The sequence below is a fragment of the Hibiscus syriacus genome, unplaced genomic scaffold (assembly GCF_006381635.1).
Source record: "Hibiscus syriacus cultivar Baekdansim isolate YM2019G1 unplaced genomic scaffold, ASM638163v2 tig00111092_pilon, whole genome shotgun sequence".
NCBI lineage: Eukaryota > Viridiplantae > Streptophyta > Magnoliopsida > Malvales > Malvaceae > Hibiscus > Hibiscus syriacus.
The window spans coordinates 393,086-465,174 of NW_024062979.1; the positions used below are offsets into that span (position 1 = coordinate 393,086).

At 34.8% G+C, this 72,089-nt stretch overlaps 1 protein-coding gene, 4 non-coding genes and 1 pseudogene across 5 annotated transcripts; 1 reads left to right on the plus strand and 5 right to left on the minus strand.

The window, feature by feature from the left end:
- Positions 1-11,306: 11,306 nt before the first annotated feature.
- Positions 11,307-11,502, minus strand: LOC120152584. Its single transcript, XR_005518688.1, has one exon. It is a non-coding gene; the product is annotated as a U2 spliceosomal RNA (small nuclear RNA).
- Positions 11,503-14,947: 3,445 nt separating this feature from the next.
- Positions 14,948-15,143, minus strand: LOC120152583. Its single transcript, XR_005518687.1, has one exon. It is a non-coding gene; the product is annotated as a U2 spliceosomal RNA (small nuclear RNA).
- An 806-nt stretch (positions 15,144-15,949) lies between these two features.
- Positions 15,950-16,854, plus strand: LOC120152511 (annotated as a pseudogene).
- An 11,608-nt stretch (positions 16,855-28,462) lies between these two features.
- Positions 28,463-31,723, minus strand: LOC120152512 (phosphatidylinositol:ceramide inositolphosphotransferase 1-like). Its single transcript, XM_039164718.1, has 8 exons — positions 31,240-31,723; positions 30,499-30,588; positions 29,905-29,991; positions 29,732-29,800; positions 29,570-29,650; positions 28,713-28,799; positions 28,578-28,638; positions 28,463-28,491 (listed from the first exon to the last, which is right to left on the minus strand). The coding sequence occupies exons 1-8, from the start codon at positions 31,441-31,443 to the stop codon at positions 28,463-28,465; spliced, it is 708 nt and encodes a 235-aa protein (XP_039020649.1). The 5' UTR covers positions 31,444-31,723.
- A 12,413-nt stretch (positions 31,724-44,136) lies between these two features.
- On the minus strand, positions 44,137-44,332 carry LOC120152586. The gene has a single exon (XR_005518690.1). It is a non-coding gene; the product is annotated as a U2 spliceosomal RNA (small nuclear RNA).
- Positions 44,333-47,798: 3,466 nt separating this feature from the next.
- Positions 47,799-47,994, minus strand: LOC120152581. The gene has a single exon (XR_005518686.1). It is a non-coding gene; the product is annotated as a U2 spliceosomal RNA (small nuclear RNA).
- Between the last annotated feature and the right edge of the window lie 24,095 nt (positions 47,995-72,089).

The following is a 72,089-nucleotide window of genomic DNA, read 5'->3' on the forward strand; positions in this document are numbered from 1 at the left end:
TTTTCCCGTTTATAACAAAAAAAATTTACAGTCTTGTTTTTTTTTTAAATTAAAAAAAAAATAACGATAATATGTGTTCATAACTTTTTATTACAATATAACAATATAAGGCTTAAAAAAAAGATTTTTATTAATAAATAAAAGAATACAATTCAGAATAAAAACCCAATTGTCGACTGAAAAACAAATTTAAAATAGTTGAGGCAGGTAAGAACACAATTTCCTTAAGACGGATTTTCAATCATTTCTTGGTGCTTGAGATCTTTGGTCATCGGTCTCCTAGGATATAACAACAAGATGATCACGATACAGTAGTACAACTGCAATGATCACGAATTATTTCTTGCATGAGGCTATCATCGAAAAATAGAAAGGAAAATAAAGAATTTTTGAGTTGTGTAAAACCAAGTAGATTTATACGGTATTTATAGTGTTCACACATAGAATAAGAATTATAAACAATATATTCTGAAAAGTAAGACTATTAATTAGTATCTGAATAAAATCGAAAATAATCAGTTAATACTGTTTTAATTAGAATATATTCGTGAACTGCGAGTCATATCATATTAACATTTGAATTAAAAGGAAATCACATAATATCCTTTTTAATTCAGAATATTGAAAAAAATATGTCACACTTAAAAAATATATTTTTAATTCGTAGTGGACAAAATATCCGTAGGCCCCCGAAAGGCCCGACCGGTTTAAACGTTTCACATTGCCCACGTTGTGAGAGTACACTGCCAACTCCGATGGTTTTGTCAGGCTTGGATTTGCACTCCTGTGCTTGCACGCAAGGTGCAATCTTAACCTAAGTCGTTCAATGACTAGCAAGTTGGTTGATGTATATAAATTAGAGGTGTTTAAATCCGGGTACTCGAATCCTCGAGTATTTGATTGGCCCGCCCGTATCCCGACCCTGATGTTGAGGGTACTCGGCAATCGGATACTCAGATTTTGCTAGTACCCATAATTTGGGTAATCGGGTACCCGGTTTTTTACTGTTTTCAACTTATTATTTCAAAACATACGACTAATCGTAAGAAGTTTGATTAAATGAGCGTGTTGAGTGTTGAGCTTACCAGGTAAAATTACGGGACAAGAGGGAGCTTTTCCAGTAAACTGGTTTTGGGTTCCTGCTTCCATCCCCGTACCAGCGCTGCAAGCGGCCTTCTAATCCAGCTGGGAACTGATGGTGGTCCACTAATGGTGTGCCAATGTATAAGGGTGGTGATCCTCCTATAGAAGAAAACCACTTGAAGTGATGAGGAAAAAAGGAAGGAGAGTTGGACTGAAGGGTCCCCCCTATTGTAACCAGCAAGGCCAGAGGAGATGGTGAAGTTGAGTTTGTAGTCACCCCCCGGGACAGCTTGTGTTGTTGCCACCGGGATCAGATTGTTAGTATTGGGAACAAACGAAAAATGCCGCAACTCTTGATGGTTTTCACCCGGCACGGTGGTTTGTGGTATAAATGTAATTGGTTAATCGGTACCCAAAAAAATTTTAATTTTATGACCTAGTCCGACCCAGGATATGTCGGTCTGGGTACCCGACCTAGAACTTGATTTTTTTTATAAAAAAAGACCCGGATTTTTCATCGGGTCTGGGGTCGAGTCATCATGATCAGGTATTTTTGAACACCCCTAGTATAAATCATTCACATGCTTGTTATCCCACCAATGTGGGACATGTGTTTTCTCATTTTTCTTACACAACACAATTCACATGTACCTACTTTGAGCATCAATTTCTCATCCATCACTCAACCGTTTTGAGCATATGAGATACCGTTGTAAAGATCTCATGGAGTAGAATATGAATCAATATATTCATTATTCGAATCCATCATTGACGACACATATAGAACATGCAAATACAACTACTCAAACTCAATATCGTTAGAAAGAACAACAAACCTCTTAACCACCGATCACTTGATAAATTTGGAATAAAGTGAATGTTAAATATTAATCCACTATCGAGAATGAATTATACTTTGTTTTCTTTTTAATCTTCTCTTTACTACTATAAATCATTCACATGCTTGTTATCCCACCAATGTGGGATATGTGTTTTCTTATTTTTCTTACACCACAAATTCACATGTACCCTACTTTGAGCATCAATTTCTCATTCATCACTCAACCGGTTTGAGCATATGAGATACCGTTGTAAAGATCATCTGAATCAATAATCTCCATCTTTACCCTTAAGAAAATATGCCTCAAATTTTCCAATTTATCACAATTTTTTCAACACTTTTTAATAATTGACGACACAGATAAAGCCTGCAGATACAACTACTCAAACTCAAAATCTTTAGAAAGAAAAACAATCCCTTAACCACGATCACTTGATAAAATTGGAATAAAGTGAATGCTAAATATTAATACACTATTGAGAATAAATTATACTTTGTTGACTTTTTAATCTTCTCTTTACTAGTAGAATAAATCATTTACATGCTTATCATCCCACCAATGTGGGATATGTGTTTTCTCATTTTTCTTACAATACAATTCACATGTACCCTACTTTGAGCATCAATTTGTCATTTATCATTCAACCTTTGAGCATATGAGATACCGTTATAAAGATCTCACAGAGTAGAATATGAATCATATATTCATTATTCGAATCTCCATCTTTACCCTTAGAAAACATGCCTCAAATTTTCCAATTTATCACAATTTTTTCAACACTTTTTAATCATTGACGACACAGATAAAACCTGCAGATACAACTACTCAGACTCAAAATCTTTTATTAATCATATTTCTTATAAAAAATTATTTTATATTTCTTCTATTTTTATTTGTATTTCAATTCATTAATCTAGATGTACATACTTACACAAGTAAGTATATGTTTACTTCTAGGTACTAAGAGAAATACATGCTTATATCAGTATAAGTGTGTGTTATTTTTAGGTATCATATTTTACACCGGCATTAACATGTACATCTATCCTATCATGACATCTAAAAATAAATATACTTACACCGGTATAAATATGTGCATCTTCTACTATTTCTTTTTAAACTTATTTTGGTTACCATTTATTCAATTTTTAAATAACATTTCTACTAAATTTTTAAATACATTTCTACTAAAAAGATTTAAATTTTTACCATACGATTAGCTTTGTGAAATAATTTTACATTTTAGTGGTACTTTTTTATAATTTTATTTTCTTTAATAATATTTTTATACAATATCAGAGAATATATTATTAAATATTTTTGAAAAAAAGATAAAATTAATTTCCTTTTAAGGGGGTCAAGATTTTTTTAATATTGGTGTCATTTTTATTGTTTGGGTAAACTATAAAAATAGTCCCCGAATTTTTAGGGCGCTTGCATTTTGGTCACCCGACTTTTGAAACTTACAATACATTCATCAAACTTTTAGTTCGTTTTCACTATGGTCCTTGCCATCACCCGAAAAATTTAGCGGGTCAAGTACCCGGCCTGAAAATATTGGTATTTTTAATATAAATACATGGTATTTTTTTAACCGGGTCGATGGGTCGGGTCAATCGGGTCGGATATTTTTTATTCCGGACCCTAGACCACTGTCCTTGGACCCAGGACCACTGACCCCGGACCACTAATCTCAGACCACTATCCTCGGACCCAGGACTACTGACTCTGGACCCCGGGGTCCGGACCCCTGACCCCAGACCAATGCCCCTAAAGCGCACGTCTCTGCACCAGTCTATAACAGCCCTCTGGATACAGCTGAACAGCAATGTGGAACGGGCATAGGATCTCCAAATCCAAAAAATCTTCTCTATTGTGGTCAACCTGTCTCCGCCATCGAGGTGAAACACCCGAATTTATACGGGAACCATGCAGAACAAAACAAGAGTATAGATCACCCTACTTATCAGCTACCTCAATATTTCTGTCAAATCCAGTCTTCTCCTTCATGCACCTTTCATGGAACGACTTGTACCAAATCAGCATCTATATTGCAGACCCCTTATCACAATGTTCTCTCGGGGAATTGATAAAGTGATCGAATGCAACTAATTTACCAAATCAGGAGGAGTCTTCGAAGGGTTAAGAATCCATCCAACCACGTTCGCACTGTCACTCTCCACCGTTAAATCAAGATTGTTGTGCCATTTTGAACCAATGAAACTTCTACAGCATGGTCAATTGCCATAATTTCAGCTAGTACCGAGGAACCTGCACCAATCGGAATCGAGAATGACATTAGTGATTTTCCTGCTGAGTCCTTGAGGATTCCAGCTATACCACCAACACTTTCATCCACTTTCATAGCACCATCAACGTTGAACTTTAGTTTTCCACATGGAGTCCTTCAAACACTTACAAAATGGTTTCTCGACTATAGTTTGTTGATTCTATTGAATATTAAAATTTACAAAATGGTCACCCGACCAATCATATATTCCAAACTCGTCATTTTCTATAAAAAAAATTGGTGGCCATCTTAGCTGGACATTAACATGTTGATTGGTGTCGCAACGGCCCCTCGAGTGGCCTCAGGTTTTCGCTTTGACTTAGAATCGTGATGGAATCACCACCGATTATTTCGAATGAAGTAGATCAAACACCTTGATTTTTCCCATTTACCGAATATACGTCTTACCAGAGAAATTGTCGGGTTTGGGAGTCGATTACAATCGGGGAAGAATGAGCACCTCCGAATTGCCCTTTCAGTACGAACACGATCACCATGTCGTATTAATTTCGAAAATTTAAAGTTTAATAAAGTTTAAGATCGATATGAGTTTTACCTTTGATGATTAATCGAAAATTTAATGGGCTCCTTAAAAAAATAAAATCAATGTTAGGATAAAAAACAATAAAAAAATAAAAATAAGGAAGAAAAAAATCAAATGCTGCTGTTGAAAATATTTTGATGTTTCGATATAACAAATTAAGTATAAATGAATTTTAAGATTTTACAAAGATTTTTATAAGTATATTCGATTCAATTAATCAAAAATCAAATTATTACTCCAAGTCTTTCAAGATCAATTTCAAACCTTATTAAATGTGTAAAATTGTGTTTTATACTTAAACTATTTTTAAAACAATCTTCACAAAGTATTTTGAACCAAAATCAAGCCTAAAATCAAATTTTTCAAAGTGATGCACTGATACATTGATGCACCATGGAATTAATTGAACATCGAATGCATTTTATGCATCGATGCACATACCATGCATCGATGCACTTAGTGTATTTGATGCATCGAGGCATAAACCATGCATCGATGCACTCTGGATATTTTGAAACATCGAATGCATTTTATGCATCGATGCACTCTTAGTGCACCAATGCACTAAGGGGTCCAACGGTCAAAATATTTGAATTTTACACTTGATGCACCGATGCACCATGGGTATGCATCGATGCATTGACGCTCCAAACTGAATTTATTAATTGTTTTCACACTTAAACGGCTCTATTGACTCCACTAACCATCCCCAACGTTCAGAATCATTTGAAGGAGTATTTAAACAAGTTTAGAAGCCATTGATCAATAACAATCAAGAAGAAATCATAGAGAAACAAGAGAGAAAGCATCAAACACCAAGTTTGTGCAATTCAAGCCAATTTTCCTTTCAATATTCATTTTGCTTTCAATATTCATTTTTCTTTCAAGAACACCATTTGTGCTCATTTGTAATTATTTTTTAGTGTTCTTTTCTTGTTCTAGAATTGTGCAAACATTTTACCTTGTGAGGTTTTCCTTGTAAGTTTGCAAATTTGTGTATTTCTCTTTGAAAAAGAGTGTGCTCAAGAATTTGGGTATAATTCTTGAGGGAATTGTAAGGTTACTATTTGTCCTCAAAAGAAAGAACAAATTAGTGAATTTGTTGGAAAATCCTTAGTGTAGATAGCTAAGGTAGTGGACGTAGACTTTGGTTGAGAAAGTCGAACCAGTCTAAATTGTTGTGCAAATCTTTTCAATTTTCTACAAAAGCTTCCACCAAAATTTTAATTACCAATTCACCCCCTCTTGGCCGATTCCATCAATCGATTAACTCAACAACTGTAAAATAAAAAAGGGTTAATACACCAAAATATAATAAAATTAAATGAGGATTAAATTGAATAAAATTAAAATTCATGGGTAAAATTACATGTGGTGACTAAAGTGAATACGCTTCAAAATAGGGGGACTGAGGAAATAATTTCAATATCTTCTATTTCATTTTAGTCCCCTATATAAGTAACCTAAAACCCTTTTTCAACCACATTTTATACCATTCTCACTAAAGCTCTTATCCCTAAACTCTCTCAAGCTCTCTCTCCTCCAGCAGAAGCTTTATTGTCGAACCACCTTCACCGCCGCTGCTTTGACTGCCATCCATGGTGGTCGAAGACCCCTAAGCTAGCCCCAAAATGCTCATCCCACTCTTAAGAACCCAAATCGATTCCAAACATCGAGATAGATCCCCCACAACCGTAGTTATAAACTGAAAGGTTTCGATCTCCTAACCTTCTCCAATTGGTTCTCCGGCGACTGTTCGTTCTCACCTCCATGATGAAGATGACAAAGTAAAGTTTTTTTTTGCGATTATGGTGGGTATGAAAATAATGGTTGATGTCTTCTTTGTTTTATGCAGGGTTTTTATAGCCATGTGCATGTCGTTTATCCCTTAAAATCTGACGGCTGTGAATCCCTAAATGGTTGGGTTTCATCACAATCTCAGGGATTATTTTCTTTTTCTTTCGGTTTCCTTTTATTGCTTGATGGGTTTCCATCTTTTTGTTGCTTTCGATTATATTGCCTGATTTAGGTTTGATTTGCTCTGGTTTGTATTTGGTCTGATTGGAGATCCTTATCGTGATTTGATATTTCCATTTTTAGGCGGCATGTGGTTTTCAATCACCATTTGGTGCTTGATGGTGTCTCTAGAACGATTTGGATCATTCAATTAGGTTAGATCCAATGGACCTGATCGATGTGGCGTTGACTTCATAATACTTTGGGTCAATACCTTCGGGTACTTCTAACACAATCACTAACATATGATAACCTTTTACAAGTTTAAAACTCTTCATAGAGAAGCTAAACCGATTAACATTTCCAATGGAGAATTCATAATGAGAAGAACTCATCCGATAGAGGGAGAAGAAGTTCGTAATGAGAAGAACTTGTTCAACCTTTGTTCGATTCACGGCATTTCGAATCAGCGACGGCTCACTTGAGGGATTAACATTTCCAATGGAGAAGAAGTTCGTAATAAAAAACTTGTTCAACCTTTGCTCGATTCACGGCATTTCGAACCAGTGACGGCTCATTTGAAGGATTAATATTTCCAATAGAGAAGAAGTTTGTAATGAATAACTTGTTCAACCTTTTCTCGATTCACGGCATTTCGAATCAGCGATGCTTCACTTGAGGGATTAATATTTTCAGTGGAGAAGAAGTTCATAATGAAGAACTTATTCAACCTTTGCTCGATTCACATCATTTCAAATTAGCGACGCCTCACACGAGGGAGCAACATTTCCAGTAGAGAATTCATAATGAGAAGAACTTGTTCAACCTTTGCTAGATTCACGACATTTCAAATTAGCAACGCCTCACTCAAGGGATCAACATTTCCAATGGAAAGTTAATGATGAAAAGAACTCGCATCTTCAAGAACAGAGATTGAGCCAAAAATGGCGCTTCATTATCTTTGCTTCATTCTCGTTCCACATCAATGAGCAAAGAGGGGCAGTTGTAATCGCTATTTTTATTACCACATTTACAAACGGGCATCAAGGCCAACCCAAACCAGCCAAAATACCCAAACCGATCTGAAACCCAAATCAAACTCGACCCGGAGCCCAAATTAAGACCCGACCCAGGGACCAAACCAAGCCAAACTATAATCTAACCCTAACCTTAGGGTACCCGTCCTAATCTCCCCAACCAGTGGTCACCGTTCTTTGCCCCAATACCAGCAAAATGCCCCACGCACACCACCAAGCTCCACTCAACCCCTGTAGAAACAACAAGCAAGAGACAAATAGATTCTCATTTTTTTCCTTGTAAATGGGTAAAAAACCCGAGCATTAAAGACTGTAAAAGAACTCTCTGAACTCTGTTGTTTTCGGTTTTCCTAAGCAATAAACAAATATTCAAGGTTATTTCTTTTTCCTTTTAATTTCGAATAGCTTTTTTTCACTGCTCTTAGTTCTGGATCTCAGTAAAAAGGCAGATTTTTTAGATTTCGAATAAACCAATATATTTTTTAGTTTTCGTTTTAAAAAAGGAAATAATATGAGTATAAACCCATTCTAGATTTCGAGTAACAATAAAAAAATGGAGGCTTTTTTTAGTCGAATAATAACCCAAGCATTTTCAAAGTTAAAAAATAAATAAAATAAAAATAAAAAGAATAGATCTGGGTTTACCTGAGTCGGAGAGCCATTTTTGGTTTTAGCCCTAACAAGGTATGCTAGTAGATTAGGTTTTTTGTCTTTGGGTGTTCTGGTCGTTGCGTTTTGTGGCGGCTGACAGTAGGTCGGCCGAGGGAGAGGGTAGAGCATTTGTGTTTTCCCCTGTTTTTTAAAACTCGGTTGGAAATGAAGTAAAAAGGAAAAAGAAAAAAAAGTAGTATATATAGGAATAGTTTAGGGTAAAATCATGCTTAGGTCCCCCTAGGTTTAGCATGTTTTATATTTGGCCATCTGAAGGGACCAAGACTATTATTTTCACTTTCCTTTGTGCTTGTAATTTTGTGTTATTCGCATTTTAGTCCTCCAATTAGTGTTTTGCATTCTGGTCACCTGTAGAATTTAAAATTGTTATTTTCCCTTTATTTCATGATTTGTAATTTTTGGGGGTATTCACTGTTTCGTTCCTTGTTTATCGTGTTTTTACACTTTGGTCATGTGTAGTGACTTTTAAATTTGTTTTAATTTGTGTGGACTGATTTTGTAAATTTCCATTTTAGTTTAATAGGTTATTTTAGGCTTAAATAAATGGATATTATCTTTTAGTCCCTGTAACTTCCACTGTTTTTGTATTTAGTCCCTAAACTATTTTTTTTTTGTTTAGATTTAGCCATTAAATTCTAATGTTTTAATTTAGCCCCTATATATCTAATTATATTTTTAGCTTGGTAATTTGATATTCATGCAATTTGGTCCTTGTTTATGTTATGTTTTTTTATTCTTTATGTTATGTTTCCTTTTATTTATTTAATTAGGTTTTAAGTGATCGATATTTCATAGTTTAGCCTTTTGGATTTCGTTAGATTAGTTTAATAAATCATATCGGACTTAGAAATTAGGATGGCACCCTAGTTATTAATAAGGAAGCAATTCGAGTCAAGTTTTCACATAAGATGTCCTATTACTCGAATCAATTGCTCGACTTTTTAAAATTTGTTGATCGTCGATATTTTCTAAAAAAACTTTAATTCTTTTTAAATAGGTTAATTTAGATATTACTTAGGATTTTGGTTTATTAATTAGTCCGCAAATTTTAGGAGTTATTGATTTAGGTCATTAAACTTAGTCTTTTAGAACTCGATTTTTTAGGTCTTTGGCCTTTAGTCCCTAAACTTCAATTAGACCTTTAGATTGATAATCAGATAAGTTAAATATACCCTCCACTTTTAGCTAAGATTTCAATAGTCCTCTTAATTTAGGGAGTAATTCGGGTCAGTCATCGCCTAAATGCTCTAGAGACCATCTCGGTTATTCGATTCAATAATTGGTTTAAAAATCAAATAGGGTTAATATTAGAACCTATATTGCTAGGTTTGCGCCATTAGGTTTTTAATTCTCATAATTTTTGTTATATTCTTCCATCAAGTCCATTTAATATGTCAATAGATTGGGTGGTTGTTTTCCTTTTAGATCAAGCTTGTGTCCTCTTTTGCATAATTTATGAGATCAATGGAAAACTTGCGCCAAAATAAATCTTTAATTTCCATATTTTGTTTTTTTCAAAGACTTGTTTTCAATTTATTTTTTTAATAATGTTGATGAATTTAATGTCTTAATATCTATATAGATGAAGTGTAAAATGTGGATTAAAGGTATAAAGGATTTCATACTGGTTTTGTATCATATTGCGATATGTTGAAATTCTGAAAATAAGTTCGATAGAATAAGAATCTTTATATGTTTAATATTGTATTTAATGTTGAATTAGAGATTGATGATATTAATAGTGCATTTAGGTGTGTTGGTGATGGTAAAAGATTGTTATCAGTTACGCTAAGAAATAATTGGTACGAAATGGATCCGTATTGTTTTGTAGTGAAATTTGGAGTCTTGTTTGGTTCATGATTTAAGTTGAACTTCCAGCCAATTTGTAGTTGTGCATTGTGATGTGTTCTTGAAGCTCAAGATTGTTGGATTAAAGGTATAAGGATTTCATACTGGTTTTCGTATCATATTGCGATTATGTTGAAATTCTGAAATTAAGTTTCGATAGAATAAGAATATTTATATGTTTAATATTGTGATTTAAGGTGAATTAGAGATTCTTTATGATATTAATAACGAATTTAGGTGTGTTGCTGATGGTATAAAGATTGGTATCAGTTAAGCCAAGAAATCGTTGGTATGAAATGGATCCATAGTGTTTTGTAGTGAAATTTGGAGTCATGTTTGGTTCATGATTTAAGTTGAACTTCCAGCCAATTTTGTTGTTATTTGTGCATTGTGATGTGTTCTTGAATCTCAAGATTGTTGGCGGCTTCCTCTAGCAATGGGAAAGGAAAGGTGGTCGTGCATTGAAGCGGTTGTTTTAAGTTGCTCATTGTTTCTGTGAGTGTACGGTTCGGCTACGGGTTTTCACAAACCTTATTTTATCTAGGAATTTATGTGTAGGTTAATCCCCTATTCTAGGTTCCCGTGTAATTGTGTGATTTTTCTTTGTTAATTAAAAGCATGTACGTTTTAGAGATGTATGATCGGTCATTTCTGAACAATTAGGTGAACTTTTGTCGATAAATTTCCAACATTTCCATTGAATTGTGTCCACTATTTTCTATGCACCTATATGTGGTATGATATGGTATATGATATGATAAACGGGAGGTTTAAATACATGCACAACACTAGTTGTTATAGCGGCACGAAAACTGTCTACATGAGATGTGAGTTACATGAAAACGATACATGATAAATTTCCATTTGATAAATGTTCTAGCCTTTAAATGCATGGTCCTATGGAAAGGATCGATCTCATGTGTGAGTGGACTGGTCCAATGGCTAAGGCCAAAGAAGGGATCTATCCCTTTGCACTTAGGGGCATTGTTATTCATAGTCAAAACCGGAAAAGAAACATTAAACTTGGGATTGGGTGGGGGTGCGCCAGGCCCTAGCAATAGTGCAAAACTATGTCGACGCTAGAGAGTCCCAGTAGCAAGCCACTGTAGTGGACCCTAGCCCTCAAAAAATAAATTTAATATCGTGTGGACCATTGGCCCACGTATCAGATATTAAACTGATAAGAACAGATACTACACTTGATCTTAGCCAAAAGGCCGAGAAAGGTATACTTTTCTATGTTCAAGCCGTTGCTTTTATAAGCAGCTTCTCGCTGCATCCCTTGTACCTCAACCATGTGGGACATTACATGCAGCATCTCATTTTGCAAGCTGCTTCTGGAAACAAACAGCTTTGGTTTTAAAGGCATAAAGCAGTTTCTTTGGAGTTGATCAATCTCTGCCAATGCCATTCTCTTCATGCTTACATAAAATAACACACTTCAACCACATCTTATTTCATATTTACATTCATCAAATTAACATTAGTTACAACCCACTAGTTTCATATGTGTATTTCAAGTTACTAATAGTTAAAACTCTATTTAGTCTCTCTATTATTCAAAGGGACATTTTAGTCCCTGTATGTTTAGAAAACTGAATATTTCAGTCCAAATGTTAACCTACAATTACTTGAACCAAATATTGTATTTAAATATTTTTGTCCCCCCATCAATTAACTTTTATCATTCTAAAAAAATAACAATCTACTTCATATATATTTCAAAAGCGAGCAAATAAGAACGGCCCCTTACTATATTGTAGAAATTGCAATTTTGCTACTAAATTTTATCAAAAATCCAACTTAAAATATTTTTAAAGAGCCAAAAACACCCTAAAATGTGAAAACTTGAGCCTTAGATTTCAAAACTAAGTCCGAAGTTTTAAAACTTCACCTAAGAGTTTCGAAACTCTTGTACTAGGTTTAGAACTTCCATTCCATAGTGCTTAAGTGTTTCGAAAACCAATGCTGGATTTTGATACCCGTATGTGAGATTCCAAAACTCATATTCTAGTATCTATACTCTAGGCCTCCAACGATTTATATTTTCAAACATGTTTTAGGAGTTTCGATTCTCCAAGAAGAGTTTCAAAACTATGGTTGCAATTGAGTATTTAAATCACAAATTTCATGCTTAAAATGGCAAGTTAGTATTTAATGCACAAATTTAATGCTTGAAATGGCTGGAATGTAAATTCCCAAAATTTGGGTCGATAGAATCAGGTTTAATTTCACAATTTGTGTAAAATGATTTTTTTTGAAATATTATGAGATAAATTTTTTAGAATAATAATAAATATTTTTTAAATTAAAAATATGATTTTTAAAGTGTAAATTGATTTTAAAGAAAGGATTAACTTGAATTTTTAAATTAAAATTCAAATTTAGTGACTAAATTGTAAAAACATCAAAATTGTTAAATCTATAAAGGTATTTTCCCAAGATCAATTTTCCCTTCATTTTCAACCATTTTGCCGTGAACTCCTCTTGTAAATTCCTTTGATTTTAATCGTTTTTTAATAACTACCTTCTAAATTGTTTTAACTACCTTGCTTCTTCAAATCCGTGTTTGCATACAAACACATTTAGAGCATCGTAATTGATGCTCTTAAGTGGTGTTGTTGATTTTGGCGATATAGGTAATAATTTCGGTCTTTGTTGTGATTTTCGTGTTTAGTTTTTTAGTAGATGTCACTGATGTGTAAGATATTAAGTTTTATTGAATAAACCTATGTTTGAAATATGTTAAATCAAAATTATGAATTTAAAAAGTAGAAACTAAATCGAACATCGATTGATCAAGTTGCGATTTCTATACTAAACTGTAAAAATAAATTAAGGGGAGAGTTTTGAAAATATTGGTCCAATTTTTAGAGGTATGAAAATAATTTTCATTCTTTTGATACGGACTTTAGAGTTTCAAAACTTTAAAGTTGAAACCAAGTTTTGTCATTCTTATGCCCCAAAATACCTAAAACATGTCGTAATCATCGAGTAACTAAACATAGACAACTTTCAACACCAAAATATTATTGTGAGTTAATCTAAAAGACTAAATAATAATGAATAGAATCACTATATCAAAATCTCTTAATTAACTAAATAAATTATAAGTGTAATCTTAAATTATCTAATATAATTAATGTAAGTTCTTATGCTAAATTTAATATCAAATAATCAATAAAATAATTGAAAATCGTAATATATATAAAATCTTGTATTTGACTCGAATCCAATTTTGTGCATGAATTGTCTTTGCTAAAACCTACATACTTCGAGTTCTCGATGTCCAGTTGATGCGTTTCAATGTGTTGGAAAGGTAACTAAAAGACGGTTCATATGTAAGAAGACATCTCAGCCCATAAATGTTCGAAACTCATCCAAAAATTCGTTGCAAGTCAATTGATGTTCAAACATTTAAAAACAAATGTAATTTCTTGACTAAAATAAATCGTTCGTCCATCCTATGCTAGTATTATTTAGACCTATAACTTAAATCAACTAAGCATCGGTACTACCATTTCGTACCTACAATCATACCATATATATCATAAATTCAATCAACTAAGCAATTCTAAAACTTCCGCCAAAATAAATCTTTAATTTCCATATTTTTGTTTTTATTTTTTCAAAGACTTGTTTTCAATTTATTTTTTTAAAAAAATTTGATGAATTTTAATGTCTTAATATCTATAGAGATTAAGTGTAAAAATTGTGGATTAAAGGTATAAAGGATTTCATAAATGTTTCGTATCATATTGTGGTTTTGTTCTTGAAATTCTGAAATTAAGTTTCAATAGAATAAGAATCTTTATTTAATATTGTGATTTAAGGTTGAATTAGAGATTCTTGATGATATTAATAGCGTGTTTAGGTGTGTTGCTGAGGTATAAAGATGGTATCAGTTAAGCTAAGAAATCGTTGGTACGAAATGGATCCGTAGTGTTTTGTAGTGAAATTTGGAGTCATGTTTGGTTCATGATTTAAGTTGAACTTCCAGCCAATTTTGTTGTTATTTGTGCATTATGATGTGTTCTTGAATCTCAAGATTGTTGGCGGCTTCCTCTAGCAATGGGAAAGGAAAGGCGTTCGTGCATTGAAGCGGTTATTTTAAGTTGCTCATTATTTCTGTGAGTGTACGGTTCGGCTACGGGTTTTCACAAACCTTATTCTATGTAGGAATTTAGGTGTAGGTTAATCCCCTATTCTAGGTTCCCGTGTAATTGTGGTCGATTTTCTTTGTGTTAATTAAAAGCATGTACGTTTTAAAGGTGTATGATCGGTCATTTCTGAACAAGTAGCATCGTGAACTTTTGTCGATAAGTTTCCAACATTTCCATTGAATTGTGTCCACTATTTTCTATGCACCTATATGTGGTATGATATGGTATATGATATGATAAACGGGAGGTTTAAATACATGTGCAACACTAGTTGTTATAGCAGCACGAAAATTGTCTACATGAGATGTGAGTTACATGAAAACGATACATGATAAATTTCCATTTGATAAATGTTCTATCCTTTAAATGCATGGTCCAATGGAAAGGATCGATCTCATGTGCAAGTGGACTGGTCCAATGGCTAAGTCCAAAGAAGGGATCTAACCCTTTTCACTTAGGGGCATTGTTATTCATAGTCAAAACCGGAAAAGAAACATTAAACTTGGGATTGGGTGGGGTGCGCCAGGCCACAGCAATAGTGCAACGCTAGGGCGACGCTCGAGAGTCCCAGTAGCAAGCTACTGTGGTGAACCCTCCCCCTCAAAAAATAAATTTAATATCGTGTGGACCATTGGCCCACGTATCAGATATTAAACTGATAAGAACAGATACTACACTTGATCTTAGCCAAAAGGCCGAGAAAGGTATGCTTTCCAGCGTTCAAGCCCGTTGCTTTTATAAGCAGCTTCTCGCTGCATCCCTTCGTACCTCAAGCATGTGGGACATTACATGCAGCATCTCATTTTGTAAGCTGCTTCTGGAAACAAACAGCTTTGGTTTTAAAGGCAATTATCGCACAAAGCAGTTTCTTTGGAGATAGCCAATCTCCATTCTCTTCATGCTTACATAAAACAACACACTTCAACCACATCTTCACCTAAAATGTGAAAACTTGAGCCTTAGATTTCAAAACTAAGTTTGAAGTTTTAAAACTTCACCTAAGAGTTTCGAAACTCTTATACTAGTTTTAGAACTTCCATTCCACAGTGCTTAAGAGTTTCGAAAACCAATGCTGGATTTTGATACGCGTATGTGAGATTCCAAAACTCATGTTCTAGTATCTATACTCTAGGCCTCCAACGATTGTTTGAAATGTTTTAGGAGTTTCGATTCTCCAAGAAGAGTTTCAAAACCATGGTTGCAATTGAGTTTTTAAATCATGAATTTTATGCTTAAAATGGATAGAAGCTACCCCCAACTTCTCCAAACGACTAGAAATCACTTAGAGTATATAAAAAGGACCGCATAGTAGCTCAAGAACATCAAGAAAGGCGTTCCCGACATTCAAGAGTTTCGATACCCGTGTGTGAGTTTCCAAAACACATGTGCCAGTATCGATACTCTGTGCCTCCAACGATTATATTTTCAAACATATTTTAGGAGTATCAATTACAAGAAGAGATTCGAAACTATGGTTGCAAGTTAGTATTTAACGCACAAATTTAATGCTTGAAATGGCTGGAATGTAAATTCCCAAAATCTGGGTCGGTAGAATCAGGTTTAATTTCAAAATTTGTGTTGGTTGTTCGAACAAGTACACGTATTTGTCTGATGATATCTCTGACATTGTTTGATGATATCTACTCTGGATATTTGTTTCATAGGTTTGCAAAAGGCTTAGAAGTCTGGGATTCGCAAGTTATTCCCTTTGACTGCCCTGTTGCTGAGCCTGCCCAGGTCGATCCCGAGCTGGAAAACGCTTTCATTTGTCATCTGCATGACCATTGGTTTTGTATCCGGAAAGTAAATGGAGAATGGTATAATTTCGACAGTCTTTATGCCGCCCCACAGCATTTGTCAAGTTCTATCTATCAGCCTATTTGGACTCATTAAAAGGATCTGGGTGGAGCATCTTCCTGGTGAGGGGAAACTTCCCTAAAGAGTGCCCTATTTTCCACCGAAGCTTCTAACGGTTATGGACAGTGGCTGTCCCCGGAGGATGCTGAGAGAAACTAAATCGTGCAACTTAACACAAGTTCCTCCTCAAAGAAACATGACTCAACAGCATACTGAGCGGCTGCCTTCATCGGCCGACGCAGATAGCATCTGCTTTCAGATATGGAAGATGACGACTTGAGGGCCGCAATCGCGGCCAGTTTGATGGATTCTTCTCCGGCCACAGCAAGTGCTGTTGTCAGCACCCCTAAAACTGAAAACGAAGACATCAAAGAAAAAACACCATGAGTAAGAAATATTCTTTTTAATTTATACATATGTATGAATTGGGCAAGTGACAATTATTCATGTCGGATTTTAGATGGTTGAACCGTTAGCTCGAGGTTGTTGCATTGTGAAGTGTTTACATTCATTACACGGTTTCAAGTCGAAATTTAACATTGTAAAAGGAACTTTTCTGAGATGTGCCCTCGTAATTTGCTGATAGTTTTTAGATATTCTCTGCTTAATGGTTTCAGCAATTAGTTATTTTTAGTTTCTTTGGGAGTTATTGTTGGATTCAAGCTCCTTTATCATATAGGTATACATATAAATAAAGTTATACTACATAACAGTAAGAAGGCTTAATTATGTTTTTGACTTTTCCTGTCGAAATTTGATATTTAATCTCTTACTTTGATTTGGTATAATTTGATCCATATCTCAAAGTCTGAATGTGTGCTACAAACGGAAAAAAGGTCAGCAAGAAAGGCAACTCCATGATTTTCTCTCCTCCTGCGAGAAGTCTGGAAAATCCAAAAGTCAACCCTATTGAGCTGCTTGTCGGCAATCCTAACGGAAGACCACAGGATAGGGAACCGCTGATGCCATCCTCGTCATCATTGGAGAGATCAACACACACTGTGGTTACGGTAGATCAGCAAAGCGGTGGATTTATTCGGAATAAGGAGGTGATTCCTATAGGGGATGTCAATGGTGAGATAATGAGAGAGCGATCCATAGTAACCAAGTTCCAGATGGGGATACAACAAAGAACGAAGTCCCACCAGACCATGATATGGTTGTGAAAGGGAGTTCGATGCCAGAGGCTGGAAACATCAAAGGAACACATGAAATGGCCGCTTCTGAAAGTGAGAGGAATATAGGTAAACCGTCATTCCGAGACATGGTGATGGGCAATCGTACTGGAGATTCACTTAATTCTTTGATCCCAGAACTTGATGAGGTTAAAGATGAAGATGTCCGAATTAGTTCGGTAAATGGCACACCAGTTATTGTCTTTTTAGATCGAGTGCATGATTTGATTAACGCGAAAACTTGCTAATTCAGTAATCCGGTTGTTGGGATGATCTATAGGATACTGCATTGCTGAATAGAATTAAGGCGTTGTGGAATCCTGGGGAAATTGTCTTGATTGATCTTGATAATTCTAATGGGAGGGCTATGGCTGATATATGGCAGCTATCTCACGGTTCAACCGTGGAGTTGAAAACTTCTCGACGGTCGAGGATCATCCGACGAGTTTGGGTAAGAATGCCTGGATTACAGTATGGATATCATACCAAGAGTATGTCACCTCGTGATGGAGTGTGTCACAAATTTACTGACTTTATTGTTCTAAACTGTCTAAATGACATTGGTTTTCAGGGATTGAAATACACATGGAAGACAGAATCTCTCCATCAAAGACTAGATCGATGTTTGACTAAAAATGGGTGGTGTGACAGTCGGAATCTCGAGTGCTACACCTTGGGCGAATTGGTTATGGTCATAGGCCGGTCAGTTAAATAAGCGGAATCACTCCTTTAAATTTCTTGCACGTGGTAAAATAACTCAGGGTTTGAGGAGGTCATTAGGAAGAGTGGGATATGGGGGTACCGTTAGCAAATAACATCGTTAATTTTTGCAATGAAGCGAAGCTATGGAATCGCGAGGTGTTTGGCCACATTGGTAAACGCAAGAGTTAACTGCTTGCTCGTATTCATGGTATTGAAGCGATATTGGAGAATGCTAATGTTGACCATCTCTATGGCCTTGAATCTGATCTTAAGCATGAGTTTGGATGATGTCTTGCATCAAGAAGAAAGTTTGTGGTTTCAAAGATCGCAAAGTGAGTGAATTAATGGCGATCGGAATAGAAAATTCAATCATAGAACCACGATGAGTCGAAAGACGTAGTACTTATAATATGATTAAATTGGACGGACAATGGTGTGATGATCATGATGTTATTCGTGTTGGGGTAAAAGTATTTTGTCGGACGTTATTTCTTTCTGTGGTTAATGCTCAAATTTGTAATCTATTTCTAAATGACATTTAATTCTATGTTTAATAGAATTAAATTGTGCTTTGGAAATGACCATTTTGCCTATAAAAAGTGGGCAATTTCATTCATTTTGAGATATCCAAAAGCAATTGTTTGCTTTAGAAACATCTCAAAGAGTGTTGCTTTGAGGGGAGAGAAGAGTAGTACCACCGAAGTCCACTCTATATTTCGGGTGTTCGGAATTTAGAGAGTCGTGTTAACCTCGGAAGATAATGGATGTATGATATTTGGTTCATGTGGAGATAAAAAATTATTTATTCTCATGTGGGGGTAAAACTATATAGTTCCTGAAAAACTAAGGTGAAAATAATTGTAAATATTTTTAGCGTACTAATAATTTCCTTAGAGAAATTTGTAAAGACACATGACATATGTAATTTTGGAGAAGCATGGAGCTGATGAAGTTGAAATGAGAAGATTTCCAAACCGAATAGTTGTTAAATTCGAGTTTGATTTCACAATCTCTGAAGATAAGGAACAAAAATCCTAAAGATGAGGGTATTTTCACTATCAATAAATAATTTTGAGTTTAATTCATGCTTTTTGATGCAATAATTAGTATAGACGTGCCTTTAAGTTAGTCTTTAAAACTTAGTGGAAATATTGTGGAATGAGATAACCACTAGTTAAGACTAAGATAGTGAAAAACTACTAAGGGCTAAGGTAGTAGTGAGCCCAAAATGTATATGCTTAATAAGATACTATTGTGAGTAAAAGTATAAAGCATAATTATTTAAGAAGCCTTAAGAAAGAGAAATTTCATAAATGATCTATTGGAAGTAGTGTGATTGAGTATGAAAGTGCATGTCTAGGGTTGGTTCTATGAAGACCTGGTACTTAAGCATGCCTAGTGCACCATCTCTCTTTCATAGAAACCTACCCGGTACATTGTTCATTACTATTCTCACTATTCCAATTTATAAAATACTATGACAAGTTAAACTCTCTTTAAATTAATGCAAAAGTTAAAAGAGTATAAGATTAAATTGGTAGAGTAGAATACCAAATTATCATAGTAAATAAAATATGTAATGGTTTCTTTAAGGTTAATATATTGAATATTATGAATGAAAAAGTGAGACATTAATGCTACTAAAAGGATGATTTGTAGCCATTTAGTATACTCTTAAATAGAGGAAATGAAAGAAGTTGTCTATCCTAAGTAGTTGTTAAAGTCTCTTTATGAAATACCTGAGATAATTTTCTTCTTGTTAAGAAAAGTTGAAAACTCCCAATAAACATCGTCATACTATTCATAAATTCATAAACAGTTCTTGTGAAGAGTTAGGAAAATCGAAATTCCTTCTGAATGAGAAAAATTAGTGGAGGACTAAAATGATATATAAATGAATTTCTAAATGTTTGAATATAATTACGTGTAAACAAAATTTGAGTTTGTTAAAATATGGTTTTATGGTTAAAACTAATAATAAACTTTACCAAGTATGAATGAGTAAATGTTCAAGAGAATTTGTTTACACACTATCCAAGACACTTATGGATTTATCCTAAAAATGTTAGAAATGTAAGGGTGTATTTAATGATGATTAAAGTGAGAGAGGAACCTAGTTGATCCGCTACCAAAGGTTAAAGTTGGAAGTTGGTTCTTGATTCGTCGAGGGGGATGGGTCTAAAGTATATTGGTTGAAGAATTCATGGTGGATACCCAACTTAGTTATCTAAGTTCAATGTGGTTAAACGAAGCAATGAAAAGACTCATAGTGTACATTTTATTTTCCTATCCCTATGACTAATGTACATGAATAGGATGCGCTTAATTGCTCTTAATAAATTCATAGCCCAGACTTTGGGTGACCTTAGTGAGAAAGACTGATGAATTTACCGATTTTGGTTGATATATATTCTTAATAAGTCATAACAAAGTATTGAGTGGGTAGTCCTAATAGTGAAAGACTAGGTGAACTTACCGCTTGAAAGGTTGAGTTTCTTAAAACTCGAATTCAAACCCCAAGAGTTTGGGTGTTCGTAATGAAAGGGAAAAATTCACCTTACCTATTGTGAGGATGAGCTGTTGAAAAAGCTCTTAATTATTTCATAAACCGTTTGAGTGGTTTAGATTGAGATAAACCTGATGAAATAAACTACGTAAGTGAGAAGGATTAGCCACCTTCTATAAAAACGTTGGGTCATTTTTCTAGTGCACTTATTATAATCCTGAGGAAAGAAGACTAAACATATATACACTCTTGTATATAATCTTTGTCGACGCATCGAGGACTTCGGTGGATGAAGGAGTTAGTTGTGTGTTATGAGTTTACCCCTATCTTAGAAAGTTCAAAACTAGTTTCATTTATCTAAGAGAATAATTACTCATCATTACTATGTACTAGTTCAAGATACGTTCACTAGTGCTTAAGCAATCAATCTCGCTATTGCTCTTCTCGTGTTTTAACTTCAATGCTCTCATTTTTACGAAAAAAAATATTTCGCCTTAGTGGGGGATTGTTGGTTAATGCTCAAATTTGTAACCTATTTCTAAATAACATTTAATTCTATGTTTAACTGAATTAAATTGTACTTTAAAATGACAATTTTACCCTCACTATTTAGCTTATAAATAGTGGGCAATTTCATTCATTTTGAGATATCCAAAAGCAATTGTTTGTTTTAGAAACACTCTCAAAGAGTGTTGTTTTGAGTTGAGAGATGAGCAGTACCACCGGAGTCCACTCTATCTTTTGGGTGTATAGAATTTGGAGAGTCGTATTAACCTCGGGGGGTCATTCGTCCATTATAGCGATTACACACATCGGAGCGAATCGCTTCTAAGGCAGTGATTAATACACGACACGGTTAATCAGTTCTTTGTTTAAAATATTTTATTAATATTTTTCAGTCAGTGCTAACGCCTCGTTTTGTAGTAGTCTACTTTTCCAACACTTTCATCTCCGATACTAATACATCATGGTTATTACGAGACAAATTTTAGAGGTTAACTGAGATTAAGTTGAAGTCCCTATCTATGGGTGTTACAGAGGATGAAGTGCGAACGACGACTTTTGATATGAGTCCTCTTAAGGTCCCATGAGTGACTTTTGATATGAGTCTTAAGGTCCCATGGTTGGATAGAATTCATGCTATGATTTTTCAAGGATTGACATATTACTGGGAGGAGCGTGACTACTTTCATCCAAAATGCTTCAAGGTGGCCCTCTTCAGGAAGAATTCAATCATGCGATAATTGTTTTAATTCCAAAAAATTGAAACACTAGCTATGCATCGATGCATCAAAGGCATTCAATGTTCTTTTTTTTAAAGGAATGCATCGATGCACTTATGAATGTGCATCGATGCACCTTGTCCAGAAATTGCATTTCAAGCCCGAAATTCATCAATTCTTCATTCAATTCTTCTATTTTAATCCCTTTATGACTTTAAACTCAACTATCATTATTGAAACCAACTTATGTCCATATAAATCATTTATCTTCCATATTTCATCAAGATTCTTAAAATTAAGAATCTTACTAAACTTTCAAATTTGTTATAATTTTCTAACTTCATAAATCTTTTATCTTCTTGATGACAAGTCAAATTCCATCTTAAAAATCTCTTATTAACTCTTTTCCAAAATTCCTTTAAAACCCCATTTTCTTTAATCTTTCATAACTTCTTTATCTTTCAATCTTAAGATAACCTAAGCTTCCTTAAGCTTAGTTTTATCTAATGATCAAAACCCAACCATAAATTTAGCAAATAACCAACTAACAAGAAACTCACCTTTGCAAGCTGGCTCTTCACGTTTGAGAGAAGATGAAGATGAAGAAGATAAGTCTAAAACTATCTCTTCAATCATACCTCTATATATAATACCCATTTACTAATATATTATCTTTGTTCAATGACAATTTTGCCCTTCATCTACTTTAATAATTACTAACAACTTTTAGGAATTATTTCCAAATAAATCATCGAATTATTCCATTCTTCTACTTAATTCATCAAATTCTTAAACTTTACAATTTAGCCACTAACCCCTAGTTTGGGATGTTACAGCTACAATGGACGAACAACTCCCTGAGGTTAACACGGCTCTCCAAGAATTCGTACACCCGAAAACTGGAGTGAACTTGGTGGTATTGCCCTTCTCTCAACTCAAACAACACTCAAAAGAGAGGAGTGTTTCAAAGCAAATGATTGTTTGGGATATCTCAAAGTGAATGAAATTACCCTCTATTTATAAGCTAAATAATGAGGACAAAATAGTCACTTCCAAATCACAATTTAATTCAATTAAACATAGAATTTAAAACCATTAAAAGACTGTTACAAATTGAGCATTACCAACAGTAGTGAGCCCAAAATGTATATGCTTAATAAGATACTATTATGAGTAAAAGTATAAAGCATAATTATTTAAGAAGCCTTAAGAAAGATAAATTTCATAAATGATTTATTGGAAAGTAGTATGATTGAGTATGAAAGTGCATGTCTAGGATTGGTTCTTTGAAGACCTGGCACTTAAGCGTGCCTAGTGCACCGCATCTCTTTCATAGAAACCTACCTGGTACATTGTTCATTACTATGCTCACTATTCCAATTTATAAAATACTATGACGAGTTAAACTCTCTTTAAACTTAATGCCGAAATTAAAAGAGTAGAGATTAAATTGGTAGAGTAGAACACCAAATTTAGTCATAGTAAATAAAATATGTAATGGTTTCTTTAAGGAATATATTGAAATATTATGAATGAAAAAGTGATAGACATTAATGCTACTAAAAGGATGATTTGTAGCCATTGAGTATACTCTTAAATAGAGGAAATGAAAGAAGTTGTCTATCCTAAGGAGTTGTTAAAATCTCTTCGTGAAATACCTAAGATCAATTTTCTTCTTGTTAAGAAAAGTTGAAAACTCCCAATAAACATTGTCATACTATTCATTATTTCCTAAACACTTCTTATGAAGAGTTAGGAAAATCGAAATTCCTTTTGAATGAGAAAAATTCGTGGATGACTAAAATGATATATAAATGAGTTTCTAAATGTTTGAGAATATAATTATGTGTAAACAAAATTTGAGTTTGTTAAAACATGGTTTTATGGTTAAAACTAATAATAAACTTTACTCAAGTATGAATGAGTAAATGTGCAAGAGAATTTGTTTACACGTTATCCAAGACACTTATGGATTTATCCTAAAAATGTTAGAAATGTAGGAGTGTCTTTAATGATGATTAAAGTGAGAGAGGAACCTAGTTAATCAACTTACCAAATGTTAAAGTCAGACGTTGGTTCTTGATTCGTCGATGGGATAGGTCTAAAGTCCATTGGTTGAGGAATTCATGGTGGATACCCATCTTAGTTATCTAAGTTCAATGTAGTAAAACGAAGCCATGTGAAGACTTATAATGTACATTTCTATTTTCCTATCCCTATGACGAATAATGTACATGAATAGGATAAGCTTAATTGCTCTTAATAAATTCATAGCCCAGGATTTGGGTGGTCTTAGTGAGAAATACTTGATGAATTTACCTATTTTGGTTGAATATATATATTCTTAATAAGTTCATGACCAATTATTGAGTGGGTAGTCCTAATCGCGAAGGACTAGGTGAACTTACCGCTTGAAAGGTTGAGTTTCTTAAAACTCTTAATGAATTCAAACCCAAGAGTTTGGGTGTTCCTAGTGAGAAGAACATATTGAATTCACCGATTAATGAGGTTGAATATTTATTCTTAATGATTTCTTATCACAGAGCTTGGGTGGTTTTTTTTGTAAATGAACTTGAAGAAATCCACCTTACCTATTGTGAGGATTAGCTGTTGAAAAGCTCTTAATTATTTCATAGCCCATTTGGTGGCTTATATTGAGATAAACTTGATGAAATAACCTACGTAAGTGAGAAGGATTAGCCACATTCTATAAAAAAACATTGGGCCATTTTTCTAGTGCACTTATTAGAATCCTGAGGAAAGAGGGCTAAATATATATACACTTGTATATAATCTTTGTAGACACATCGATGAATTCAGTGGATGAAGGAGTTAGTTGTGTGTTATGAGTTTACCCCTATCTTAGAAAGTTCAAGACTTATTTCACTTATCTAAGAGAAGAATTGCTCATCATTACTATGTGGTAGTTCAAGATATGTTCACTAGTGCTTAAGCAATTAATCTCGCTATTACTCTTCTTGTGTTTTAACTTCAATGTTCTCATTTTTACGAAAAAAAATTATTCCGCATTAGTGGGGGATTGTTGGTTAATTCTCAAATTTGTAACCTATTTCTAAATGACATTTAATTCTATGTTTAATAGAATTAAATTGTGCTTTGAAAATGACAATTTTGCCCTCACTATTTAGCCTATAAATAGTGGGCAATTTCATTCATTTTGATATATCCAAAAGCAATTGTTTGCTTTAGAAACACTCTCAAAAGTGTTGTTTTGAGTTGAGAGAAGACCAGTACCACCGGAGTTCACTCTATCTTCGTGTGTACGGAATTTGGAGAGCCGTTTTAACCTCTGGAGACCATTCGTCCATTGTAGCAATTACACACATCGGGGTAAATTCGCTTCTAAGGCAGTGATTAATACCACGACACGGTTAATCAGTTCTTTGTTTAAAACATTTTATTTAATATTTTTCAGTCAGTGCTAACGCCTCGTTTTGTAGTTCCAACACTTTCATCTCCGAATACTAATACATCATGGTTATTACGAGACAAATTTTAGAGGTTAACTGAGATTGAGTTGAAGTCCCTATCTATGGGTGTTACAGAGGATGAAGTGCGAAGGACGACTTTTGATATGAGTCCTCTTAAGGTCCCATGAGTGACTTTTGATATGAGTCCTCTTAAGGTCCCATGGGTGGATAGAATTCATGCTATGATTTTTCAGAAGAATTGACATATTATTGGGAGGAGCGTGACTACTTTCATCCAAAATTGCTTCAAGGTGGCCCTCTTCAGGAAGAATTCAATCATGCGATAATTGTTTTAATTCCAAAAATTGAAACACTAGAATTCTTATTGCAGTTCAGACATATGAGTTGTCTCTTACAAAATGTTAGCCAAGGAGATAGTTAATAAATAAAACCGTTTCTACCCCAATGGATCAGACGCAAGCGAGCTTTGTTTCGGATCGATGTACAATGGATAATGTAATACTCGCGCAAGAAGTATTCATTTGATGCAAAAGAAGATCGGAAAAGGGGATGAATGACAACCAATATAGACCTCGAAAAGGTTTATGATCGGTTGGAGTGGAGTTTCGTTGAAGACAGATATTGGTCTTTCTCTGGATTTGATTCACTTGATCATGGAGTGTAATAGTATTGTTTCGACCAGGGTATTATGAAGTTAAGGGCGGATTATCTAGCTGATCCGCAAGCTCTTTATTCCTTACCGGTCGCATCACTCTTGCTCGATCGATACGTTAAGCTATTCTAAGTCACATGATGCAGGCAACTTGGGTTTCTAAAGGAGTATGTATGGAAATTGAAGAATCGATACGCGGTTTTGTGTGGGGTACTTCTGCTGATCAACTTGGTCTGGTCTTGTCCGATGGGAGGATGTGCAAAGTCTTGTTGCTAATGGGGGTCTTGGTCAGGAATTAGTAGAATCGGGATGAAGTGCAACGAGATTTAATTTGGAGTGTTCGTGATGGGTTCCATGTGGACTTTTGGCAATTGCCCGAGAGCTCAGGAATTTGAAGGCCTCGATTCGACATGATAGTTTTCAAGTTTTAATTCATTGCCTATGGAAGAATGGATCCATGAAAACCTTGGGGATTTGAGTCGTTGTCAACCAAAGCACCCCATGGTCCAATATTTTTCCGGTAGTTTGCTGGATGTTGTGCACGAGAAGAAATAAAATTATTTTCGACGAATTTTGCTGAGAATGAAGATATTACATCAAGTATGCGCTATGTAGGGGAGATTCAGAGTGCACAACATCATTCTAGGCTGTGTGGTTCTCCGACGATGAATCAAATTTCAAGTGCCAACTCGTGAAGGAGACCATGGGATGGATGGATTAAAGCGATACGGATGTTGCGATGGATACTGTTGATGATCATGCCGCTGTTGGGAGAGTCTTTCGATCGGATCATGGTGATTAGCTCTTTGGATTTCGTGGAACATAGGGAAATGCTCGATGTTGAATGCTGAGCTATGGACGATACTGGATGCTTTCCGACATGCATAGCGACTTGATTATCGATGTATAGAATTGGAATCTGATAATATCGAGGCTATATGCGACCTTCCGAAACCAGCATCAGATCATCAAGGAAATGTACTCTTCGTTGTCATCAAGGACCTCAATTAAAAATATTTCTAAAAAAAATTAATCCCTCTTAATAAATTTCTAGTTTCACCTCTGTATACACCTATAGAATAAAAGGGTATAATGCCAAAATAATATATTTAACGTTTGATTAAATAATTATTTTAATCATATTTTTTATTTGGAATTTTTTGGTCCTAATGTTTCATTTTAAGGTAAAACGATTCGTAATATTTGACTAAATAGTCACTTTAGCTCTTATTATCTTTTTTGGAGCATTTTGGTTCCAACATTTTATTTTAGGGTAAAAAACCCTTATTTTAGAGTGTTTTTCGTTTGTTGACTAACAATTTCATATATGAAAGGATCTTTATTTTCTTTCACGTGGAAATAATGGGGTTTCTCATCTTCAAAGATGGCAAGGACTTGAAACCAAGGAAGAGGCCGTTGGAGTGTTGTTTATTGGGTGAGCAAAACTCTACTCAACTCGAAAAATTGATTTTTTTTTTCTTTACTCAATTTGATTTGAAAAAGTTTGACTTGAATGGACTTTAAGTTCTAATTTCATAAACTTGACTCGAAAAAAATTCAAATTCAAATCGAGTTATAAAATACAACTCGAATAACTAAAAAAATTTAATAATCAAGGATTGATGGATTAAATAAAAATAAACTAGTATATCAACAGCCTACGATAAATGAATTAAACTATAACATGAGAAGGGGAACAACAACATATACATGGATGCTGAAGATGGCTGATGATTTTAAACCAAAACAATGTCAGGCTCTGTTTTCCCAAGATTTACAAATGAAATTCTTACCATTCCCGGAAGAACATAACGCCTCCTTAATCCAACATCATAAGGTTACAAATGGCCACACTATGGCGAAACGGTGCTTTCAATCGATCTACAAACTATTCATTGCAGTTTCTACTGCTTTGCATTGGCATTTCTTTGCTGGTTATCCTTATCTCTGGTGCTCAACGGTAGCAAAAGAGGTGAACTTCCGTTACTTCTGTAGTAGTTCTGCAGGAAATCTCGGTGTTAGAACCACCGCTGATCGCTAGACGAATGTACGATGCGATCAAAACATTCTAACTGGCAATTTCTTGTCTATGAAGAAACCACTAAACTAACAGTATACCTGCAGAAAAATCTGTCAACGTGACAAAAAATACAGTAACTTTTGGTTATAAATGGAAACTTCAGCATACTTCATACCATGCGACGACAACGTCGACCGTGTAATGTTTGCGGGATGCTACGATCAAGAAACTCTGAATTATAGCTACCAGCCAACCAAAACTGCTTTATACATCTGCAATTGTATGATACCATCACAAACCAATCAATATGTATACTTCCTTTAGCTAAAAGCATAGCAAGTGCGTTAAATAAACGAACAAACATGTTTTACCGTCGTGTGCCGTTTTTGGTAGGCGACGACGAAAACCAGGGGGAAGATCATGTGTGTGAGAAAATCAAGTCACCACAAATATATTAAACCTTGAGGAACTGCAAATAAGATGATCAAATGAACCAAATATTTCCATCCTTAAAAGCAATCAATTGAGAGATTCAGCAAAAGAGGGGATACAAACAATTGATTAAGAGGACTTCTAGCACACCATCCGGTTCTGGCAATCTGGCAAGCTTTGAACCCTGCAGAAACACTAGTTATTTACTCAAATGATATTACAAATATAAACATAAAGTGGAGCAGAAATACGATATACCGTTCGACAATGATAATTAGGACCTGGAAGCGATATACCGTTCGACAATAGAATAGAATGAGAGAAGATTCGGAGAGTCTGAGAAGCCTGCAACAAAGAAATAAAGGGGTAAAAAAACAACTATAAGTAGAGAAAAATACAATGTAGATATTTATCAAGGTTCATCAAATTCGGCATTGAGGTTATTGATGAAAATGGTAGCATACATTGGTGTAGTATTAGGGATGACATATGGCTACAATTTCGTGGATTTCGTACTGTACCCGCTCCAATTGAGTCGGGATGGATATAAGTTTAGTGCGTAGTGTGTCCGTGGGTAGTGGTGAGGTGATGGGTTTGAGACCTTACCCACCCCGCATCCGCCAGCCCACTGACTATACACCATGTAAATTTTGGACCATTATGAATTTAATTATAATTTTAGAGATTATTATGTAAATCTTAAGATTTTATAGGACATGACTTGTAATTTAACTAAATGTTAGGGAATAAACATTTTTAGAATTGAAGATCATCATTTCTCCTATCTCAAATTGGTGGGTATGTGGGTACGGGCGGGTATAGACGGATACGGGATGAGTGGTGGGTATCTAGTTAGATAGTGGGTGTGGGGATAAATTTGAGAATACCCGTGTGGCGGGTGTAGATTTGAAAATTTTACCTGTCGCGTGTGGTGAGTAGATGGTGAATACGAAAATATTAGGTGAGTATGAGAATGGGGGAAGGGATATCCGCACCAGCCCCGCCTGTTTGCCTATGTAGTATGAAAAAAGAACCTTGAAACTATTCCGGATCAAGGCTCAATGTTGGTGCATATTAATAAGAAGATAAAGATAGAATAACGAATCAGCACTCACAACTAAAAATGCTAGCACCCTGCACCAAATTAGAACTGTATAGAACTTTTTGACCTTGAAGACAAAAGGATGGAAAGTCCACTGCAAAAACAAAATGTTACTAAGAAAAACCAATGGATTTAATACTTTACATAAGAGAAATCAACAAGGGAATAACTTTACCAAGAAAAATGATAGAAAGACGAAGCTGAACACTGTCTCGCTGATGTAGGATTTATCTTGCCCAAGCTCCTAAATTTACAAGAAAATCAAGTATATGAATGCATTTTACATAATAATTGGCACATAATGGATATAAGCAAAAGTGAAAAGAACAGGAAGAAACTTGTTCTTACGGGAAGAAGAAAGAAGCCAAGATCCTGAAGCGTTGGCCCCGGACGGTGCAGATAATGAACTCCTCGAGCAGCTAGACCATGAAAATACTTGAGAAAGAAATGCACATCTCAGAACCAAAACTAAGTATACTTGAACTTGGGAAAATTAAACACAGTAACAGCCTCGAGTGTAATTCGATAGCTAAAACAATGTCATCCTTATGAATCATGATATAAGATTGAAAACTACTTCATATACCACTCAACCTGTTACTTGTTTTTTTACCGAAATTTCAATTTCGTTAATTATAATATTAAACTTCAGTTTTACATTTAATTAAACCACACTGCCATTAAGTCCGTGGTGGGACGACGATGGGACAATGACATTGCTAACGATATGACTTCCTATATCAAAACAATGGTTTTCTTTTTTAAATACTTTTCTTTTTCAGAATTATACTTTTCATGCCGACAAACATTCATATTTCGCGATAAGATCGGTATCAAGACATTTGTATTACACTCCTCTTTCTTATGCTAAGATTGATTTTCCAGGAAACCGATTTAATTAAAAAAAAAATCTAATTTCGCTGCAGGAAAACAGAAAGAAACCTGAAAAATGACTCCGGCAAGAATGTATTTCCAATTGTCTAGAAGAATGATGATCTCTGTAATTGTCTCCGCACAAAACCTCTTCCATATCTGGAAAAAGAAATAAAAAAACATCAAATCAAAATCCCTTAAAAATTCCCAATGTCTCAACAATAGAACGCAGACCTTTGAAGGCTCGCGACCAATGTAAAGCGTCATTCTGAGGTGGTTTAACAACCAGATCCGTAGTACTTCAACCCAAACAGTTGAGATGAACATGGTTAAGAATTAGAAAACCTCGCTCGATGTTTCAGCAGAGTTCTCTCGTCAAAAAGCAAGAGAAACGAGAAGAAAAGAAGCGAAGTTCGTTCATGTCTCGCTTTCTTTGCTTCCTTCCGTAACCGATTCTTGAAACAAAGGAAGACAAAGAAAGGAATCGAAGAGGGAAAGGGTCGAATCGAAGGGCCTCTCTTCCCTAAGGCTTTGGGATTTCGATCAAATGAAAGGATTTTCCCTAAAATGGTGACAATTAAGAGAGAGGAAGGGAATAAAGAAAACAGAGAGTGGAACACGGAGAGACCGTTGAGAATTTTTACATGTCAATATTCCTACTAACTGTAATGAATCAAATTTATCATTACTTATATTTCAAAACATGCCTCGCCTTCTCTTTTCGGTGGCCACACTTCGTCCTGATTAATTTGGATCAACTTGGGTCGTACACATAGTTTTAGAATTTTCTGCATACACAAACATCTTTACCTGATCATTCCTTTGCTTCTTCTGTTGTTGTATCCAATCTACACCCTCCGTTTCTTCGATGAATCTCATCAACGTCTTTACCTGATCCGTCGGACTGGGTCCCACGTTGTCGTTGTCATCCCGCAAATTACGCTCGGCTGCCAGCGCCATTGCCAAGTTCATCCCTGTGGCTGATGTACTGATGGTGGTGTTGGTGGTGTGCATTGCTTGATTCTGCCGCCGTTTTAGGCGGCCAACCAACAGCGGGACGGTGGCGCTGTTAAAGCCGTTGAATCTGGAAGTGAGTTGCTGCGTTGGAGGCGGCGTTTGATCATCTTCATCGAGGATAGAAATGGTTGAAATTCTGGGTCTGGGATTCCAGGTGGCTCCGCAGCAGCCATGGCCATGAACTTCAAACCCAGCCTTTGTTTCAGATTCTTCCACTTCCTTCTCTCAATCACTATGCTCTCCATTTCTTCCCTTGCTTTTTCCTAACGCCCTTCTCTTTTCCTCTTTTTCACTCAAATTATTGCTTAACTTATGGTGTTTTAAATTCCTAGATTTTTTTATTAAGGTAATTTATCTCTTCTAAATACTTTTAATCATTTAATAATGAACACTCAATTATCCTGTTACAGTCGCTGATGTTCGAACTCGAAATATCAAAAAACAACAACAATTACTTTAATCACTGAGATAAATTAATTCGTGCACACATATATATACATATATATATATAATAATTTTTTTAATAATCCAGATGATTTAATATTTATTCATAATTTTTATAATTAAGTACAAATACATAATTGTATGTTATCAATACGTAGTCTTGGATCCTTCACTTCTTGGATGCGAACATGAGAGTTGTCTCATTCCCTAAAGGCTTTACGTTACATTAATCTTTAATTTTCCCGTTTATAACAAAAAAAATTTACAGTCTTGTTTTTTTTTATATTAAAAAAAGATAATATGTGTTCATAACTTTTTATTACAATATAACAATATAAGGCTTAAAAAAAAGATTTTTATTAATAAATAAAAGAATACAATTCAGAATAAAAACCCAATTGTCGACTGAAAAACAAATTTAAAATAGTTGAGGCAGGTAAGAACACAATTTCCTTAAGACGGATTTTCAATCATTTCTTGGTGCTTGAGATCTTTGGTCATCGGTCTCCTGGGATATAACAACAAGATGATCACGATACAGTAGTACAACTGCAATGATCACGAATTATTTCTTGCATGAGGCTATCATCGAAAAATAGAAAGGAAAATAAAGAATTTTTGAGTTGTGTAAAACCAAGTAGATTTATACGGTATTTATAGTGTTCACACATAGAATAAGAATTATAAACAATATATTCTGAAAAGTAAGACTATTAATTAGTATCTGAATAAAATCGAAAATAATCAGTTATACTGTTTTAATACGTGAACTGCGAGTCATATCATATTAACATTTGAATTAAAAGGAAATCACATAATATCCTTTTTAATTCAGAATATTGAAAAAAATATGTCACACTTAAAAAATATATTTTTAATTCGTAGTGGACAAAATATCCGTAGGCCCCCGAAAGGCCCGACCGGTTTAAACGTTCACATTGCCCACGTTGTGAGAGTACACTGCCAACTCCGATGGTTTTGTCAGGCTTGGATTTGCACTCCTGTGCTTGCACGCAAGGTGCAATCTTAACCTAAGTCGTTCAATGACTAGCAAGTTGGTTGATGTATATAAATTAGAGGTGTTTAAATCCGGGTACTCGAATCCTCGAGTATTTGATTGGCCCGCCCGTATCCCGACCCTGATGTTGAGGGTACTCGGCAATCGGATACTCAGATTTTGCTAGTACCCATAATTTGGGTAATCGGGTACCCGGTTTTTTACTGTTTTCAACTTATTATTTCAAAACATACGACTAATCGTAAGAAGTTTGATTAAATGAGCGTGTTGAGTGTTGAGCTTACCAGGTAAAATTACGGGACAAGAGGGAGCTTTTCCAGTAAACTGGTTTTGGGTTCCTGCTTCCATCCCCGTACCAGCGCTGCAAGCGGCCTTCTAATCCAGCTGGGAACTGATGGTGGTCCACTAATGGTGTGCCAATGTATAAGGGTGGTGATCCTCCTATAGAAGAAAACCACTTGAAGTGATGAGGAAAAAAGGAAGGAGAGTTGGACTGAAGGGTCCCCCCTATTGTAACCAGCAAGGCCAGAGGAGATGGTGAAGTTGAGTTTGTAGTCACCCCCCGGGACAGCTTGTGTTGTTGCCACCGGGATCAGATTGTTAGTATTGGGAACAAACGAAAAATGCCGCAACTCTTGATGGTTTTCACCCGGCACGGTGGTTTGTGGTATAAATGTAATTGGTTAATCCGGTACCCAAAAAAATTTTAATTTTATGACCTAGTCCGACCCAGGATATGTCGGTCTGGGTACCCGACCTAGAACTTGATTTTTTTTTATAAAAAAAGACCCGGATTTTTCATCGGGTCTGGGGTCGAGTCATCATGATCAGGTATTTTTGAACACCCCTAGTATAAATCATTCACATGCTTGTTATCCCACCAATGTGGGACATGTGTTTTCTCATTTTTCTTACACAACACAATTCACATGTACCTACTTTGAGCATCAATTTCTCATCCATCACTCAACCGTTTTGAGCATATGAGATACCGTTGTAAATATCTCATGGAGTAGAATATGAATCAATATATTCATTATTCGAATCCATCATTGACGACACATATAGAACATGCAAATACAACTACTCAAACTCAATATCGTTAGAAAGAACAACAAACCTCTTAACCACCGATCACTTGATAAATTTGGAATAAAGTGAATGTTAAATATTAATCCACTATCGAGAATGAATTATACTTTGTTTTCTTTTTAATCTTCTCTTTACTACTATAAATCATTCACATGCTCGTTATCCCACCAATGTGGGATATGTGTTTTCTTATTTTTCTTACACAACACAAATTCACATGTACCCTACTTTGAGCATCAATTTCTCATTCATCACTCAACCGGTTTGAGCATATGAGATACCGTTGTAAAGATCATCTGAATCAATAATCTCCATCTTTACCCTTAAGAAAATATGCCTCAAATTTTCCAATTTATCACAATTTTTTCAACACTTTTTAATAATTGACGACACAGATAAAGCCTGCAGATACAACTACTCAAACTCAAAATCTTTAGAAAGAAAAACAATCCCTTAACCACGATCACTTGATAAAATTGGAATAAAGTGAATGCTAAATATTAATACACTATTGAGAATAAATTATACTTTGTTGACTTTTTAATCTTCTCTTTACTAGTAGAATAAATCATTTACATGCTTATCATCCCACCAATGTGGAATATGTGTTTTCTCATTTTTCTTATACAATACAATTCACATGTACCCTACTTTGAGCATCAATTTGTCATTTATCATTCAACCGTTTTGAGCATATGAGATACCGTTATAAAGATCTCACAGAGTAGAATATGAATCAATATATTCATTATTCGAATCTCCATCTTTACCCTTAGAAAACATGCCTCAAATTTTCCAATTTATCACAATTTTTTCAACACTTTTTAATCATTGACGACACAGATAAAACCTGATACAACTACTCAAACTCAAAATCTTTTATTAATCATATTTTCTTATAAAAAATATTATTTTAATATTTTCTTCTATTTTTTATTTGTATTTCAATTCATTAATCTAGATGTACATACTTACACAAGTGTAAGTATATGTTTACTTCTAGGTACTAAGAGAAATACATACTTATATCAGTATAAGTGTGTGTTTATTTTTAGGTATCATATTTACACCGGCATTAACATGTACATCTATCACTATCATGACATCTAAAAATAAATATACTTACACCGGTATAAATATGTGCATCTTCTACTATTTCTTTTTAAACTTATTTTGGTTACCAATTTATTCAATTTTTAAATAACATTTCTACTAAATTTTTAAATTACATTTCTACTAAAAAGATTTAAATTTTTTACCATACGATTAGCTTTGTGAAATAATTTTACATTTGTAGTGGTACTTTTTTATAATTTTATTTTCTTTAATAAATATTTTTATACAATATCAGAGAATATATTATTAAATATTTTTGAAAAAAAGATAAAATTAATTTCCTTTTAAGGGGGTCAAGATTTTTTTAATATTGGTGTCATTTTTATTGTTTGGGTAAACTATAAAAATAGTCCCCGAATTTTTAGGGCACTTGCATTTTGGTCACCCGACTTTTGAAACTTACAATACATTCATCAAACTTTTAGTTCGTTTTCACTATGGTCCTTGCCATCACCCGAAAATTTAGCGGGTCGAGTACCCGGCCTGAAAAATTGGGTATTTTTAATATAAATACATAATATTTTTTAACCGGGTCGATGGGTCGGGTCAATCGGGTCGGATATTTTTTATTCCGGACCCTAGACCACTGTCCTTGGACCCCGGACCACTATTCTCGGACCACTATCCTCGGACCCAGGACTACTGACTCTGGACCCCGGGGTCCGGACCCCTGACCCCAGACCAATGCCCCTAAAGCCACGTTTCTGCACCAGTCTATAACAACCCTCTGGATACAACTGAACAGCAATGTGGAACGGGCATAGGATCTCCAAATCCAAAAAATCTTCTCTATTGTGGTCAACCTGTCTCCGCCATCGAGGTGAAACACCCGAATTTATACGGGAACCATGCAGAGACAAAACAAGAGTATAGACGATCAGACCCTACTTATCAGCTAGCCTCAAATATTTCTGTCAAATCCAAGTCTTCTCCTTCATGCACCTTTCATGGAACGATTTGTACCAAATCAGCATCTATATTGCAGACCCTTGAAATGAATTTTATCACAATGTTCTCTCGGGGAATTGATAAAGTGATCGAATGCAACTAATTTACCAAATCAGGATGAGTCTTCGAAGGGTTAAGAATCCATCCAACCACGTTCGCACTGTCACTCTCCACCGTTAAATCAAGATTGTTGTGCCATTTTGAACCAATGAAACTTCTACAGCATGGTCAATTGCCATAATTTCAGCTAGTACCGAGGAACCTGCACCAATCGGAATCGAGAATGACATTAGTGATTTTCCTGCTGAGTCCTTGAGGATTCCAGCTATACCACCAACACTTTCATCCACTTTCATAGCACCATCAACGTTGAACTTTAGTTTGCCACATGGAGGCAGGCGCCAAGTTCTCAGTTGTTGAGCTGCCTTCTTAGCCGGGATTTAACCGTCTGCTATAGTTAAATTAGCCACAATGTCCTCCAGCCGAAAAGGTGACTCGGGGAACTTGGCTATAAAACCAGCTACACACAATACTTATTACCAAATCATATTCATTCTCAAATTTCTTAATTATTTTCTAAGAAATTTCTTTTAACTATAGATTTAAATACTAGTGGCGTAATTTTATCATTTTCTTTAGCTTGCAAATGAACAAATAAACGAATGATAAACTAATATTAATCAAACACTAAACGAACATGTTCATGAACACATTCGTTAACATATAATCGAACACGTTTGTGAACATATAAACGAACACGTTCTTAAACAATAAATAAATGAACACAGACAATTTAAAAAATAAATAAATGAACATGAACATTATATTAAAAATTTAAACGCACACAAACTGAACATGAACAATTTCATAAATAAGCAAACAAACACAAACATGGCCTTGTTCTTTCAAACTCAGTTCATTTACACCCCTACAAATGGTCCCTCGATTGTATAGTGTAGTTTTATTGAGTCCTTCAAAAACTTACAAAATGGTTTCTCGACTATAGTTTGTTGATTCTATTGAATATTAAAAGTTACAAAATGGTCACCCGACCAAATATATATTCCAAACTCGTCCTTTTCTATAAAAAAAATTGGTGGCCATCTTAGCTGGACGTTAACATGTTGATTGGTGTCGCAACGGCCCCTCGAGTGGCCTCAGGTTTTCGCTTCGACTTAGAATCGTGATGGAATCACCACCGATCATTTCGAATGAAGTAGACCGGACACCTTGATTTTTCCCATTTACCGGATATGCGTCTTACCAGAGAAATTGTCGGGTTTGGGAGTCGATTACAATCGGGGAAGAATGAGCACCTCCGAATTGCCATTTCAGTACGAACACGATCACCATGTCGTGTTAATTTCGAAAATTTAAAGTTTAATAAAGGTTAAGATCGATATGAGTTTTACCTTTGATGATTAATCGAAATTTTAATGGGCTCCTTAAAAAATAAAATCAATGTTAGGATAAAAAAAACAATAAAAAAAAGGAAAAAAAATCAAATGTTGCTGTTGAAAACATTTTGATGTTTCGATATAACAAATTAAGTATAAATGAATTTTAAGATTTTACAAAGATTTTTATAAGTATATTCGATTCAATTAATCGAATATCAAATTATTACTCCAAGTCTTTCAAGATCAATTTCAAACCTTACTAAATGTGTAAAATTGTGTTTTATACTTAAACTATTTTTAAAACAATTTTCACAAAGTATTTTGAACCAAAATCAAGCCTAAAATCAAAATTTTCAAAGTGATGCACCTATGCACCATGGAATTAATTGAACATCGAATGCATTTTATGCATCGATGCACATACCATGCATCGATGCACATACCATGCATCGATGCACATACCATGCATCGATGCACATACCATGCATCGATGCACTTAGTGTATTTGATGCATCGAGGCACAAACCATGCATCGATGCACTCTGGATATTTTGAAACATCGAATGCATTTTATGCATCGATGCACTCTTAGTGCACCGATGCACTAAGGGTCCAACGGTCAAAATATTTGAATTTTACACTTGATGCACCGATGCACCATGGGTATGCATCGATGCACTGACGCTCCCAACTGAATTTATTAATTGTTTTCACACTTAAACGGCTCTATTGACTCCACTAACCATCCCCAACGTTCAGAATCATTTGAAGGAGTATTTAAACAAGTTTAGAAGCCATTGATCAACAACAATCAAGAAGAAATCATAGAGAAACAAGAGAGAAAGCATCAAACACCAAGTTTGTGCAATTCAAGCCAATTTTCCTTTCAATATTCATTTTGCTTTCAAGAACACCATTTGTGCTCATTTGTAATTATTTTTTAGTGTTCTTTTCTTGTTCTAGAATTGTGCAAACATTTTACCTTGTGAGATTTTCCTTGTAAGTTTGCAAATTTGTGTATTTCTCTTTGAAAAAGAGTGTGCTCAAGAATTTGGGTATAATTCTTGAGGGAATTGTAAGGTTACTCTTTATCCTCAAAAGAAAGAACAAATTAGTGAATTTGTTGGAAAATCCTTAGTGTGGATAGCTAAGGTAGTGGACGTAGACTTTGGTTGAGAAAGTCGAACCACTCTAAATTACTGTGCAAATCTTTTCAATTTTCTACAAAAGCTTCCACCAAAATTTTAATTTCCAATTCACCCCCTCTTGGCCGATTCCATCAATCGATTAACTCAACAGCTGCAAAATAAAAAAGGGTTAATACACCAAAATATAATAAAATAAAATAAGGATTAAATTGAATAAAATTAAAATTCATGGGTAAAAGTATATGTGGTGACTAAAGTGAAATACGCTTCAAAATATGGGGGACTGAGGAAATAATTTCAATATATTCTCATTGCATTTTAGTCCCCCTTATATAAGTAACCTAAAACCCTTTTTCAACCACATTTTATACCATTCTCACTAAAGCTCTTATCCCTAAACTCTCTCAAGCTCTCTCCCCTCCGGCAGAAGCTTTATTGTCGAACCACCTTCACCGCCGCTTCTTTGATCGCCACCCATGGTGGTGAAGACCCTTAAGCTAGCCCCAAAATGCTCATCCCACTCTCAAGAACCCAAATCGATCCCAAACACCGAGATAGATCCCCCACAACCGTAGTTATAAACTGAAAGGTTTCGATCTCCTAACCTTCTCCAATTGGTTCTCCGGTGGCTGTTCGTTCTCACCTCCATGATGAAGACGACAAAGTAAAGTTTTTTTTTTTTTCGATTATGGTAGGTATGAAAATAATGGTTGATGTCTTCTTCGTTTCATGCAGGGGTTTTTATAGCCATGTGCATGTCGTTTATCCCTTCTAATCTGACGGTTGTGAATCCCTAAATGGTTGGGTTTCATCACAATCTCAGGGATTATTCTCTTTTCCTTTCGATTTCCTTTTATTGCTCGATGGGTTTCCATCTTTTTGTTGCTTTTGATTATGTTGCCTGATTTAGGTTTGATTTGCTTTGGTTTGTATTTAGTCTGATTGAAAATCCTAATCGTGATTTGATATTTCCATTTTTGGGCGGCATGTGGTTTTTAATCACCATTTGGTGCTTGATGGTGTCTCTAGAACGATTTAGATCATTGGATTAGGTTAGATCCAATGGACCTGATCGATGTGGCGTTGACTTCATAATACTTTGGGTCAATACCTTCGGGTACTTCTAACACAATCACTAACATATGATAACCTTTTGCAAGTTTAAAACTCTTCATAGAGAAGATAAACCGATTAACATTTCCAATGGAGAGTTCATAATGAGAAGAACTCATCCGATAGAGGGAGAAGAAGTTCGTAATGAGAAGAACTTGTTCAACCTTTGTTCGATTCACGGCATTTCGAATCACCGATGGCTCACTTGAGGGATTAACATTTCCAATGGAGAAGAAGTTCGTAATAAAGAACTTGTTCAACCTTTGCTCGATTCATGGCATTTCGAACCAGTGACGGCTCATTTGAAGGATTAATATTTCCAATAGAGAAGAAGTTTGTAATGAATAACTTGTTCAACCTTTTCTCGATTCACGGCATTTTGAATCAGCGACGCTTCACTTGAGGGATTAATATTTTCAGTGGATAAGAAGTTCATAATGAAGAACTTATTCAACATTTGCTCGATTCACATCATTTCAAATTAGCGACGCCTCACACGAGGGAGCAACATTTCCAGTAGAGAATTCATAATGAGAATAACTTTTTCAACCTTTGCTAGATTCACGGCATTTCGAATTAGCAACGCCTCACTTAAGGGATCAACATTTCCAATGGAAAGTTAATGATGAAAAGAACTCGCAGCTTCAAGAACAGAGATTGAGCCAAAAATGGCGCTTCATTATCTTTGCTTCATTCTCGTTCCACATCAATGAGCAAAGAGGGGCAGTTGTAATCGCTATTTTTATTACCACATTTACAAAAGGGCATCAAGCCCAACCCAAACCAGCCAAAATACCCAAACCGATCTGGAACCCAACCCAACTCGAAGCCCAAATCAAACTCGACCCGGAGCCCAAATTAAGACCCGACCCAGGGACCAAACCAAGCCTAACTATAATCTAACCCTAACCCTAGGGTACCTGTCCTAATCTCCCCAACCAGTGGTCACCGTTCTTTGCCCCAATACCAGCAGAATGCCCCACGCACACCACCAAACTCCACTCAAGTCCTATAGAAACAACAAGCAAGAGACAAATAGATTCTCATTTTTTCCCTTGTAAATGGGTAAAAAACTCGAGCATTAAAGACTGTAAAAGAACTCTCTGAACTCTGTTGTTTTCGGTTTTCCTAAGCAATAAACAAATATTCAAGGTTATTTCTTTTTCCTTTTAATTTCGAATAGCTTTTTTTTCACTGCTCTTAGTTCTGGATCTCAGTAAAAAGGCAGATTTTTTAGATTTCGAATAAACCAATATATTTTTTTAGTTTTCGTTTTAAAAAAGGAAATAATATGAGTATAAACCCATTCTAGATTTCGAGTAACAGTAAAAAAATGGAGGCTTTTTTTAGTCGAATAATAAACCCAAGCATTTTCAAAGTTAAAAAAATAAATAAAATAAAAATAAAAAGAATAATAGATCTGGGTTTACCTGAGTCGGAGAGCCATCATCGGAGGTCGCTGGAGTCCGGTGAAGCCGAGTGGTTTAATGTAGTTTCGGGTAGTTTATGAGCATTTTTTGGTAGTTTTAGCCCTAAATAAGGTCATATGCTAGTAGATCTAGGTTTTTTGTCTTTTGGGTGTTCTGATCGTTGCGTGTGGCGGCTGACAGTAGGTTGGCCGAGGGAGAGGGTAAAGCATTTGTATTTTCCCCTATTTTTTAAAACTCTCGGTTGGAAATGAAGTAAAAAGGAAAAAGAAAAAAAGTAGTATATATAGGAATAGTTTAGGGTAAAATCATGCTTAGGTCCCCCTAGGTTTAGCATGTTTTTATATTTTGGTCATCTGAAGGGACCAAGACTATTATTTTCACTTTTCCTTTGTGCTTTGTAATTTTGTGTTATTCGTATTTTAGCCCCTCCAATTTTAGTGTGTTTTTTCATTCTGGTCACCTGTAGAATTTAAAATTGTTATTTTCCCTTTTATTTTCATGATTTGTAATTTTTGGGTTATTCACTGTTTCGTTCCTTGTTTATCGTGTTTTTACACTTTGGTCATGTGTAGTGACTTTTTAAATTTTGTTTTAATTTGTGTGGACTGATTTTGTAAATTTCCATTTTAGTTTAATAGGTTATTTTATGCTTAAATAAAATGGATATTATCTTTTAGTCCCTATAAATTCCACATGTTTTTGTATTTTAGTCCCTAAACTATTTTTTTATTTTGTTTAGATTTAGCCATTAAATTCTAATTTGTTTTAATTTAGCCCCTTTTATATATCTAATTTATATTTTTTAGCTTGGTAATTTGATATTCATGCAATTTGGTCCTTGTATTTATGTTTATGTTTATTTTTATTCTTTTATGTTATGTTTCCTTTTTATTTATTTAATTAGGTTTTTAAGTGATTCGATATTTCATAGTTTTAGCCTTTTGGATTTTGTTCTTAGATTAGTTTAATAAATCATATCAAGTTTTCACATAAGATGTCCTATTACTCGAATCAATTGCTCGACTTTTTAAAATTTGTTGATCGTCGATATTTTCTAAAAAAACTTTAATTCTTTTTTAAATAGGTTAATTTAGATATTACTTAGGATTTTGGTTTATTAATTAGTCCGAAAATTTTAGGAGTTATTGATTTAGGTCCTTAAACTTAGTCTTTTAGAACTCAATTTTTTAGGTCTTTGGCCCTTTAATCCCTAAACTTCAATTAGACCTTTAAGATTGACATAATCAGATAAGTTAAATATACCCTCCACTTTTAGCTAAGATTTCAATATAGTCCTCTTAATTTAGGGAGTAATTCGGGCCAGTCATCGCCTAAATGCTCTAGGGACCATCTCGGTTATTTGATTCAATAATTGATTTAAAAATCAAATAGGGTTAATATTAGAACCTATATTGCTAGGTTTGCGCCATTAGGTTTTTTAATTCTCATAATTTTTTGTTCTATTTCTTCCATCAAGTCCATTTAATATGTCAATAGATTGGGTGGTTGTTTTCCTTTTAGATCAAGCTTGTGTCCTCTTTTGCATAATTTCTGAGATCAATCGAAAACTTGCGCCAAAATAAATCTTTAATTTCCATATTTTTGTTTTTTTTCAAAGACTTGTTTTCAATTTATTTTTTTAATAATGTTGATGAATTTTAATGTCTTAATATCTATAGAGATGAAGTGTAAAAATTGTGGATTAAAGGTATAAAGGATTTCATACTGGTTTTCGTATCATATTGCGATTATGTTGAAATTCTGAAAATTAAGTTTTGATAGAATAAGAATCTTTATATGTTTAATATTGTTATTTAATGTTGAATTAGAGATCTTGATGATATTAATAGTGCATTTAGGTGTTGTTGGTGATGGTATAAAGATTGTTATCAGTTACGCTAAGAAATAATTGGTACGAAATGGATCCGTATTGTTTTGTAGTGAAATTTGGAGTCTTGTTTGGTTCATGATTTAAGTTGAACTTCCAGCCAATTTTGTAGTTATTTGTGCATTGTGATGTGTTCTTGAAGCTCAAGATTGTTGGATTAAAGGTATAAAGGATTTCATACTGGTTTTCGTATCATATTGCGATTATGTTGAAATTCTGAAAATTAAGTTTCGATAGAATAAGAATATTTATATGTTTAATATTGTGATTTAATGTTGAATTAGAGATTCTTTATGATATTAATAACGAATTTAGGTGTTGTTGCTGATGGTATAAAGATTGGTATCAGTTAAGCCAAGAAATCGTTGGTATGAAATGGATCCATAGTGTTTTGTAGTGAAATTTGGAGTCATGTTTGGTTCATGATTTAAGTTGAACTTCCAGCCAATTTTGTTGTTATTTGTGCATTGTGATGTGTTCTTGAATCTCAAGATTGTTGGCGGCTTCCTCTAGCAATGGGAAAGGAAAGGTGGTCGTGCATTGAAGCGGTTGTTTTAAGTTGCTCATTGTTTCTGTGAGTGTACGGTTCGGCTACGGGTTTTCACAAACCTTATTTTATGTAGGAATTTATGTGTAGGTTAATCCCCTATTCTAGGTTCCCGTGTAATTATTGTTGATTTTCTGTGTTAATTAAAAGCATGTACGTTTTAGAGATGTATGATCGGTCATTTCTGAACAATTAGGTGAACTTTTGTCGATAAATTTCCAACATTTCCATTGAATTGTGTCCACTATTTTCTATGCACCTATATGTGGTATGATATGGTATATGATATGATAAACGGACACTAGTTGTTATAGCGGCACGAAAACTGTCTACATGAGATGTGAGTTACATGAAAACGATACATGATAAATTTCCATTTGATAAATGTTCTAGCCTTTAAATGCATGGTCCTATGGAAAGGATCGATCTCATGTGTGAGTGGACTGGTCCAATGGCTAAGGCCAAAGAAGGGATCTATCCCATTGCACTTAGGGGCATTGTTATTCATAGTCAAAACCGGAAAAGAAACATTAAACTTGGGATTGGGTGGGGTGCGCCAGGCCTGAGCAATAGTGCAACGCTAGGGCGAAGCTCGAGAGTCCCAGTAGCAAGCAACTGTGGGGAACCCTCCCCCTCAAAATATAAATTTAATATCGTGTGGACCATTGGCCCACGTATCAGATATTAAACTGATAAGAACAGATACTACACTTGATCTTAGCCAAAAGGCCGAGAATGGTATACTTTTCTATGTTCAAGCCCGTTGCTTTTATAAGCAGCTTCTCGCTGCATCCCTTCGTACCTCAACCATGTGGGACATTACATGCAGCATCTCATTTTGCAAGCTGCTTCTGGAAACAAACAGCTTTGGTTTTAAAGGCATAAAGCAGTTTCTTTGGAGATGATCAATCTCTGCCAATGCCATTCTCTTCATGCTTACATAAAATAACACACTTCAACCACATCTTATTTCATATTTACATTCATCAAATTAATATTAGTTACAACCCACTAGTTTCATATGTGTATTTCAAGTTACTAATAGTTAAAACTCTATTTAGTCTCTCTATTATTCAAAGGGACATTTTAGTCCCTGTATGTTTAGAAAACTAAATATTTCAGTCCAAAATGTTAACCTACAATTACTTGAACCAAAATATTGTATTTAAATATCTTTTTGTCCCCCCATCAATTAACTGATTTTATCATTCTAAAAAAATAACAATCTACTTCATATATATTTCAAAAGCGAGCAAATAAGAACGACCCCTTACTATATTGTAGAAATTGCAATTTTGCTACTAAATTTTATCAAAAATCCAACTTAAATATTTTTAAAGAGCCAAAAACACCCTAAAATGTGAAAACTTGAGCCTTAGATTTCAAAACTAAGTCCGAAGTTTTAAAACTTCACCTAAGAGTTTCGAAACTCTTGTACTAGGTTTAGAACTTCCATTCCATAGTGCTTAAGTGTTTCGAAAACCAATGCTGGATTTTGATACCCGTATGTGAGATTCCAAAACTCATGTTCTAGTATCTATACTCTAGGCCTCCAACGATTGTTTGAAATGTTTTAGGAGTTTCGATTCTCCAAGAAGAGTTTCAAAACTATGGTTGCAATTGAGTATTTAAATCACAAATTTCATGCTTAAAATGGCAAGTTAGTATTTAATGCACAAATTTAATGCTTGAAATGGATGGAATGTAAATTCCCAAAATCTGGGTCGATAGAATCAGGTTTAATTTCACAATTTGTGTAAAATGATTTTTTTGGAAATATTATGAGATAAATTTTTTAGAATAATAATAAATATTTTTTAAATTAAAAATATGATTTTTAAAGTGTAAATTGATTTTAAAGAAAGGACTAACTTGAATTTTTAAATTAAAATTCAAGTTTAGTGACTAAATTGTAAAAACATCAAAATTGTTAAATCTATAAAGGTATTTTCCCAAGATCAATTTTCCCTTCATTTTCAACCATTTTGCCGTGAACTCCTCTTGTAAATTCCTTTGATTTTAATCGTTTTTTAATAACTACCTTCTAAATTGTTTTAACTACCTTGCTTCTTCAAATCCGTTTTTGCATACAAACACATTTTGAGCATCGTAATTGATGCTCTTAAGTGGTGTTGTTGATTTTGGCGATATAGGTAATAATTTCGGTCTTTGTTGTGATTTTCGTGTTTAGTTTTTTAGTATATGTCACTGATGTGTAAGATATTAAGTTTTATTGAATAAACCTATGTTTGAAATATGTTCAATCAAAATTATGAATTTAAAAAGTAGAAACTAAATCGAACATCGATTGATCAAGTTGCGATTTCTATACTAAACTGTAAAAAATAAAATTAAGGGGAGAGTTTTGAAAATATTTGGTCCATAATTTTTAGAGGTATTGAAAATAATTTTCATTCTTTTGATACGGACTTTAGAGTTTCAAAACTTTAAAGTTGAAACCCAAGTTTTGTCATTCTTATTCCCCAAAATACCCTAAAACATGTCGTAATCATCGAGTAACTAAACATAGACAACTTTCAACACCAAAATATTATTTGTGAGTTAATCTAAAAGACTAAATAATAATGAATAGAATCACTATATCAAAATCTCTTAATTAACTAAATAAATTATAAGTGTAATCTTAAATTATCTAATATAATTAATGTAAGTTCTTATGCTAAATTTAATATCAAATAATCAATAAAATAATTGAAAATCTTAATATATATAAAATCTTGTATTTGACTCGTATCCAATTTTGTGCATGAATTGTCTTTGCTAAAACCTACATACTTCGAGTTCTCGATGTTCAGTTGATGCGTTTCAATGTGTTGGAAAGGTAACTAAAAGACGGTTCATATGTAAGAAGACATCTCAGCCCATAAATGTTCGAATCTCATCCAAAAATTCGTTGCAAGTCAATTGATGTTCAAACATTTAAAAACAAATGTAATTTATTGACTAAAATAAATCGTTTCGTCCATCCTATGCTAGTATTATTTAGACCTATAACTTAAATCAACTAAGCATCGGTACTACCATTTCGTACCTACAATCATACCATATATATCATAAATTCAATCAACTAAGCAATTCTAAAACTTCCGCCAAAATAAATCTTTAATTTCCATATTTTTGTTTTTATTTTTTCAAAGACTTGTTTTCAATTTATTTTTTTTTTAAAAATTTGATGAATTTTAATGTCTTAATATCTATAGAGATTAAGTGTAAAAATTGTGGATTAAAGGTATAAAGGATTTCATAAATGTTTCGTATCATATTGTGGTTTTGTTCTTGAAATTCTGAAAATTAAGTTTCAATAGAATAAGAATCTCTATATGTTTAATATTGTGATTTAAGGTTGAATTAGAGATTCTTGATGATATTAATAGCGTGTTTAGGTGTTGTTGCTGATGGTATAAAGATTGGTATCAGTTAAGCTAAGAAATCGTTGGTACGAAATGGATCCGTAGTGTTTTGTAGTGAAATTTGGAATCATGTTTGGTTCATGATTTAAGTTGAACTTCCAGCCAATTTTGTTGTTATTTGTGCATTGTGATGTGTTCTTGAATCTCAAGATTGTTGGCGACTTCCTCTAGCAATGGGAAAGGAAAGGCGTTCGTGCATTGAAGCGGTTGTTTTAAGTTGCTCATTGTTTCTGTGAGTGTACGGTTCGGCTACAGGTTTTCACAAACCTTATTTTATGTAGGAATTTAGGTGTAGGTTAATCCCCTATTCTAGGTTCCCGTGTAATTGGTTTCGATTTTCTTTGTGTTAATTAAAAGCATGTACGTTTTAAAGGTGTATGATCGATCATTTCTGAACAAGTAGCATCGTGAACTTTTGTCGATAAGTTTCCAACATTTCCATTGAATTGTGTCCACTATTTTCTATGCACCTATATGTGGTATGATATGGTATATGATATGATAAACGGGAGGTTTAAATACATGTGCAACACTAGTTGTTATAGCAGCACGAAAATTGTCTACATGAGATGTGAGTTACATGAAAACGATACATGATAAATTTCCATTTGATAAATGTTCTATCCTTTAAATGCATGATCCTATGGAAAGGATCGATCTCATGTGTGAGTGGACTGGTCCAATGGCTATGGCGAAAGAAGGGATCTAACCCTTTGCACTTAGGGGCATTGTTATTCATAGTCAAAACCGGAAAAGAAACATTAAACTTGGGATTGGGTGGGGTGCGCCAGGCCCCAGCAATAGTGCAACGCTAGGGCGACGCTCGAGAGTCCCAGTAGCAAGCTACTGTTGTGAACCCTCCCCCTCAAAAAATAAATTTAATATCGTGTGGACCATTGGCCCACGTATCAGATATTAAACTGATAAGAACAGATACTACACTTGATCTTAGCCAAAAGGCCGAGAAAGGTATGCTTTCCAGCGTTCAAGCCCGTTGCTTTTATAAGCAGCTTCTCGCTGCATCCCTTCGTACCTCAAGCATGTGGGACATTACATGCAGCATCTCATTTTGTAAGCTGCTTCTGGAAACAAACAGCTTTGGTTTTAAAGGCAATTATCGCACAAAGCAGTTTCTTTGGAGATAGCCAATCTCCATTCTCTTCATGCTTACATAAAACAACACACTTCAACCACATCTTCACCTAAAATGTGAAAACTTGAGCCTTAGATTTCAAAACTAAGTCCGAAGTTTTAAAACTTCACCTAAGAGTTTCGAAACTCTTGTACTAGGTTTAGAACTTCCATTCCATAGTGCTTAAGAGTTTCGAAAACCAATGCTGGATTTTGATACGCGTATGTGAGATTCCAAAACTCATGTTCTAGTATCTATACTCTAGGCCTCCAACGATTGTTTGAAATGTTTTAGGAGTTTCGATTCTCCAAGAAGAGTTTCAAAACCATGGTTGCAATTGAGTATTTAAATCATGAATTTTATGCTTAAAATGGATAGAAGCTACCCCCAACTTCTCCAAACGACTAGAAATCACTTAGAGTATATAAAAAGGACCGCATAGTAGCTCAAGAACATCAAGAAAGGCTTTCCCGACATTCAAGAGTTTCGATACCCGTGTGTGAGTTTCCAAAACACATGTGCCAGTATCGATACTCTGTGCCTCCAACGATTTATATTTTCAAACATATTTTAGGAGTTTCAATATTACAAGAAGAGATTCGAAACTATGGTTGCAAGTTAGTATTTAACGCACAAATTTAATGCTTGAAATGGCTGGAATGTAAATTCCCAAAATCTGGGTCGGTAGAATCAGGTTTAATTTCAAAATTTGTGTAAAATGAAAAATTTTGAAATATTATGAGATAAAATTTTTAGAATAATAATAAATATGATTTTTAAAGTGTAAATTGTAAAAGCATCAAAATTGTTAAATCTATAAAGGTATTTTTCCCAAGAGCAATTTTCCCTTCATTTTCAACCATTTTTCCGTGAACTCTTCTTCTTGTAAATTCCTTTGATTTGAATCGTTTTTAATAACTGCCTTCTAAATTGTTTTAACTACCTTACTTCTTCAAATCCGTTTTTACATACAAACACATTTTGAGCATCGTAATTGATGCTCTTAAGTGGTGTTGTTGATTTTGGCGATATAGATAAGAATTTTGGTCTTTGTTGTGATTTTCGTGTTTAGTTTTTTAGTAGATGTCACTGATGTGTAAGATATTAAGTTTTATTGAATAAACCTATGTTTGAAATATGTTCAATCAAAATTATGAATTTAAAAAGTAGAAACTAAATCGAACATCGAACGATCAAGTTGCGATTTCTATACTAAACTGTAAAAAATAAAATTAAGGGGAGAGTTTTGAAAATATTTGGTCCATAATTTTTAGAGGTATTGAAAATATTTTTCATTGTTTTGATACGGACTTTAGAGTTTCAAAACTTTAAAGTTGAAACCCAAGTTTTGTCATTCTTAAGGCCCGAGATACCCTAAAACATGTCGTAATCATCGAGTAACTAACATAGACAACTTTCAACACCAAAATACACCCAACATGTATTAAGTCCTCAACAAGCCAGTCGAAAAATAAGAGTTAATACACTCGTTTAAACGTCATACAAGGGGATATGTAATCAAAGCCAACTTGAACATTAATTCGCCCACTTTTGTGATGCGATTCTGGCATCTAAACAAGACAGGTCCGCTTATGTGGAAATCACTATAAAGGCTCTAGACTCTATCAAGAGTGGTGGCAAGATTTTAGCAACCTGTGGCTGAAGTTGGCTTGATTAACTAAATAATTATAATATACTCACAAATTGTCTAATATAATTAATGTAAGTTCTTATGCTAAATTTAATATCAAATTGTTGGGATTTGCGGACGCTCGAATCGACAACCGAAAATGTTCGCCAAGAGGGGTTGGATTGGTTTTTGTGTTTAGGGAGTAAGGAGATTTAAAGATAGAAAATTGCACAGCTATTTATAGTGGTTCGACTTCTCAACCAAGTCTACATCCACTACCTTAGCTCCTCACCAAGGATTTTCCAACAAATTCACTAATTTGTTCTTTCTTTTTACAGGACAAAGAGATAACTTTTACAACTCCCTGGTTTTTCAATGGCTAAACTAGAACCAATCCCCTAGCTTTTACACGGGCTATGCTAGAACCAAAACCCCTTTACAATGAAAGGAAATGTAAACAAGAAAACCTCTCTAAGGTAGATGTTTACAAGAATTAAGCTCACAAGAATAAAAATATTTACAAGAGAAAAGATGAAATAAGAATGAAAAACTCTTCTCTTGTGTTTGATTGCTTGGATAGTTGTTCTCTTGCTTCTTCAAGTGTCCTTAGCTTGTATTTATAGCAGGGATGATTTTCTGCAATAATAGGTTGTCCATAACAGGGTGTATCGGTACACTATCAAGGTGCATCAGTACCCCTTCATTAAATTCAAATAAACTAGTCGTTACTAGCTGTTGCAGCCATGGTGCATGGATGCACTACAGGGTGTGTCGATGCACTAGTGCATCGGTACAATAATTGTATTCGGTGTTTGAGAAGTCACAGGTGCATGGACACACTTGTAGGGTACATCGATGCACCAGTGTATGGATACACTGCATAGTGCATGGATACACTGCAGGGTGTATGGATGCACTTTGACACCCTTTAGAATTTTTGCTCAAATCCAAATTTAATGGACTTTGAATTATTTTTGAAACCTTTTTAAAACTTTGAATAAATTCAATTCAAGTCCAAAAACAGTTTGCCTTTAAATTTGTTATATCGAAACATAATTCAACAATCTCCCCCTTTTTGATATAACAAAACATTTGAAAAAGTGTTTTTGACAAAACTCCCCCTTAATAAAATGTTTAATAAAAAAGATACCAATTGTTAACAAAATGATATCGATTGTTAAAAAGATATCAATTGTTACCAATTGTTGGAAAATATATGAAAATGTTAAGCTCTCCCTTTTTCATTAAGAAATTGAAATTTTCAAACAAAATTTCTCCCCCTTTTTGTTATATAAAAAATAATTCAATCTTTGTAGTTCAAAATAACTTTGGAGAGTGAGTAGTAAATTTGACATTTAAAAATCATTTGAAAAATCAAAGCTCCCCCTCAATAAGTGCATTCCAAACAAAAATTTAGCTTTAAGAACTTGACACTTAAACAAAATTGAATTTCAACAAAGAATAATAAACATGTTAGTAGTACATGAAATTCAATGTATCCAAGTCTAAAATACTTTATGCAATATCAATTATTGAAATTAAGGGCATATGAATAAAGTTGTTCCAAAAATGTTATGCATTTGAAAAATTTGATATCAATTGTTAGAGAGATATCATTTTCATTTAAACCACATGCATAAACATTCAAATTTAGGTCAAAAATTTAAAATTTTTAAAATCAAAGTATTTGAAAAATTGATATCAATTGTTAAAATATCATTTACATTTAAAAATAATTTTGACCAAAATTTTATTATGATGAACTAAAAATTCTGAAAAATCATTAAAACTTTAAAATGTTCATCATAAAATCTTTTTATCATACATGAGATTAAAACAATAATGTATAATCATTTACAACAAAAACTCGTGAATGATTAAATCAAATGAGCAACCAAATAATCAAAATCAAAAGCATTAAGCTTAGAGGTTACCCATTCCTTTTTCATGTGTGGCTAGAGCATCTTGAATATCATCACTTTCATCACCATTGCTCCCACATACCTACAAGAGACATTTAAGTAGATTTTGGTATCCAAATTGCTTTGGATCCTTGAACGTTAGTTTCAATGTCCCTTGTTCCTTTCGGAACTCATACTTGCCTAATTTTAAAATGTTTTCCTTTCTTCAAAGGACAAGTATGTTCCTTATGACCATGAAAATGACAATGTGAGCATATTGTCATTATTGAACTAGATGAATTATTTAAAATGATTTCTTTTTCTTTTGTTAAGCATTCAAGCTTAACTTTCAAATCAAAATTTTCTTTTTCAAAACTTTCAATATTCATTTTTGAAAGCTCTAAATCATTTTTCAAAATTTTATTTTATTTTCAAAATCAATTTTAGCTTTCAAAATCGATTCATTTTCAATTTTGAGTTTTGAAATTAATTTTGTATATTTAGAATTCATGGTCTCAAATCCCAAATACAACTTATTATAAGCATCTTGTAGCTCATCAAAAGAATATGAATTTAATTTATTTGAGCTGGAAGATACCTCAGGCTCTTCACGAGCCAATAGAGACACCACCTTTGTTGGTTCTTCTTTCTTGTTTCCATGGATTTCCTCGAGCTTATTCCAAAGCTCATTGGCATTCGAACAAGAAGAAACTCCTACATAGATATCGGGACCAAATGCACAAAACACCATGTGCATGGCATTGGCATTTTGTTGAGCTTTCTTCCGTTCTTGGTCACTCCACTTCTTCTCCTTCTTCTTTGGAGAAGAGTAGTCGTTCTCGATTATCTCCCATGCATCAAGATCATTGGATTGGATGAATATCTTCATTAATTTCTTCCAATGACGATAGTAGACTCCATTGAAGTATGGAGGCTTGTCGTTTGGTAGGGAGTCTTCCATATAGAACGAGCCAAAGGTGGAAGCCATCTTCTCAGTTGTGTCGAGAATTGGTAGAGCGTCTTCTAGGATCGGCTCAAGGTGGTTAAACCTTCTAACAAGTTAGGCACTGATGCCAATTGTTGAGATTTGCGGATGCTCGAATCGACAACCGAAAATGTTCGTCAAGAGGGGTTGGATCAGTTTTTGTGTTTAGGGAGTAAGGACATTTAAAGATAGAAAATTGCACAGCGATTTATAGTGGTTCAACTTCTCAACCAAGTCTACATCCATTACCTTAGCTTATCACCAAGGATTATCCAACAAATTCACTAATTTGTTCTTTCTTTTTACAGGACAAAGAGATAACCTTTACAACTCCCTAGTTTTTCAATGGCTAAACTAGAATCAATCCCCTAGCTTTTACACGGGCTAAGCTAGAACCAAAACCCCTTTACAATGAAAGAAAATGTAAACAAGAAAACCTCTCTAAGGTAGGTGTTTACAAGAATTAAGCTCACAATAACAAAAATATTTACAAGAGAAAGATGAAATAAGAATGAAAAACTCTTCTCTTGCGTTTGATTGCTTGGATAGTTGTTCTCTTGCTTCTTCAAGTGTCCTTAGCTTGTATTTATAGCTTGGAATGTGTTTGATGTTGTATATAACCATTGGGGATGTTTTGGAGCTATTTGGGGATGATTGTTTTGCAATAATAGGCTATCCATAATAGGGTATATCAGTACACTGTCAAGGTACATCGGTACCCCTTCATTAAATTCAAATAAACTAGCTGTTACTAGCCGTTGCAGCCAGGGTGCATGGATGCATTGCAGGGTGCATCGATGCACTAGTGCATCGGTACACTTGGGGTACATCAGTACACTAATTGCATTCGGTATTTGAGTAGTCACAGGTGCATGGATAAACCTGCAGGATGCATCGATGCACTAGTGTATGGCTACACTGCAGAGTCCATGGATACACTGCAGTGTGTATGGATACACTTTGACACCCTTTAGCATTTTTGCTCAAATCCGAATTTAATGGACTTTGAATTATTTTTGAAACCTTTTTAAAACTTTGAATAAATTCAATTCAAGTCCAAAAACATTTTGCCTTTAAATTTGTTATATCGAAACATAATTCAACACAAATAATCAATAAAATAATTGAAAAATCGTAATAATTTTGTGCATGAATTGTCTTTGCTAAAACCAACATACTTTGAGTTCTCGATGTTCGGTTGATGTGTTTTAATGTGTTGAAAATGTAACTAAAAGACAATTCATATTTAAGAAGATATCTCATCCCATAAATGTTCGAATCTCATCCAAAATTTTGTTGCAAATCAATTGATGTTCTAGCCTTTAAAAACAAATATAATTTCTTTACTAAAATAAATAGTTTCACCCCTCCTATACTAGTATTATTTAGACCTATAACTTAAATCAACTAAGTATCGGTACTACCGTTTAGTACCTACAATCATACCATATATATCATAAATTCAATAAACTAAGCAATTCTAAAATGATGTTGTATAACTCAATTCATTCAAACACCATAAATCAAACCAACTACACTTTTAACATAACAACGCATACAAAATCATAACATTACTCTTATATCAATTCCACACAATTTGTCAACATACTCAAGTATATCGAAACATCGAACTTACATATAAAAACTTGAAACATCTTGATTTTTGGCTTGGTAGTTATCGATACTTAAAGATAGTTATCGAATCTCATATTGATTTCTGGCAGAAAAACATGTTATCAATATTAATTCAGAAAAATATTTCAGAAAGGAAAATTCATGAGGATTAAAATAATTTGAATTTTGAATTTATTATTGAATTATGTTAACTTGGTTTATGAAACCAATTTAAGGAATATTTTGAAACGAGTACCAAAATTGACGCTCCAAAAGTATTATTCTTTTTTGTGATTATGTAATTAAACTCTTATTTGAATTTTTTTTAATTACAAATTATATCTATTTTATAAACCTTATTTTAATAATTAATAATAGTATATTGGATTTAATTTAGTTTAACAAAAGCATAACTAACGTTGAATTTTAACTACATTGTATTCATTTATTAAAATGTCTCCTAAACACTATTCCATTTTTTCGCGAATCCCCTCTACTTCCTAAACCAAATTTTCTCCAAAATCTTCATAATTTTTTGTTTTATTTCTTCCATCAAGGTATAATCCATTTAATATGTCAATAGATTGGCTGATTGTTTTCCTTTTAGATCAAGCTTGTGTCCTCTTTTGCATAATTTCTAAGATCAATGGAAAACTTGCGCCAAAATAAATCTTTAATTTCCATATTTTTGTTTTTATTTTTTCAAAGACTTGTTTTCAATTTTTTTAATAATGTTGATGAATTTTAATGTCTTAATATCTATGCAGATTAAGTGTAAAAATTGTGGATTAAAGGTATAAAGGATTTCATACTGGTTTTCGTATCATGTTGTGGTTCGGTCCTTGAAATTCTGAAAATTAAGTTTCGATAGAATAAGAATCTTTATATGTTTAATATTGTGGTTTAAGGTGGAATTAGAGATTATTTATGATATTAATAGCGCATTTAGGTGTTGTTGCTAATGGTATAAACATTGGTATCAGTAAAGCTAAGAAATCGTCGGTACGAAATGGATCCGTAGTGTTTTGTTGTGAAATTTGGAGTCTTTTTTGATTCATGATTTTAGTTGAACTTCCATCCAATTTTGTTATTATTTGTACATTGTTATGTGTTCTTGAATCTCAAGATTGTTGGCAGCTTCCTCTATCAACGGGGAAGGAAAGGTGGTCGTGCATTGAAGCGGTTATTTTAAGTTGCTCGTTGTTTATGTGAGTGTACGGTTCGGCTACGGGTTTTCACAAACCTTATTTAACCTAGGAATTTAGGTGTAGGTTAATCCCCTATTCTAGGTTCCCATGTAATTGTTGTCGATGTTTTTTGTGTTAATTAAAAGTATGTACGTTTTAGAGATGTATGATCAGTCATTTCTGAACAATTAGCATCGTGAACTTTTGTCGATAAGTTTTCAACATTTCCATTGAATTGTGTCCACTATTTTCTATGCACCTATATGTGGTATGTGTTGATAATCGATTTGTCCGGGGCTAAGTCGGAGCAGACCTGAAGCAATGGCAAGCCTAAAGAAGAACCTAACCCGTTGAAGGCCCAGTTCAAGCCCAATGACCCAGCAGTATTATCATCCAAGCCTCCAGTCCACGTGAAGTCCTGAAAAACTGAAAAAAGGGTTATCGAGAGTTAACCAAAACAAATTGGGTGAGGGTCAGTTTTTATGGGGAACAACCATAGATTATGAGGGGAATGACATGAAAAAACAGGGAAAGTATTCATCAACAGGGGAGAGAGCATTTAGAAGGGGGACCACTAAAAAAACCACTATCAACCAGAGAAGGCAACTGGAAACGATTTTGAAGAAAAAAAGCACAAAAGATCGGCCGTGAGAGATACTGGGAATTAACGTAGAGAACAGAAGCTAAAAAATATACCCTCCCTTAGTGATCCATTTTACAGCAAAAACAAAAAAAATGAAGCATTACTGGCATTGGTAATTTTTCAAGGCAACACACAAAAACAGAGCATACAAGTGACTATTCTTCAAGAGGGAAGAAAAAGGATTGTAAAATGAGGCTTTTTTCACCTTTTATTCGAAAATCAAAAGAAACAGAGGGGTTCTTTTCTTCATCATCGAATCAAAGCAGTACACAGAATCAAAAAAAGGTTTTTTTAATTTCCATTCTTCGTTGCTTTCATATCGTTCTTGTGTGTGTATATGTTTTGAATCGAAATCAAACAAATAAGAAGATAGTCTAAACGCTTACCTCAGTTGTAATTCGTCCCGCTTTGTTTCCTAGTTGTTCAAGTCCCGTCGAAATAAAGGGTGTTTTAGTCATAGAAAAATGGATGAATTCAATATGAAAATAAAGAAGAGAGGGGTCAATTTACCTAGTTGAGGAGTTGGTCGCCGGAGTTAAAGCCATCGGGGTGAAGGGGTTCGAATGATCGAAGGGCTGCTTCAAATAAGGATTGTCTCCTTTAGTTTTTTAGAGTATAGAGAGTAAAAATAGGGTTTTGATTTTACTTACCTTGCTAGGTTGAGTCTTCACCGAAGTAGGCAGTTTCATCTTTGTGAGAATGGCGCCGTTGAAGAAGAGAGTAAGGGAGGGGAAAGTGAAGAGCGACAGTACGTAATGGTTCTGTTTTGTGAAGGGTCTCGATCGAGAGACCAAATGTGAGGAGAGGGAAGCATTAGGTGAGAGACGACTCTCCACTTTAGTTTTAGGTTAATGTCGTAAATTACCATAATTTGGCATGTATACTTTAGGTTAAAGGTTTATTTTATGGGTTAGTCCTTATAGTTTAATATAGGTTTTGCTTTAATCCTAAACACTGATTAGTTTCATGTTTCCTTATTTAGTTTCTTAATTATTTAGTTTTATTGGATATTGATTAAAATTAGAAAATTTATGGCCTTGTAATTAATTAGAATTTAAATTTGGTTCTAGAATTTTAACTTTAAATTGAACCTTTTAATTTAGATTAATTCATTTTTAGAGTAATTCTTTAAATTTAAATTTATTTTAACTTGGTCCATTGTTAGGTTTATTTTCTTTAATTAGTTGTTTATATTTATTTTGTATGATGATATGTTTGCATAGATACGAGTATGTGAATAATTCAGTAGTAAATCGCATGGCATTATTTTTGTATGAGATGTATGATACCCTTATGTGTAACTTAACCCTTATTACATAATTGGATTAAGGGTAATACCCTTTTAATTTAAAATTGTCTTGAGTGGTCTGTCTTAACTAATTAGAGGGTCGTTATGACCATTTTAAGTTAAAAGTATATCCCGAAAGTGAAACCAAAAATTGATTCGTCACCTAAAATTTGGGAACGAAAGAAAAGGAAATGTTCATTTATTTAAATTTATCGAGAAAATGTTGTTATAGCTTTTAAGATCTGGTCTCGATATTTGTAAATAATCGAACATTCTTTATCTTTCTAAAACGACTTGGTAATTTTAATTTAATTTATTTGAGTGTTTTTGAATGTTTTTAAATTTACATCTTTGTTTTATGGGATCAAAAATCAAATTAAATTCGAATTTGTAAAGTTCACTGCAAAGACATTAATTAATCGATTAGGTATCATTTTAAGGCGTTGTGGGGGTGCTAATCCTTCCCTGCACGTAACCGACTCCCGAATTCAGATTTTGGTAACGCAGACCTTAGTTTGTAGTTTTAATTAAAATTAATTTTTATTTAAAATAACAAATATTTTATGGGTGCCCAATCAAACCCTAATCAAAGATTGGTGGCAACTCTTTGAACCGTATTTTTTGGATCGTAAAGGAAATCCAAATTTTTTTGAAACGAGAGGTTTTTAAATCGCATTTATTTTTAAATTAAAAATGAACGTGGTTTTTAAAATCTCATTTTTTCACCTTTAAGAAAAAAATTGTTTCGACAGCTTGGCGACTCCACTGAGGACTTTTTTTAGAGAGTCAGGCCGATGGTCAATTAATTAATTTTCTTTGCAATTGAAAATTATAAATTCGTTTTAATTTGGTTTTTGATCCCTTGTTTGGTTTTTAATAAGTTTTGTTTGTATTTTAATTTTTTTAATTTAATTCGATTAACTAATAAATAGTTGTACTGATTTGTTTGCTAATGGTTTCAGATTAATTGTGTGAATTTAGGAAATTTTGAGTGTCTTTAATGTGTGTGTTTTCGCTTTTCCTCACACACTGTACAGCTGCATTTTCATGACATGAGCTAAAACCCCGCTCCATCCTAATTAAGTAGAAGTGAGAGACTATGCCCTCGTGTGGTTTTCACCTCCGCATGGGATAGTGGATTGCTCCTGGAGCTCACGCCTTATGGTCCTCGTGATGGTAATCACCTCCGCATGGACATAAGAAGGTGTGTTCCCTCGAAATTGAACTCGATCCCCTAAAGTCTGTGATGGGCTAGGATTGAGGGTTCGGTAGCCCAAGGGGGCACCAGCAAGGACAATTCAAGAACCTATTACTTTAGAATCGAACCCTGCATATAGTAAACATAGAGCCCGAACTTAGGTCGAGCCTAACCCGAACCTTAAGAGTCCTGTGAGGAGGGTACACAAGGAAAAGCTTTTTGAGTCATTTATTTTCACTTTTCGAATAAATGCATGCGAACTAGAAATCATGCGGTTAGGTTTATTTTTCTCGAACAAGCATGCAAATTAGATATCATGTGGTTAGGATTTTTGTAAAAAAACAAAGCATGGGGTAGATATCATATTGGGTAGGATCTACTAAAGCATGATTGGGTAGCCAGTATGTAAGGGTAGGTTTTATTTAATGATTATGATATTTATTATCTTGTTGTTTATATTATGTGTACTAACCCATTTTTGTTCTATGTCTATTTTATTTTGATTTTATTGCATTCGCATCTTCATGTCATCACAAGGTGTTAATTCGCAAGTGATTGACTAATAAGAAGGTTGGTCATAATGAGACAAGAAATTCTTAACCATGTAGTCAAAATCAAGAGGTTCAAAGATGTTCAGATGATCCATGAAGAAGGACATCCGATGAATGAAGAAATCTGAAGCTGATTGAAGACTTCCTTTAAAGGAGTGAAGGCCAAGATATTCCCTCAGAAGATAAATACAGTTATACCAAGGACAAGAAGACCCTTCACAAAGACATGAAGATCACTTCGTATTGAAAGTAAAAATAGAGACCTCAAGATTCAATTTAAAGACATCTGGCATCATCAAAGGTGATAAAGTACGCCGACAACTTTGGGTGCAATATTAGATTCCATGAAGAGTAAGGCTCAAGAAGATGAATGAATGAATAATCACATTTATATTTTGACTACACGGTGTACTGAATTATTGTTGTCTAAATGAAGGTTGTTCTATGGTGGTCACTTTTAGAATTAACACCTTGTGCATTTGCATTTGCATTCTTATTAGCTTCAATTTATTTATTTTGCTATTGTTGCTTTTTGTCCTTTTGCTATCTTATTTGTAATTGCCTGTTTTTTATGTTGTTTTTCTCTTTGTATGCATTGCATGATCATGACATATTCAAAAGGTGTTGATTTGTGAGTGGTCATCATAGTAAAAGGTTTTCATGACGGACAAGGGGTTTCGTGATCAAACAGACTATAAAATAGTCAAGAAATGGCATCCTGAGAAAGCTTCAAAAATAGTGGAGATTTGTGCGCATAAAGATCATATGTCGGACGAAGAGCACAAGGAGATACGAGAGATAAAAGAGCAAATGTCCAAGATGATGGATAGAATAGATGTTTTGTCCAAAGGAAGAGAAATTTCTACAAAAGAAAAGAAAGAACTCAATGAAAATAATCTCGAGGTGTCATATACGCAAGGGACTACTTTAGAACCTGTTGATTCTAGTCAGTATGAGAAATCACGCACAATCATTGTTCGTATCAACAAGTTGTTTGGAAATGCCAAGGAAATAGTGGCAACTATAGAAGTTTAGAAGGATGAAAATAAGACATGCAGTCAGAACTCGTTGGTGTTTGATAGTCTACTCCCAACAACAGGGGAAATAAAACTGGAAACTCTAGTTCAACCCAAGTTGAGAGGTGGCTCTCGTTGTGATTACATCCCAATATCATATAAGGAGTTGTATGATGAACTGTTTGAAGCCCGAGAAGTGGCACCACATTATGTGAAACCTTTGCAGCCTCCATATCCAAGTTGGTATGACGTCGACGTTCCTTGTGAATATCATACTGGGATTCAAGGACATTCTATTGAGAATTGTTCTACCTTCAAATGTTGAGTCCAACTTCTACTAGATCATGGATTATTAGAGTTTGAATTGAAAGGACAACCTAGTTTGGTAATAGATTATCCTATTGGGTTCGAACCAAAAGTGACCAAAGGTAAGGGTATTAGTGAGGAAATCCAAGAAGAAGATTGTTTGCCAAAGTATGGAGCTCAGATTCGTTATTTAAGAAGTGAAAATGATAAATTGAGCAGAGAGATGGAAGTTGTACGAGATGATTTTCAAAGCATCAGTCAAGCTTTTAAATTTGTTGGTATAGGAAATGTCACAGATGAGTAGATAATAGGGATCACTAAATTTAAAAATGATGTTAAACAGTTGAGAAAGAATTGCAAGGTGCACGAAGGTCGAGCCGAGAAGTTTTCTCATGACTTACAAATTGTAGAAAAAAGACACAATATAGCTGTTGATAATTTAGGAAGATATCAGGTCGAAAATCAGATGTTGAATAGGTCCACTGCCAATATGGAAATTTCATATCAACGCCACAAGCAGGAAAATGACGCTGAGCTAAAAGTTGTTAGAGCCAAGAACGAGAAGTTGATGAAGATTGTGGATGATTGTAGTGATCTTATACAAGAGATTCATAACCACAATGACTTTCTTACAAGGAAGATTAAACAGCAGTGTCTACAGCTCCGAGAATCAACACTCAAGATAGAGAAAAGAGACAACGTCATGAAAGAAGCTATGACCCAAGCAAGTAATGTGGCTCAGAAATGGGTTGATTTAGATGGCTTTACAAGAGAATTGAAGCAGATTGACAACTCGACCCCCGAGCATGAGTGGAAATTAAATTGGCTTTTGAAGGAGATAGAAAAGTTCGGAGTGAAAGTTGTCCATTATATGTAAAGTTTGTTTGATGTATCGAGACCTTTGTGTTCAATGAAAGTTGTTTTAAGATGGTCACTCTGGAATGACACCTTTTGTATTTGCATTTGCATTACATGTATTTATTTAAGCATTACATGTATTTATTTAAGCATTTTACATGCATTAATTATAAAAACACAAATAATTTATGGAAGGTTATGTGACAGTAATAACAAGATCATTCATTCATTCTACTTCCTCATTGTCATGAACAAACAAATAGAAACAATGGAGCAATCTCATAAGGAATCACAAGATCAGTTGCAAGAGCAATTAGTCGGGTTACAACAAGATACAAGGAATCAAGCATCGGGTTCTCTGCAAGGGGTATCAAATCAAATGGTCTAGATGTTGGCAACTAAGGCTGCTGATATAAAGGAAATCGCTGATAAAGGATACCAGTCTCATCAGACTAATACGTCGAGAATCATAACCTACCCTGAAGTATCTAACTCAAACCAAGGGAAGAGCCTCGTCAATTATGAGCAATTTAAAGACAAATTCAGGTGGTTAAATGAAGCCATTAAAGATATAAAGGTTGTTAATGCCCCTTACAAGGAGTTAGAAGCTAGAGAACTCAGTTTGGTCCCTGATTTGGTCATCCCACATGAATTTAGGGTGCCTAATTTTGAAAAATATGATGGTACTAGTTGTCCCCTAATTCATCTAAAGATGTTTTGTAGAAAGATGGAAGGGTACCTAAATAATGACAATCTGTTGATTCATTACTTACATGATAGTCTTGTTGGGCTAGCTATAGTATGGTATAACCGTTTGAACAAAGAACATATCAAGACATGGGTTAACCTAGTTGATTCTTTTCTGAGACAATATCAATATATTAAATGCTTAGCCCCAAAACGTCATGGCATTCAAAGGATAAGAATGAAAGCTACTGAGAGCTTTAAAGAATATGCCCTAAGATGGAGAGGAGTGGCAGCACAAGTTCAGCCTCTTTTGTTAGAAGAAGAAATATCATATATGTTTCACGATTCTCTTCTAGTTCCTTTCTTTGAGTTAATGCTGGGAAAGTCGATGAATAACTTCAAGGATCTTATGATAGCTGGGGAGTTAATTGAGGATGCAATCAGCAAAGGAAACTTGAAAGACACTTCTAAAAGCCCAACCGATCAAAAGGAACAAGCTGATGAGGTGTAACACCCCCAACCCATACCCGACCCGGATATGAGTCAGAGATACTACATTGACTTTAAAACACAACTCTTAATAAATAATAGTAAAATATTGGGACTTGTACTAAGAAAATACCATAATATACATACTGTAATATAAGTTTACCAAAATATTCAGAGCATACACAACTTAACCCTTTAATTACATGCCAACTGTCATTTACATAGCAAAATGACCTACTGATTAAGTTGCTTCTGATCTGATGGTTGCAGGAGTAATACTGTCAAGCTGCTTCACCTGTCTCTTCTATTTTCCTCGGATCCTACGTGTGAAACACTCACACGCTAAGTCATCGACTTAGTGAGGCAACAATAATAAGGCAATGTAATGTAATGAAAATGTCAGGATCATATGAGATGAGATGCAAACATGTAACTAATTAATGTAGTATACTTCATCAATATCCATACCTGTAAGCGTACGACGGTAACATTCATTATTCTGTATTAATAAGTTTATTGGCCCATGATAGCATATTGAGAACCTAAGGTATTTGAGTAATGTGAGGTTGTGCACTATGCTGTCACCACAGCTCGTATAAATGCACCGAAGTGCCCGTAGAATTGCACCGAAGTGCCCGTAGAATTGCACCGAAGTGCCCGTAGAATTATGTCCATAAGGACCACGTAGAATTCCTTAAGAATCATATACATATACTATGGATCAAGTATGTGTCTTTCAAGACTTCATACAGGTTCCAAAGGATATACATATGTCCTAAAGAACCGAGTATACCCTCTACCCTTGGCATGCCAACTATACCTATAGTTCTCATCTACCTAACATGGGCTTATACATTTCCCGTAGTTCATATCGCGTAGACATAGTATTTCCATACCTTTAACACATAGGCATATCATTTACATACCTTTATCACATAGTGCATATAACTTTTCTGCATAATCATGTCATGTAATACATACAATATGAATTCATGTCATGTAATACATTTAATACAAATTCATGTCATGTATCATAATATGGAATGTAATCATATGTCAAAATATGGAATCTAGACTTATCACAAGTCTAGAACTGAATATACTACTATATTCATGCTATGCATATGCACTCACCTATACTTCTTTGCCTTTTCCTCGATCGATCCTACTTGTAGATTGTTCCCGAACTCGAGTAGGCTCGGTATCTACATAAACATAATTTTTTTTAAGATGATCATCAGATGTCTATGTCTTGCAATTAAGCTTTAATAGCTTACTAATTTAAAGAATTTATAGCTTAGTCTTGCTTTCTTTTCTTTCTTCTTCTTTTTCTCATGGGGGAATCGGTTCCTCCCCTGGGGGTATCGATTCCCCTCAAGCAATCTGGAATTTTATATACGATGAGGGGTATCGGTTCCCCCCTGGGGGTATCGATTCCCCTCTTGCATTCTGGAAATTCATTTCGTTGAAGGGGTATCGGTTCCCCTTGAATGGGTACCGATTCCCCTAACCCAGAAATCCTATTTTAAGCCCAGAAATCATCTAATTTCAGCTCAAACATACTTATTTCAATCCCTTTAACACTCTAAGCTCTCATACACTTACTTAAACTAATTATTAACCATTCAATACCTCTAAAACTAAGAAAACTCCTCATCCATATAGAATTGAAGAATCTTACTCCAATTTCAACTTGTTCTAATTTCAATTCTATTACTTCATACTTCTTAATTAGCTTATTGACAAGTCAAAAATCTGATTCAAACATCAAAAACTCATTCCTATCAAGATTTCATCTAAAAACTCATTTTCCAAATCATTCTCTAAATCACTTATCTTGTTGTTTTAATGTCATATAAGGTTTCCTTTATCTTATATAACATACCAACTTTCATTTCCAATCTTAACAATCCAAGAAACTACCAAGTTCAGATTCTTACCTATAATTGCAAGCCCACGGTTGGAGGAGGAAGAGAAGAAAGTAAGGAAGAATGAAGAAGAAATGGGAGGTTCTGGAACCTAAAATCACACGTGGTTCTCATATACCCCATAACATCTTATTTTAATTAAAATTTCCTTTCAAATGACCATTTGGTCCCTACCTTCATTTCATATTTACTAACCTTTATTTTTAAACTATATAATTATTCTACTTTAATCCCCAAATGTTGAAACTTTGCAAATCAATCACTCACCCGACATGGAGGATGTTACAAATCTCTCCCCCTTAAGAAAAATTCGTCCTCGAATTTTTCATTGCACGAACAAATGAGGGTATTGATGTCGCATATCCTCTTCACGCTCCCACGTTGCTTCTTCTACTCTGTGATTTCTCCACAATACTTTGACCAAAGGAATTATCTTGTTCCTCAATTGCTTAACTTCATGTGCTAAGATTTGAATCGATTCTTCCTCATAAGTCAAGTCAGGACGAACCTCAATCTCTTCTGGTGTCACGATATGAGAAGGGTCAGATCTATATCTTCGAAGCATTGAAACGTGAAAAACATCATGTATCTTTTCCATCCCAGGTGGTAAAGTTAGTTGATATGCTACCGGTCCTACTCTCTTTACAATCTCATATGGTCCAATAAACCGAGGACTCAATTTTCCTTTCCGACCAAATCTCAACACCTTCTTCCATGGAGACACTTTTAAAAACACCTTATCTCCAACTTGAAATTCAATTTCTTTCCTTTTAAGATCAGAATAGGACTTTTGCCGATCAGAGGCCACTTTGAGGTTATGCTGAATTTCTCGAACTTTCTGTTCTACATCTTGAATTAAATCCGGACCAAGAACACTTCGGTCTTTGAGTTCATACCAATTTAATGGAGTACGACATTTTCTTCCATATAATGCTTCATATGGGGCCATCTTTATACTAGACTGATAACTATTGTTGTAAGCGAACTCTGCCAGCGGTAAATACTTTTCCCATGATCCTTTAAATTCCATTACGCATGCTCTCAACATATCTTCCAATATCTGAATAGTTCTCTCTGATTTCCCATCAGTCTGAGGATGAAAAGCCGTACTAAAGTTTAAACGAGTCCCCAACGCTCCATGCAAAGATTTCCAGAATCTAGAAGTGAATCGAGGGTCCCGATCAGAGACTATGGAAACAGGTACTCCATGCAATCTAATAACTTCTCTAATATACAGCTCTGCATACTTTTCCATAGAGAAATCCGTTCTAACAGGGAGAAAATGCGCGGATTTAGTTAATCGATCAACAATTACCCAGATTGATTCTCTTTTGTTCGGAGTCAAGGGTAACCCCGAAACAAAATCCATCGTAACATTTTCCCATTTCCATTGAGGAATGAAAAGCGGTTGCAATAATCCTGAGGGAACTTGATGCTCGGCTTTGACTTGTTGACATATCAAACACTTAGACACATATTCTGTGATGCTTCGCTTCATCCCTGACCACCAAAATCGATCCTTCAAATCCATATACATCTTGGTTCCACCCGGGTGCATCTTAACGGACTGCAATGAGCCTCTGTTAATATCTCCTTCTTCAAGTCGTCATTGTCGGGTATTACAATTCTTCCTTTACAATAAAGATTTCCATCTGACTTAATCTCAAAGTCTTTAATCTCTTTGTTCTTTACTTGCTCAATTCTTTTCAAACACATTTCATCTTTACCTTGCAATTCTCCTATTCGTTCCAACCATGTTGGTCTAAGGGTTAATTCTGCACAAAGACCACCGTCTCCCGTTAAAGATAATCTTGCATCCATAGCTCGTAAAGCTGCAAACGTCTTTCTACTCAGAGCATCTGCTACCACATTAGCCTTTCCGGGATGATAGTCAATTATCACATCGTAATCCTTTAAGAACTCTACCCATCTACGTTGCCTCAAATTCAATTCTTTTTGAGTCATCAGGTACTTCAGGCTCTTATGATCCGTATATAAGTAACAACGCTCCCCATAAAGATAATGACGCCAAATCCTGAGAGCGAATACTACAGCAGCCATTTCTAGATCATGAGTGGGGTAATTCCTTTCATGTGGTTTCAACTGTCTCGATGCGTACGCTACCACTTTTCCTTCTTGCATTAGTACACACCCCAACCCGTTATGGGATGCGTCACTGTATACAACAAAATTCTTGCCAGATTCCGGTTGAACCAATATCGGAGTTTCCGTCAGAATTCTCTTTAAAGCTTCGAAGCTTTCTTTACATTCAGAAGTCCAAACAAAGGATACGTTCTTTCTCATTAACTTCGTTAGAGGCAGCACAATCATCGAAAAATTCTTAACGAATCTTCGATAATAACCGGCAAGTCCAAGAAAACTCCGAACTTCAGACACATTCTTAGGAACTTCCCAATCCATTATAGCTTTAACCTTTTGAGGGTCTACTCTAATCCCAACTGCCGAGATCACATGTCCCAGGAAAATTACTTCCTTTAACCAGAACTCACATTTGGACAATTTGGCATACAACTTTTTATCTCTTAAAATTTGCAAGACGATCCTCAGATGTGTGTTATGCTCTTCAGGGGATTTCGAGTACACCAGTATGTCATCAATAAAGACAACAACAAACTGGTCCAAGTAGGGCTGAAAAATCCTGTTCATAAGATCCATGAAAGCAGCAGGTGCATTCGTTACTCCGAATGGCATTACGATGAATTCATAATGACCATATCTCGTTCTGAAAGCTGTCTTCGGAGTATCTTTCTCCTGGATCTTCAATTGATGATAACCCGAACGTAGATCAATCTTTGAAAATACCGAAGCTCCTTTTAGTTGATCAAACAAGTCATCAATGCGCGGAAGGGGATACTTGTTCTTGATGGTCACCTTATTGAGCTGTCGATAGTCAATGCAAAGACGCATTGATCCATCCTTCTTCTTAACAAATAACACCGGAGCTCCCCAAGGCGATACACTTGGTCGGATAAATCCCTTCTCTAGCAATTCTTGTAATTGATTCTTTAACTCTTGCAATTCTTTCGGAGCCATTCGATAAGGTGCCATTGCAATCGGAGCTGTTCCCGGCATTATTTCAATTTGGAATTCTACCTCTCTATCCGGAGGTAATCCTGGCAATTCAGCAGGAAAAACATCAGGGAACTCTCGAACTATTGAAATTTCCTCTAACCTTTTCTCTTGAGCTCTTGAATCAATCACATTTGCCAGAAAACCCTGACATCCTTGTAGTAATAATTTCTTGGCAGACATCACTGATATTACATTCGCTAACGGATTAAACTTTTCACTGTTCACACTTATCTCTATTCCGTCTGGACTTTTCAGAGTTACCTTTTTCAATCTGCAACTAACATCTCCATAATACCGGAACAACCAATCCATTCCCAGAATCACTTCAAACTCGTCAAAGGGTAATTCCATCAGATTAGCAGGGAATTCAATTCCCTGAATCTTTATGGGACACCCCTTACAAACTTTATTCACCCGGGCACTCTGGCCTAACGGAGTCGTTACTATAATCTCATTACTCGTAGCTTCTAAGGGAATCCCCAACTCCTTTACTAACTTACTTGTAATATAAGAATAATTAGAACCCGGATCAATCAGTACCAATACTAATTTATCATACAACTGAAAAGTACCTGCTATAATATCAGGGTCATCACGGTCTTCACTTGTCTTTAGGTTGTATACTCGAGCAGTGGATCGAACTTCAGGTTGAGCAGAGAATTCAGACGGGTTCCTTCCTCTGCCTCTTCCTCGTCCTCTTTGTGAGAAAGAACCAGCTCTTCCAGATGGTGCCGGCTCACCCATAATCAATGGACAATCACGGACAAAATGTCCGGCCTCTCCACATCGAAAACAAGTCCCAGCTGCCATACGACAAGTTCCGTAATGGTTTTTCCCACACTGCTGACACTGTCTCCCTTGACCCGGAGTAGATCTCCCAACACCAGATTCCACTGACTGCGTCTGTCTAGGTCTTGTCTGACTTGCTCCCCTAGCAGACGATGCAACTGATTCTGATCTAGCTTGTGATCGAAATCCCGAGTCTCTTCCCCTTTTTGTTGGTGTTGAACCAGAATAAGTAGTCGTCCTCTTTGATGTCTGAACTCTCGAGTCCCCAAATCTTTCATTCTGAGCCCTTTCAAGAGCTTTTGCACGATTGATCACCTCCTGGAACGAGGACAGGTTTAATACTATCAACATTTCTTTAAGTCTAGGGCGCAAGCCCTCCACGAACCACTCGCAAGCATCTTTTTCAGTAGGCACAAGCTCAGCTGCAAACCTGCTCAGCTTATTAAACTCACATTCGTACTCATACACAGAGCGGCTCATCTGCTTCAAATTCATAAATTCCTGCTTCATTTGTCGGATAAACTAATCTCCAATATACTTGTTTTTAAATTCTTCTAAAAACAAAGACCAAGTCAACCGGTCGGTTGACATCCTCATGGTGACATTCGTCCACCATATCCTCGCCTGACCCCTTAATAAAGACATAGCTCCATCTAATTTCTCCACTTCGGAACAGTGGAGACCATCTAACATGATTTTCAAATCATTCAACCAAAGATCCGCTGACACCGGACCTTCCTCAGCTTCTCCCTTAAATTCGGGAGCTCCTAAACTTCTCAATTCTTTTGCTACATTAATTCTTGGAGTTAGTGGAGCAGGAGGTTGAAGACGCGTCAGAATAGCGTCTAACGTTCTGAAGAACGTATCTTGATCTTGCACAGGCACTCCTTGAGATGCCTGTTCTTCACCTTGCCTGGCCAGGGCAGGTGAATTACTGCTTTCAGCATGCCTATCTTCTCCCGCTTCACTTCGGGAGCTATTATGTCCGGACATCTAATAAGAATAAACACATTATCCTATTAACAAAACAGCATACTCATACTATACCAGATCAGAAGTTCTCACTATTAGTTGGCATGTATTCCATTTAAAGACTCCATAGACTCTGGTTTATGCCTAGAATCGGCTAAACCATAGCTCTGATACCATTAAATGTAACACCCCCAACCCATACCCGACCCGGATATGAGTCAGAGATACTACATTGACTTTAAAACACAACTCTTAATAAATAATAGTAAAATATTGGGACTTGTACTAAGAAAATACCATAATATACATACTGTAATATAAGTTTACCAAAATATTCAGAGCATACACAACTTAACCCTTTAATTACATGCCAACTGTCATTTACATAGCAAAATGACCTACTGATTAAGTTGCTTCTGATCTGATGGTTGCAGGAGTAATACTGTCAAGCTGCTTCACCTGTCTCTTCTATTTTCCTCGGATCCTACGTGTGAAACACTCACACGCTAAGTCATCGACTTAGTGAGGCAACAATAATAAGGCAATGTAATGTAATGAAAATGTCAGGATCATATGAGATGAGATGCAAACATGTAACTAATTAATGTAGTATACTTCATCAATATCCATACCTGTAAGCGTACGACGGTAACATTCATTATTCTGTATTAATAAGTTTATTGGCCCATGATAGCATATTGAGAACCTAAGGTATTTGAGTAATGTGAGGTTGTGCACTATGCTGTCACCACAGCTCGTATAAATGCACCGAAGTGCCCGTAGAATTGCACCGAAGTGCCCGTAGAATTGCACCGAAGTGCCCGTAGAATTATGTCCATAAGGACCACGTAGAATTCCTTAAGAATCATATACATATACTATGGATCAAGTATGTGTCTTTCAAGACTTCATACAGGTTCCAAAGGATATACATATGTCCTAAAGAACCGAGTATACCCTCTACCCTTGGCATGCCAACTATACCTATAGTTCTCATCTACCTAACATGGGCTTATACATTTCCCGTAGTTCATATCGCGTAGACATAGTATTTCCATACCTTTAACACATAGGCATATCATTTACATACCTTTATCACATAGTGCATATAACTTTTCTGCATAATCATGTCATGTAATACATACAATATGAATTCATGTCATGTAATACATTTAATACAAATTCATGTCATGTATCATAATATGGAATGTAATCATATGTCAAAATATGGAATCTAGACTTATCACAAGTCTAGAACTGAATATACTACTATATTCATGCTATGCATATGCACTCACCTATACTTCTTTGCCTTTTCCTCGATCGATCCTACTTGTAGATTGTTCCCGAACTCGAGTAGGCTCGGTATCTACATAAACATAATTTTTTTTAAGATGATCATCAGATGTCTATGTCTTGCAATTAAGCTTTAATAGCTTACTAATTTAAAGAATTTATAGCTTAGTCTTGCTTTCTTTTCTTTCTTCTTCTTTTTCTCATGGGGGAATCGGTTCCTCCCCTGGGGGTATCGATTCCCCTCAAGCAATCTGGAATTTTATATACGATGAGGGGGTATCGGTTCCCCCCTGGGGGTATCGATTCCCCTCTTGCATTCTGGAAATTCATTTCGTTGAAGGGGTATCGGTTCCCCTTGAATGGGTACCGATTCCCCTAACCCAGAAATCCTATTTTAAGCCCGGAAATCATCTAATTTCAGCTCAAACATACTTATTTCAATCCCTTTAACACTCTAAGCTCTCATACACTTACTTAAACTAATTATTAACCATTCAATACCTCTAAAACTAAGAAAACTCCTCATCCATATAGAATTGAAGAATCTTACTCCAATTTCAACTTGTTCTAATTTCAATTCTATTACTTCATACTTCTTAATTAGCTTATTGACAAGTCAAAAATCTGATTCAAACATCAAAAACTCATTCCTATCAAGATTTCATCTAAAAACTCATTTTCCAAATCATTCTCTAAATCACTTATCTTGTTGTTTTAATGTCATATAAGGTTTCCTTTATCTTATATAACATACCGACTTTCATTTCCAATCTTAACAATCCAAGAAACTACCAAGTTCAGATTCTTACCTATAATTGCAAGCCCACGGTTGGAGGAGGAAGAGAAGAAAGTAAGGAAGAATGAAGAAGAAATGGGAGGTTCTGGAACCTAAAATCACACGTGGTTCTCATATACCCCATAACATCTTATTTTAATTAAAATTTCCTTCCAAATGACCATTTGGTCCCTACCTTCATTTCATATTTACTAACCTTTATTTTTAAACTATATAATTATTCTACTTTAATCCCCAAATGTTGAAACTTTGCAAATCAATCACTCACCCGACATGGAGGATGTTACATGAGGTGAATGAATGTTACGTCCAGAGCTCTCACAGCCATAAAAGAAAAGGGGTAGCGGGTTACTCGAGACGTCCAAAGAAAGTCCCAAGATCGAAAAATGCTTTGAAAGTGTTCCAAACTCCTATCTCATATCTACATCCCCATTTGATTGAAGGTAAATACCTCACACTGAGGCCAGTGAAAGTGCAACCAGACCCTTTTGCTCACAGCTATGATCAAGATAGTGTTTGTGATTTCCACTTGGGGGTATTGGGACATTCTACGGGAAATTGTAGGCTGTTGTTAAAGGAGATAGAGATGCTTGTGGTAAATGGGACGTTAACAGAGGAATTGGTGGAACAGTGGATGTCGAGCTTGAGTGGGGCATCAAAGAACAATATGTAACATCCATTTGAGTTAAGTACCACGATATTAGATGGG

Coding starts and splice junctions, on each gene's coding strand:
- LOC120152512 (XM_039164718.1), bottom strand. CDS start 31,443: ATGCACACCACCAACACCACCATCAGTACATCAGCCACAGGGATGAAC. Junction 30,589..31,239: donor AGAAGCAAAGGAATGATCAG/GTAAAGATGTTT, acceptor TTCTTTTTCCAG/ATATGGAAGAGGTTTTGTGC. Junction 29,801..29,904: donor TTGGCTTCTTTCTTCTTCCC/GTAAGAACAAGT, acceptor TTGTAAATTTAG/GAGCTTGGGCAAGATAAATC.